Source organism: Pyxicephalus adspersus, chromosome 1 (assembly GCF_032062135.1).
Source record: "Pyxicephalus adspersus chromosome 1, UCB_Pads_2.0, whole genome shotgun sequence".
NCBI classification, from domain to species: Eukaryota; Metazoa; Chordata; class Amphibia; order Anura; family Pyxicephalidae; genus Pyxicephalus; species Pyxicephalus adspersus.
In genome coordinates, this window is record NC_092858.1 from 100,817,171 (window position 1) to 100,868,203 (window position 51,033).

Sequence of the window (51,033 nt, forward strand, 5' to 3'; positions counted from 1 at the left end):
AATAATCTGGTATTACCTCCCTGGGTACCAAAAGAAGGTAAGATGTGCAGCATTATTATGCACCACAGAGAAAATGGGCATGACCATGGCAGAGTGTAGGCCCAATAATGTATGCAGGAAAAAAATATGAATCCGGGTGTGGTAGACACTGTTAAGCTGTGTCATACTTTCTTTAGGCTTAGTCTACATGGACATTTTCCCCAGCGTTTAACCTGAAGCTTTTAAAGTCATGTTTGCAATCCCAAAGCATTCCAATGGGCTAACCTACACCAGGACTATCTTAAATGTTGGCTGTAACATTTAAAAAATTTAAAAACTGGGTTAAAGCTGGAAAACGCTGTAAAATTGGGCATTTTCCCACGTTTTTGGGTGTTTTTAAGCACTTAAAATGTAAACACAGTGAAAACGCGGGAAAACATACAAAAATGTGGGAAAATGCTGCATAGACATTTTCCAGTGTTTTAAAGGCAAGCTTTAAAACGCTAATAAAAGTGCATAAAAACATAGTAAGAACGTTTGCATGTTTTTTTAAACGTCTACGTTTAAACGTAGACCCAGCCTTACCCATACTATTTGCAACAAGCAAGTAACACTGCTTCCCATGTCACATACATGCTTCTAAGAAAAAACATATACTAGTAAAATTTTAAATAAATTGAAATGAATTTAATTAAAAAAAAAATCCTGAAAAAACATATTTTAGCAAGCGCTGGTAAAAATCCAGTTGGCCAGCCCTTGGTAATACCGTGTTTCCCCAATTTTAGGACATCCCCATTAAGTAAGCCACCCCCGATTTTTAAAAAAATAATTAAAATAAGACACTCACCTGTTTGTAAGACAGCTCCAGATATCTGATCCTGCGTGTGTCATTTCAAAAAATATAAGACAGTGCCTTATAATCGGGGAAACAGGGTATATACAAAAGTATGGTGATAAGATCCAACTTTCATACTGCAGCAATAAACCATTACTGACTGCTCCTGGTATGGCCATGGTATGGCCACGCGATGGCTTTCACATAGGTGCCAGCTACTACTCCCATGCTTATTCCAAGAAAACAAGTGGTGGCATGGTTGATGGGTGGTCTTTAACTGGCCCAGTTTATTCCCTATGGGAGCCACAGGCAGTATGTTGCTTGAACCTTTTGCCTGGTGGCCAAGTTTACCTGTGGTGGAGAACGGATAACCACACCACAACCTCATCTTCCATGTAATCAAGCTCTTTATGTTGCTTATCTTATGCAGTAAAGAACTGATCCACATTAACAAAGCATTTCCTTCGACATTGTTAATATTTTTGTTGCAAGTAATTTTATTAAAGCTTTCTAAATCCAAAGGCATCCTTTTATATTGGAGGGTGATTTTAAGATGAAAAAAACACCCTTGTACTGAACCAGTCCTTGCATGTGAGAAAAAAATGAGCAGCACTCCAAGAAGATTCTTCAATGTGCCTTTATCTTGGCTGAATATTAGAAATGACTGGAATCATTTCTTTTACATGACAAATTATGCACCATTTTTTTTTCGTTTTGTTGTTTGCATTTTCTTACAACCACCCTCCAATATGAAAAGGCACCTTTGTATTTGAATTGTTTGAAAACTACTTCATTGAATAAACAGGAACATAGTAACTAGTCCAATTATATGTGCTATTTTTGTATATTGAGACTGGAATATTAATGAATATGCACAGAAGGCAGGAGGACTGTTAGAAGTCAAACACAAAGAGCAGAGCAAACTGTAATAGCATTACAGTGCAACATTAGCTACTTCTGGTAGATCTGATGTCATTTTTTTAGAATCGATAATAAAGAATGTCCTGCAACTAGCAGCATTTACACTCCTCAAACTGCGTGGGCATTTTGTCAGGGACTAGACAATGACCTATGGCCCAATGGTCATCCATGGTACTTCAAACCAAACCAAGGTTATAATAATAGATTTGCAGTCAGAGATGCATTTTGTCCTAAAATGTTGGTATAGTGTTATAGATAGGCACCAATGGCCCAGTGTATTCTATCATTAGTTAGTGATAGACTTGGGATGACTTCAAGTCCAGGGGTTGATGACCTTCAAATTCAGAAATGCACAAAGACATTACTCCAATTCAAATCCCAGCCACAAAGTATAAGTCAGATGACAAACGCAGGAAAAAAAACAATACCAGGTGAGAGGTGTGTTTAAGGCATAGACAAATATTATACAGGAACATTAATTAAGGATCAGTGTCCTGCAGTTGATCAGGAATTATAGTACATAGCTAATTTTGAACAGCCAATGATGCCAGTGAAGTATGAATATAGGTAGAAAGTATTGTACATGGAATATGTATGAGCAGAAGATTGACCACGACTATTGAAATGTAGCTATTTTATTGTATGTAAAGGGGGGGGGGGATGATTAAAGCAAAGAGTCAAATCAAATAAGCAAAGTAAAACCCTTTTAGGTATGAAAGTCAGATAAAAAAAAAAAAAAGATATGAGCGAATTACCAAAGAGGAATGATAGCATTGGGATACCAGGTTAAACCGAACTATTAAGAACTGTAGTTGTTCATAAATCAGCAGCCAGTTAGCCAGTTTTCAGCAGCAGGACTACCTTTAATGCCATGAAGGTAATAATATAAATAACTTCCTTAGACCTCATTGGTATTGTTAAAGGTCTGTTAGAAACATACAACATACAACTACAAAAGACATTCCAGTCTTACAGATGCCCCTAATTACATCACCATGTGTTATAAATTACACTTTTCTTTAAAAATTCATCAGGATATGATGCGATTTTTCTGATTTTAGTATTCTCTATAAATATTCACTTTTAATCATGCTATGTTTTATCTGCATGTTGAATCTCTGCTATATTGGTATTATTAAATGTAAGTTTCTTCAAGTATTATATGGTGTGTATGAACTATAACTAAATTTACCAAACTGATTCTCTTCAGCATGGTATGTATGAACTGTAACCTATTTACTAAATTGTCCCTGACTGCTGACTCTCTTCTCCATGGTATGTATTAACTATACCCTACTGTGTTTCCTGCTGAGTAAGCAGCCCAGCAGTGCCTGTTTAGTACTGGTCGAAATGTGTCCTGGCTGGTAAAGAAGCAGCGTGGAGTATATTTATAAGTAATCCCTGAACAGGCATGCTGGGTGGGTAGAGTATGGTATGTTTTTCTTCCAACTAGAACCAACATCACGCCCATGTTTCTACCACTGATACCAACAACAGGGCATTATTTTTCACACTAAACACAATGTTGAGATATGATTCCATCCACTAACACTATTATTGGGGCAATATTCCTCCCTCTCATAGCAATAATGAGACCCTATTTCTCCTAATAATGCCAATGACAGGAAATAATTCTTCCCACCAATACCAATAATGGTGCATTTTTCTCTCACACCAACAATAAGGAATTATACATCCAAGTGATGGGATAATTTTTTTTCCTACTGATATCACAAATGGAGCATTTCTCCCACTCCAAGGATGAGAGACTATTCTTTCCACTAGCATCAATGATGTCTGTTTCATCCACAGACAACAATATTGGGGCACTATTGCTCCCAATGACATTAATACCAGGCAACATTACTAATAATGACATTAATACTCTGCACTATTTCTCCTACTAAAACCAACAATGGGACACTTTTCTCCTCATTGTCACATGTAATAGGGTGCTAATACTTCCACTGACACCAATAACGGGGCACTATTGCTGTCCACTAATAGCAATGATGGGGAACTATTACTTCCACTGATACCAAAGATGGTCAACCCTAGGCCCCACTCACCAAGGGTGATTTGCTAGAATTTTAAAAAGAATGTTACTATTTTTCTTTTACAAAACATTTAGAACCTGGATGATTTTCTTTACAATCCATTACTTATTCCAGCGATTACTACCCTCTATCCAGGAGTGAATTAATGCTTCCACTCCTGATACCCTTATTCAGAACCTGCTGCAATAAGTGGTTATAGTAGCTATAGATTGTGTGGTATTTATAAGCTATGATGTATTAAACTTGTTCTGCTACACCCCAAAGTATTCTCTTTAAGCACAAACTTAAAGTAAACTTACCTGGATGCTCTAGGTTATAAGTTGTTCATGCGAACATTTTAGCTGTAGACTATGCTAGTTAATGTACTTGTGTGAATGCACTTAAAGGAACACATCAGTTGAATTGCACAACAGCACTTTGGAATGAACCCTGCTGTCTGCCATGAAATTTTTCCAACCTTGCATCTTTATACTCTTGAACTCAGTTTCTCGCTATTTCTGCAAACTAGCTAGGAATAACGAGAGGGAGGGAAAGGGCCACAACTCTGATTCTTTATAAGTGAACTCAGAGTTCTGTGGAGTGGAACTATTACAGTCTGCAGAAAGTTTTAATGTTTTTTTTTCTAAATCCAGATTTACTTGGATAAGTCTCACACAGGCAGGTACTAGATGCTTTTAATGAGAGATCATATGACCTAGTCATGCAAGCCTCGGTGCATCTGTTGCGAAGTGCCATTTGAGAGAAAAATGCATACAGATGCCATAAGACTACAGTTTGACCTCAGTACAGTGAATCATGACTAAAAATAACACAGAATCCATTTGTAAAGAAATGTATCTATGTATAAAAAAATCTATATTATTTAGTTTCATTTAAACAATATCAACTGTGTAGATGTTAACAAACTGCATTTACATGAATTACTGATGTTCAAGCACATTTTATAATAAAGCAGAAACTAGATTGGGTAGTAGAACCTTTGCTTAGTTTAAAATGCTGTATATGTCTCCACAGACTAGACTTTGCTCATCTTTCTGCTTTCACTTGGAAAGGAAGATTTATATATGCTGTTCTTTAACATGTTTGTTAAAGAGTAAATACAGACATTTTTATCCACTTCCTGTCCTGACAAATGGATAAAACAATAGGGAAATTTACCCTAATAGGGACCACAAAACTAAGCTGACTGAATTTGTTGGAGATTAAAAATTGATTAAATTTTGTTTTTTTTAAAGCTATATTTTTGTTGTTAAAGAATTTGTCACCTTCCTAAACATTTTCAGTGAACATTTTTTTCTTTAAGCCACATTGAATGGCAATTGTTTACTCTTCCTTATGGACTGATGCGTGTTCATCATTTTTAACAGACAGGCCTGTTTGTCCCGCTGTTTTTTTCTGCTCAAAGGAGGGTAAAGAAACCCTTTGTAATATGTAGACTGGCAGGAGGGGGCTAAGAAAACGACTATCTGGACATCAAGAGCTTTTTTCAACCTTTTTAAATCCATCTCTCTCCTCATCCTTTCTAAACCTCTAGGATTCCAATAAGTGGGCATTTTCATTATTTTCCTTTTGTTTTGCTTTTGAAAAATCAACAATAATAAAGAAAAGGTTTGGAGTGTGGTCCAAACACCTCTTGAATTCATCTCTAGTGGAGCATTATCTTGTAAGTAGGTCTTTTGCTAAAGAGAAAAAAATGATAACCAGCGTTACATGAAAAGAAAACAAACATTTGGCCTAACATGGTTTCCTGTCTTTATCATGTGCAATGTTTTGTAATTTCTTACATTTTTAACACCTATCATTGATTTGTAAAGTTTGTATTTTTTTAATCATTTTACTTTCTACTGCTCAGTCATAGCAAAATTGAATAGTGCTAAATGTCTTATTCACAAGATTATATACCTAGGTTTGTGATAAAGGACACCCGCTGGCACAATTTTCTTTGTGAGGTTTACAGTCCTGAGGTTTAGTTTGTGCCTATAACCTATTGTGCTTATAACTGTCACCTATAACTGTGTTTTCTCATATTTGCTGGCTAATATGGATGCCAAGAAATAGATGTGGAATTTTGATTTGTCTGCCTTACAGACTTATGGAACCTTGAGAATATAAGGGGGGCATTGTGTTCCTATTTTTCCCATTGGGTTTGCTAGTTTTCCACAGTGTTTTCAGCGTTGAAAAGGAATGTCACAATTACCATTTTCTTAGGGTTCATTTTCATTTCTTACCAAGCCAGTAAGGCTTCATGGTACAGCACTAAAGCAAAAGAGTCAGAATGACTGAGAATTAGCTTTTGCAGAATGATATGGAGGGCCCCACATTTGACTTGGATATATATGGTCTGTCTAGTGTTGACTGATCCAGGCTGGCAGTTGACATTCCTTTCTAAGTATTTTTTGCTAAATGACTGTTCTACCTAGCATTTTTTGTATTTTAGAAGCCTGGTTTCAGTGGTAAACAAAAAGTCTACTGGGTTTTTTTGAAGTTAACAGACTCAATTGACAAGAATACCACAGCTTGTTATGTCCTGTGTTTCTCTGTCTGGTTTGCTCTTTGTTTTGAAATTATTTAGTAATATTGACTTCCATAAATTTAAAGTGTGAATTGTTTTTTTTTTTCTTTTTCCTGCTTTTGTTATGTTATTAATGTATTGAAAATTGTTAAATTAATAAAAATATTAAAAAAAAAACAATACCACAGCTTGGTAAAGGATCTGCTTTCCAAGAGGTGCTGGGCACAAGGTACCGAGGGGTGGAATCCAGAGGAGCAAATCATCTATTCACAAAATAACTATTTACATTATAATACAAACCCTGGGTATCCAATAGTCATAAAAACTGCTGTGCTGAAAACTCATACAATATTATTCCCTTTTCAATAAATATTTTAAAGCCAATATATTTTATCTTATTTGCTCCAATCATAAGTACTGTATGCTGCTGATTTTTGGGTTGATAAGACCTTTGCCCAAACAATATGGTAGTATGATATATATGATATGTAGGCAGCACAGTAATAGTAATGACCCGTTTTCAGTAGTACAACGATCAATTATTATCACTACTACTGGAATAATAGTATGTATTACTCTAATGATATATTTATTACCATAAAAATGTGTTGTTTTGCAGATAGATTATCATGTAGGCTTTATAAAAATAGTCAAGACTTTTTGAGGCTGTTACGTTAAAGTTGGGGGTCGGTATATAAAATAAAATAGTTTTTCTGGATTATCAGTTGAGTTTTGGTTGGTTTATTCAATAACAAGAAACTATGGAACCACTAAGAAATTATTGCAGTGGTGGATGGTAGTGATTATTGAGGCAAAAGAGGTCCAAAGAGAAACTAAAAACAGATTAAAAAATCAGATATCATTTTTTTTGCTTGTTTGTGTGTGTGTATTTGCATGCCTCTACTTTACATACCACTGTACCAATGATAAGTTCTGTGCTCGCCACCACTGCAGTTTCTTTCCCTTCAGTATTTAGCCATTCAATGAATTGGGACATTTTTGCTAGGTCTAATATTCTTTTTTTCTGAATTCATCAGTGAAATTTTGATATGCCAAATAGTTACCTGTGTTTGTATCACTAGTTGTTCACAGTCCCATCCAAGTAGTAAGAACTTTTTAAAGTCTATTTAAAAAAGTGAAAAACATAAAAAAATTTAAAAAAATCTAAAAAAAAGTCTATTTAGAAATCTTTTTTTTTTTCATAAAAATGCCTTTGGGCTGTGTTTATACTCCAGTATCTCCAGAAGCCTGGACAGTCCCAGCCAATATGGATGATAGAAAACTTCCGAAAGTGAACTAGTGACTTAACTGTTGCTAAAAGTTCCTATCAGCATGGGATTGTGAACAACTAGGCACATGAAGACCCGGCTACAGCTAACTTTTTTGCACTTTAACTGATCTCTTTGGGGGGTTTGTGGTAATTTTTTTTGCTAATTGATTGAACATTTTTACCTCAAACTGCTACTCATAATTATTAAGTCCTATATAAGCCCAGCAAGATCTCTACAGTTTGAAACCAAATATTTTAAGTTTTAAAATTGTATCTGAAACTATGAGAACCTATAATACTCAAAATTGTTATAATTTCATAGTTATCTGTTTACTAATCTGCTGCTTTCCATTCTGACACCATGGAAGGCCCTGACACCCCGGAGGTACAGGTAAGCCCTGGGTTTGGGGGGGTCATAATTTACCCCTACAATTGAAGTTGAGCATGTTTACTACATAACCAACTTTAAAAAGTAAAGGAACTGTTTGGTTCCCTCGCCCTGCTCAAGCGGTCTTCTCTGTATACAGGTAATCCCTGGGTTAAGGACATCTGACATACAGACACAAATGGGCTTCCCTGCTTGCTCTGTGCAGAATGGAGGCTTGAAGAAATGTTTGCATGACTTGCTGAAGAAATCTTTTCCTAAACACAGCTGAGGTTGTGGGTGATCTTAGGGGGTGAGCGCTTTGCAGCCTCTTGTAACTTTTTAATGACCAAGACAAACTCTGCAGTTGTTTCTTTTTGCACATAAAAGCAAAGCTTACTTCAGAAGTTAATGAATGTCTAGGCTCCATAAAGAGTTTTTTTCTTTTTGCTTTGTTTGTGATCAACTTACAGTGAGGATTTTATACAGTAACTGACACCACACTGCCTAATATTATGTTAGACAAACATCTGTCCTAATTGCATTTATTAAAATAATGTACCTGTTCCGACTTACATACAAATTCATCTTAAAGAGGAACTAAACTTTTTTTTTTTGCACTTAACAAAAAACACTTAACAAAAAAAAAACAACAACAGATTTTTTACCTTACATAAAAAGGTTTTCTAAAGTGAAATTTCTGAGTTTAGGTATGCTTTAAGAACAAACCTACAGTCCTTATCTCATGTAACCCAGGGACTACCTGTACAGTTTCCTTGCACGGGGGTTGTCCCAGCTGGTTGTGCATCCTTCTGTGTGTGATGGCCCTATATTTTTATATATACAGTACATACCCAGCTCATCGATAGAATGGCCATTGCATAGTATGAGGATGGGGATATTCTCTATACAAAGGCTGTGTGACAGGGCCATAATGGAGAGGAAGGTGCGGGGGGTATATTGAAGCTGTACTTGTTTATGGTGGGCTTCACATGTGCACAGTATAGGAAGAACATACATATAAGAAGCATTGTGTGTTTGTGAGGGGCACAATGTAAATGAATGAGACCTCTGAATGCACAAGGCCCAGCCACATTACAACTCCAAGGAAGGAGCAGCACAACACAGCTATATAACCCATGACATCAATGTTTATTTGTCCTCCCTGGGCCCCGGGCTCCCAGCCTGCCTTCTATACAGCAGGCACTAGGTGTCCCTTCTGGCAGCCATGGAGAAGGAAGGAGGAGTGAGAGGATGAGGGGGGGAGGGGGCTGTTTTTACGTCTGGTTGCGTAGGAAAGATCATGGCGGATGCATATTGAGATCCCATTTCTGTACAGAAGCCCGGGAGGGAAAATAGTCAATAAACCGAGCGGTAAGTGAGCGCCATGAGTGACCGCTATAAGCGGCCCGGGCCGGGAAGACGCCGGAGATTTGTGTATAGAATGTTCAGCTCATGGCCGTGTGCGGGGCGGGAGAGGCAGCCTTGTTGTAGACTGGGCCCTGCGGGAGAAGGAGGGAGCCGGGACACACAGGCTGCCTCTCATTACATTGTGTGTACAAGGAGTACATCACCTGGGGGTCACACTGCAGCTCTGATGGGCAGCTGTCATTGTTTATTATGATGTGATCAGTGTGACAGCCCCCATTCTGTACAATACAATGTGTAAACACTGCTATTCAGTCACATCATTAGCACACCTCTGATTTACTACAGTAATGAGCACAACCTGTGTACTCAGTTTAGGTTTTCATAGTAAAACAGTAAAATCAACATACGAATGGCTGGAACAATAGCTGTGGCCCCTGATGACACCATCATGAGTTACAATGATATCATGCCAAGGGGTTTCTTATCGTTTTTGCCAAACATAAAGCTAGAAGCATTAGTGATGCTATTATTATTATTGTGTATTTTTTATAGAACCTGCAGATTTGCATCCCTTGTACAGGATCTATAGCTGAAACCATACCAGGTGTTGGGCGCACTTTAGAAAAACATGATCTCACTCTGTTTATGAAACTTCTAGTGACACGTACAGTGATGGAGGAGATTACTCCATGTGTATATTTGTACAGTTTGTTAAACCAATCGTAGGATATATAGAACAATTGCCCCAAGATCAGATTAGAAGTATAGATATGTAAAACATTTAGAGTAAAGTATAATCAATGAGCCTGACATGGGATTTTTTAAATCTAAAACTAAATTGTTTTATTGAAAGATCAGTACTAATGTAAATGAATATTGCTGCCCCCCATCTATGCCAGGTTTTTGCCATCTCTGCTACACTGCTTTGGAATTGGGTACTAAGCAGTCTCATCTGTCCTGATAATATTGTAACCATAGTGCTGTGTGACATGAACTTTGGATAGGGTGCAATTTATTAACTTTGTACAAATAATCCCTTTTTGTGCTTTTTATATTGGAGGCACATGAACAAAGAAGTTATCACATAGGACAGATGTCTGCAGATACATAGCTGTTAGGTGGCATGTCCTGGAGCAGATCTCTATAGAATGCCCACATCTTGGGAAAATACATTTTACAATTTATAAAATAATTACAGCTGAAACATTCCCTGGTGAAGAATCAATTATTGCCATTGAAACACTTGGACCTGGAGTAATCTCCAACAGAGAATGATGTTTCAGTGGATGTAAGTTTGTGTATATATATCACTCTTCCCATAACTCATCTTTTGTTTTAATCAGCCAATATCAAATTTCAAGTTCCGCTACACCAACTAACCTAGTGGTTGACATCCTTTTCCATTATTCCCCAGTATAGGGCAAAGCAGGATATTGTGTGTCTTGAGTAATAAATTAGAATTCATTGTTATGATGTAGATGAAAATCTTGGTATCTGAGAAGCTTTTCTTTTAGTAATCGTTAAGGACCCATTCACATCCCTATGTCTCAGTGCCTATTACAGTAGCTGGTATTGCACCCTACAATGCAATGAGTGGTCTAGATGGGGTTAGAAAGGCTGCTCTAAACCCTTTTACCATGGAGAACCCTTGAAATAACTTTCAGGTTCTAAGGAACCCTGCTATAATTATTATATGCTAAGCTCACAATACGTTAGTGGTAAGAATATCTCTTACATTGCTGGCCAGTGGGGGGAATATCATTCTTACAGGTAGCCAAAAAGATCATTGGTGTCAGTGGTGACTGAAGTACAAATGGGGTCCCTGATTACGGTACACCAGTTTAGTGGGTTATTGATTACAACCATTTAAATGTGTTTCTCTTTGCTAGCTTTCAATAGAAAAAGGCAAAGTTTTTTGACACTTCTATGTTTTAGCCCTATCAATAGTAAAGATAATATATACAGACGCACCATACTTTCAGGCGGTGTATTTCTAAAGACACTAATGCTGCCAAAATCATTTAATCCTGTCACCAATCCTGTTTACATGTAAGTAAAGTTTAAGTTGTGTTTCCATCAGATCTCCTCCAATGGCCAGCTTGAGAAAGGGAGAGTGCCAGACTCAAGAATCGTGTATACAAATGGATTATTTGACCGTGTAACAGAAACCATCTGCTCAGTTGTCTACATTCCACTCTTGTGCTCTCCCAAGGCTGCGTGTAGGAGTCACTCTGAAGATTCCCATCACTAGTGTATGTTTCTCTTTGAAGGACAGCGAATCTGTAAACGTAAGAACCTGTACATCATCACTTGGCATCTGGAATCATGAGAAAACCTGGCCACCTACGGGGTAAATATTTGAATAAAATATTTTTCTTTCCCATTTGTATGGTGACTTCAGATAAAATATTTCCTTTCTGTTTATTCAAAACAGTTTATAGATTTTTATATAACTATGAAATATTTGTAATAACACGTAAGGCATTTTCAATGAATGTCAAAATGATGACGCCTATTGCTCTTGGCACAGTTTTATGTCCTTTGGGGTAAAACGGACATAATGATTATCATTCGGCTTGAAGTTATTTTGTATTTGTTATTGTGCCAGCGGTTCAAAGCTAAACTTCAGGCAAACAAAATACACAGAATACAGAGCTGTTTTACCTGACAGTTCTGGAGATTTACTCTGCCACACCACATCTATCAGGGACTTTTGCTGCAGTTCATTAACATTTATAGGTCTCCTTCTACCCACACCACCTAGATGTCCGGACAGTATAAAGAAAAGCAGTATGTTGATTCCATGTCTCTGTCGCCATGCTCTTAACTCCAGTCAGCAAGCTTCTTCCTCCACCAAACTAACCTGTGTTGTAAAGAGGATTGCAGGGTCTGATACCAGGTCTTAAAAACTTAAATGTAATGTTGTTAGGTAAAATTTTGTTTTTTTTACTTGCCTGGAGTCCAGCTTTAAATCATTGTGTTCTGATTTCTTTGCAAAAATACAGCATGACATAGGTAGAATAGTAAGGTTTTTTCTTTTTTTTTTCCATCAATATAATGCTGTAGGGCATGACTCCACGTCACATCTTCTTAATAAGCATTTGCAGGAAGAATCAAGTTTTTTCATATCCTTTAGTATTTGTAATTGGATAAAAAGAGAATTTTAAACAGTAAAATAGCCTTACGATTTCATACTGATCATTCCTCCAATTTCAGGCATGAATTAAACTCTAGCTATGCTTTGGTGTTTTTCTGTGTATCGCTAATTAAATAATTTGCCATATTCCCTGCTATTTCTAGTTCTGTCATATTGACCGTATTTCCCCCATTTCATACATACATACAGCTGACATGCATATACACTCTTCATTGCATGCTTCGAGTCTGCAGGATAATGCTCACATATTTGAAAACCAAATAACATGCTGTGTATGTATCTTATCAGTGTATATCATTTTTTAGCGGCAGACTGGAAAGATGGGAGGAAACATGGCAGACCTGCTGATACGCACACTCATCAAGGTATAGCTTATCTGTTTGTATTCATACTAGTATACAATAATGTATATCTATAGCCAAAAGTTTCTGGCAAAAAAAATCTGGCCTGGCCTATAAATATGGTTGAAGATCACAAGGTATAAAGAAGAAGTTGGCACTTTCAAGGGAAGGGGGACAGGGCAGTAATGCAGGGTTTAGTTTTGCTTTAACCTTTCTGGCCATGTTCTGGGGTTCGGGGTTTTTTTTCTATAAAAAAAAGCTCTAACCCCAAGCCACACTCAGGGTGGAATTTAAAACTCCTACCTTGTTCTCCAGTGATGTCAGCATCTTCCTCTCCCATCTGTGCAAGTTGGCGATGCCCGGCTGGCATCTGCGTTCCCAGCGTGTGAACCTTGGGGACGCGAGGCTTGGGGAAGCAGTTGCCGGCCGGGCACCTGCTTCCAAGTGCTTGTCTGGAGCACGGGACTGTGTAGGCAGGTAGGCGAGAAATTAAAAATTAGGAAGATTTTTAAATGTACCACTTTTGCATTTACAAATCCCCTTTTAACCATAACAACGCGGTTTACATACACACACTAGATTTCTGTCTCTGGAAATAGTTCTAGTGTAGAACAAACAAGTGCTGTACATACAGTTCTAAGGAGAGGATGAATATGAGGCATCCTCCTCCTCCATAGGAAGTGACAGGTTGTGCCCAGTCGGTTGTTTAGTAGTTTCCCCCCACCCAGAAGAATTGACAAATGACTTTCGGGCACTTCTGTACATACGCTAGACAATTATCTAGCATGTGTATGTAACTTTGGATGATTGCAGTGACAACTGGTCTCTCACTTCCTATTCCTGCTGAATTGTTGTAATTTCTTATCACTTTCCAACCTAATGACATTGGTCATCAAGACAAATTTACAGTTTCAACACTTCCCCACCCCACCAAAGTTTTGGCTTTACATATACTTTAAATATAGTGTTATCAAAAGCTCATCAAGAAGCTGTTATTCAGACAGGAATGCAGACATGGCTTTAGTCTTTCTGCCACAAGTTCTCAGCAGAATGTGAGTATCTCATATAATTCTTATATAGACTGGGAATATAAATGTATAGCTTACTCCATGATATTTTAGATACATGTGTAAAAAAGTTCTGCTTGTTGCAAAAAAACATGATGAGTTTGTTTTTGTTTTTTTGTTTTTACAAGACCTTGTTTTTGTTTATGATATGTAAATTTATTTGCATAATGGCAGCTATATTTGCTTTTTACCAACACAGGATCTGGTTCCTTCTTTACAGTGGTACACAATGGGTGCATTTTACTGTTTTTTTTTCTTCTAAACAATGCAAGTCTGAATCGGCTATACACCCTCTGTGGCTGATATGTTAGTGAGCAGAGTAAAGCCCTGTTCAGACACTGGATGATGATGATGGTTTGTGATAATGATCTTTCGTGATAGTTTTCACTGACAGATGAATGAACAAGCACTGTACATACAGCACTATTCTGCTCAATAAAAAGGGGAGAGGGCACATTGGTGCTCTTCCTCATTTAGGTAAACAGTGGTCATTCCTGATCTGTTGTTCATTAATCTGCTGTGATGGATTGATAAACAAAGTTGGGGAAACTGTACACATCCCATTGTCACCCAAGACCAGCACCACTGTTCTTGTTGGGCAAGACTGATATGATGTGTATACAAAGCTTTATTCTGATAGCTAACTTACTGCTAATTAAAGTGACTGGTCTTCGTATCCCGTGTGTTCAGGCCTAGATCTGCCTGTTGATCTATTGTTTAGTAAATATCTAGACTGGAATTATGGAACTCTATGAAAGAAGTCTATAAAAGGGCCTGTTGGCTTAAAATAAGGGAGGTACTCTTGCCGATTTGTTTTTGAATAGGGAGCTTGGGTCCAGTTTCCTTATCCTCATAGGGCTACTAACTAATATTGCTGACCCAGGATAGGTATATTGGTAAGCTGACCCAGCTTTTCTCTGATACATATTTATTCGGTTCCTATTACCCATCAGGTAATGAATCAAGGATATGACAATAACATTTCTAAAGTTTCACAATGAGTATACACTGCTGAAGGATTATACTGCATTCTTCTTTACTTTGAACTTTGAACTTATCTTCAAATAAACCCAATTCTATTTGACACAAAGTGTTTGTTTTTTGACACAATGTGGCGTGAAATTTTACCTCTGTGTAGAGGCTTGTTTCAATCTTCAGCCAACCTAATTGGCTGGTCCAGGTTGACTTGACTTCTGCAAAGGCTTGCAGGAATTAATTCTGTCTCCTTAGCCACTGCAGAAGCCCATTATTCCAGTATCCTACTAGCAGCTCAGCAATTTTTGAAAGTTTAGTAGAGGTATTGGAAACAAGGATATAGTATGTAAATCTCTACTTCTTAATAATTAGTCATATACTTCAGCAAAGAGCATTTTCAAACAAACTAACTGACAAATAGAGGGACTTAATGACAAAAGTACTCCAAGCAATAAATAACATAAAAATAGATCTACATATTAAAACCAATTTAAGGAACAGATTTTCAATAGACAGAGACCAACTTTATTTTAGTTCCATTTTAATTGGTTTGTTTCAACAATATTCTTTGCAGCATGTGTGTGAAAAATAGAAAAGTTGGTCCAATACGGAAAGGGTTATGCTTACTTAAGAATATTTGCAAACATTTGATCTACATCTCCTCTGTCATATGATTTAAATAAATAAGGAAGAATAAGGTCAGACACCCAATAGTAGTACTTTCAAATAAGAAACGGCTTTGTATGCAGGCACAGATGATATGTTTCCATTACTGTTTGCATTATTGAGAACACAGAGGTGTCGGAAAGGGACACACACATCCCCTTTTACCACTTTTCTCCTAGGAATGATGGGTATCATCAATATCTTGTATCGCGTATAATGGGATTGTCACATGACAATAGAAGAGGTACTGGGGACCTAGGTTAAAATGTTTCCATGGGCACAAGCTGTATGACCTCATGGCCTGGTAAAATCATTGTTTGCTGTTAAAGTTCATATGGATGTGAGGCAGTTAAACAAGAAAATAAAGACATAGGAAGCATATGGCACTTTTTTCTTTATCTGTAACATATTGTAGTATTAACGAGAAATGTTTCTGTTTAGGACATTTCAGCTGGGAAAAATACTTGAAGGAGACAGGATCCCAGCCAGCCCCAACACATTGCTTCAGACAGGTGAGATGCTTGAAAAGAGAAGTTGCGTGCATAACTACGAGCATACTGCTTCATAACCTGGTGCTCAAGTTCTAACAACAATGCATATTTTACTAGTAATCTCACATATGCACAAAATGAAGATTACAAAGGAGGCTACAAACCTGTAGTGATAAAAATACTAGCTACCAGTGCTGGCCTTCTGATAAGAATACTAGTGGTCTGTTTAGTAATTTCTGAGGCTCTGTTCTAGATAAAGACTGTCTGACCTGCATACTGGTTCCAGGTTCCTGCATTAGAAAGCAATTGAATTCATTTAAAAACCACAAAAGTAGAATTTTCATAAGAGGTCCCAGTTTATATAATCTCTTAACAGGCTTATGTAAGACCTAAATTTGGTTTGTGTCAACACGTTAATTAATAAAAAAAACTTACGTTAACCATAAATGTCTTTCTAACCATTACCAGTCTGGTTCCCCTCCCTCCAATGATTACAAGATTGGCATGAAACTGGAGGCTCAGGATCCTAGGAACACAACTTCCACATGCATTGCCTCCGTGGTGGGCTTAACAGGAGCTCGGCTTAGACTACGCCTTGATGGAAGTGATAACAAAAATGACTTCTGGAGACTGGTGGATTCATCAGAGATTCAACCCATTGGTACTTGTGAAAAGAGCGGAGGGATGTTACAGCCGCCATTAGGTGCGTATTTCATACATGCATCAAATGTATAAAACTTCATACTAAATTCAACCATTTTAAATGTGTTATCCTGCTAGTTTAAATGCAGAGATAATGTAAAAAAAATATTTGAAACTAAACACCAAGCAACTAAAGACAGTTTAAATACATAGCATACTCGTGAAGACAAATTAGATCGTATGCTCAGTTTGTAAAAGTTTCTGTGCAATTGGCTCAGTGCTGTAAACAAATGGAATATGTTGGTGTAATATAAATTAATTAAATATGTTTTTTTCTTAGGTTTTAGGCTTAATGCCTCCTCGTGGCCCATGTTTCTCCTAAAGACCTTAAATGGGGCTGAAATGGCACCTGCCAAAATATTCCACAAGGTACCCATAAAACTTGTTAAATAGTTTAAGCATTTACCTTTTGTATTTTTTCTGCTTCATACAGCTAAGAATTGTTCTGTTTTTCTTGCTTGTTTTTTTTTTTTGTTTTGTTTTTTGTTTTTGTTTTTTTGCTTTTATAGTAACTTATTACATAATATTTGACATCTATTAAGAATATAGTATTTTCCTGTTGTTTTTTTTGTATAGGAAACCGACCTGTATAAATGTTTTTTAAACCTGTTTTCTGGATGTTTGCTTTTACAGGAGCCTCCATCTCCAGCCCAGAACCATTTTGAGGTGGGGATGAAACTGGAGGCTGTGGACAGAAAAAATCCACATTTTATCTGCCCAGCAACCATCGGGGAAGTAAGGGGCAGTGAAATTCTTGTGACCTTCGATGGCTGGAGAGGAGCTTTTGATTATTGGTGTCGATATGACTCCCGGGATATCTTTCCTGTAGGATGGTGTTCTCTGACTGGGGATAACTTGCAGCCTCCAGGGACTAAAGGTACAGAATCTTCATGGAGATAATAGATAGTCAGGTCCTTACGGTAATTCTGTGCTTTAGTTTTGAGTTGCATATAAATACTTAGCTACACAAAGCGTAGATGTTTGGATATGCTTATTAAACAGTGACATAATAGTATAAGAGGGGCATTTGAAATAAATGTTTTTAAAACTATTTGGCAATATAAGACATAAAAGTACGGTACACATGTCTGAGGTTATCAGCAGCGGATTAGTGAAAGCACAATGTAGACCCGAGGTGACAAGATTTTAGAATCTGTAACTGCTGATTAAGATTAGAAATGGGAAACATTTTTTTGTAAGAGGAGTATGGGAATTTATACTTTTTGATCTGTATAGAATCATGCGTTCATGTGGCCTGATGTGGAGCATAACTAAAATCTGCCCTGAATGTATAGTTGATATTGCCATATGTAGAGCAGACCTTGTGTAAGTGCAGATTGTACTGCTGGAAATGTTACCATTGCTTTATTATGTTTAAATCATGTATTGCCTTCTAAATGCTAAAAAAGGTAAACTAGTCCAGTGTGTGCTTCCCTGGAAATGCAGGAGTTGTCTTCTTTAATGTAATCCTGTATGCAGAAGAGAGGCAAATGATGGAACCTTGGAACTGGCATTGATGATCCTTTGTGATCCCAGCACACTTATCAGCTTTAAACATCAAGGGCATCATCAATTAAGTACATGGATAGGACATTACAGTACAAGTTACCAAATACGATCAAGCATCTTACCACTTTTTCCTGCATGTCATGTATTGTTTGTGCCAACATGAACTAAGCGGTGTCCATATATTTACCATACCTGCAGTGTTTAGTACCCACTTTTTTCTGTTTGTTTCAACTTAGTGGCTATTCCAAAAGGCCCCGCTCCAGCTGCAGGTTTGGCTTCCGGTATTCTGCGAGGACCCAGAAATTTAGTTTCAGGTGTGCCAGGTCAAAGACGTAAAAAGCCAGGAAGAAAGAAGGGGCAGGTGTCAAAAGCTCTCGCACATCAGTTAACAGGACAGCCAAACATTAATGAACCTTTCCGTTTCCCTAAGAAGAGGGGTCCCAAACCCGGAAGTAAGGTATGTATTTTTCCCCTGTGGCGCCATTCCTAAAATACTCCACTCCTAAGTGCTGGTCTGGCACATTCCTATATGGTGCTCTCCTTTTTGCTATTCATTTGCACTAGTTATCAGTTTTCTAGCTATGGGAGATGGGGATTGCAAATCATTGTGTTTTGGTCTCAAACTGTTACATAACTGAAACGGTGCAGCCAGTGATCCTCATACTAAGGACACAGAGGAATGTGCACAAAATACCCTTACAAACATTGGTTCAGCAAAAAATTAAATGTTAGTGGAGCCTTCTTTAGCATGGAATGTGTGAACTTGTCTTACAAAAGCAGGGAAAAGTTCCTGTATGTAATAGATTATTACATAAAAAAAAAAAAACAGAACAAAAACACTGTCTTAAAAGCTTGGAAGATATTTTTCATCAATCTTTAGCAGCATTTTTACATATGTATGCTGAACAGTCACATGAAATCTATTTTTACAATTTACAGTCATTTACTACTATAAAAAAATTTCTGTGGTATTGGTAATTGTCTGTAAAAGATGAAACTACAAATAATATTTGACGTTCCTGATAATTCAACATGCTTATTGTTTCTTAGAGGAAGCCTCGGGTTTTGCTGAATCAGGTTCCAACTTCACCAACAAACAGCACCCCAGAACCAGACACCAGCACGGTACCGCAGGACGCTGCTACCATTCCATGTGCTGCTATGCAGGCCCCTACAGGTAAACTACACCTTTTAATGGTGGTGACAAATGTTCATAGTGCTGCTTTTTGCCATTAACCCAAAAAGCAAGTTTCGGGCACTCCTCAAACAGAAATCCAAATCCGACTTCAATCTTTATCCTGAGCTCTATTAACCTCCCTGGCGGTATGGTATGGGCGATACATTAAAACTACTTAGTATTTTAAATTTTCCACCTGGTCCCCCCCCCCCTCGCCCAGCACTGGTGAGCAAATGCCTGGCCGGTATCTGCTTCCCCTGGCCTTGTGTCCCCAATGTTCACAGGCTGGGCACGCAGATGCTGGCTGGGCATCACCAGGGGAGGACGCAGCAGACACCGCTTACCAGGTAAGTTATTAAACCCCCTGGCATATCCACTGCTTTTGGTATGGAAAATTCACCTCGAGCCACACTCGGGATTACTCGGTGGAATGAAATTATCACACAACTTTTATCACGAATCCTAATTTTAGAAGGTAAAGCTACTACCCCTTTGCTTTGCTTATCTATTGGCTTAAGTATTTTCTCAGTTGCTATCTTCAGACAAATGTGCAAATTTGGAACTCCGTTTTCCTGACTTACATGCATATTTTCAATGTGTTAAAACCAGCTAGAAACCGGCCTCCATGGTTCTGTTACCTGAGGTTTATTATAAAGTTAAGCAGGCTAGTGGGCTCTCAATTTAAGATTATTGTTAAAATAAAAAAGAGGGAATGCATTTATTAAAAAAAGAAAAGTCAATTTATTAAGACTGCCTGGACTGAAATACAGATGCTTTCAAACTGCTCCCATGTATGTGTTTTGATGGTTGCTTGGAGTTCAGCTTTAAGCTTATTAAACAAAATGCATTTAGGAAATGCTTTTGTGTTTTTCTTCTTTAGTTTGCATTTACTTGAACAAAAATGGAGATTCTGGCCCCCATCTTGACCGAAAGAAAGTTCAGCATCTACCAGACCACTTTGGACCTGCCAGGGCATCTGTTGTTCTCCAGCAAGCAGTACAGGCCTGCATAGACTGTGCATATCACCAGAAAACAGTCTTCAGCTTTCTAAAGCAGGGTCACGGTGGAGAGGTTATATCTGGTAAGAGCTATTTAATTGTTTTCTCGTGTAAGAATATTGCGAATTGCTTAATTCCAATAAAGTGCATAAACATAAAAAATATGTTTTTTAAATAAGCTGTGGAAATTGAGTTGTAATGAAATCACACCAATATTTGTATGCACGGAATTTAATACTTTCCAACATAAAATGGTAAACATAATCCATTCACAATAATGAGATTATCTCCTAACGTTTAGGTAAACTTAACACCATATTTTTTTTTTAAATAGAATCAATTTCACTATATAAAGTTATTGGCCAAAAATTCCACTGATTAGGTTTCATCAAAATCATGCCTTAGAGAATCTTTTGTGTGAGTTTTTTCCCCTGGTTCATTGCTTACCCTGACTTAATGGCCATGCCCCTGTTCGATGACCATCTCAGTTGCTGCTTACATTTTTTTAGATTTCTTTTATTATGAACTCCTGGGCTGGATATATATATACCCTGGGCTAAGTAGCTAATGAAATTAAACACTTACACCCTGGACTCCCTTTTCTCATGATTGAGAAATTGGTCTGACTGACTGCAAGCTCTAAATAGCTATCAAGTACAGATGGTCATGAAGATAAAAATTGATGGTAGTCTTTGGCTTTGTAACTTGACTTAAATTGGTCCCCAGGACATTGCACTTTTAGGCATATTGTTGTATACCTGTTTGTTCAACCCTGGTAATAATTTTAGAGTTTTACCTTTTTAAATGAAGTGGCAGTGCAATTACTTTTATTTTTAGTGTTTTATTGGCAACTTGTCATTTCAGCCGCATTTGAGAGGGAACAGCATACACTGAACCTTCCAGCGGTTAACAGTATTGGTTATGTCCTCCGTTTTTTGGAGAAACTTTGTCGGAATCTTCATAGCGACAACCTATTTGGTAACCAGCCCTTCACCCAGAATCTATCCCAACAGCCAGGATCATATGAGAATGAGCGATATCTTACTGGTAAGGATGCCATGGTCTACCAATTCTGGTATGGTTCTTTTTTTAGCACAGTTAGATTGCACCCAGCTTCTCTTTCTATTATCTCTGTGTAGAAAGGTGTAACTCCGAGGGCAGTATCCATGGACCAGGAAGAGGGACAAAGAGATTCTCCCATGAGACGCCTCCATACAATGCCCCACTGTGTCCCAAAATACCAAAGAATGACTGCCATGCATCAGAAGGTGAGATTTTACCATGTCTTTACTTTGTCTAATACTTTATGTCTAAAAAGTTTTTCTGTAGTAGAAGTGTTTCTATCAAGGAGACACTTTGTTTCATTGCAACCTTCTCAAGTGTTCATCTTTGAGCTGAATAGAAAATGAAGCCCAGATGGCAATGGTAGATTTAGTTATTTTGGGTCTCAACCCAAAAATTGTGCACACAAACTAACCTCTAGTCCTGCCTCCTTTCAAGAGCCGTTAGCCCTGAGACAAGTAGGGTGCTGGCTCTTGGAAGGAGTTATGCAAATATTATTTATATCTAAAGAAATAAATATTTATGTCCTGATGGATGTCAGTCTCGAGACCTAGACATTTGTAAACCAAATACAGTTGCATGAAATCCACTTTAGGTAAAGTACACATGTGATGTGATAGTCATGGTTGAAAAAATGTCTATTGTCGGACTGAGAAGAAAAAAAGTAGATGATGTTGGATGCCCTCTATTTTACTTGGTATTCACACTGTTAGAAATTCAGTGTGCAGTTAAATTAAAAATAGCAACTTAAATGCAGGATCGAAGCCTGTACAACTGTGCATGACTGAAGGTGAAGCTGTAATTTAGCTTTAGGCAGTACAGGAGAATCTTTTTTTTAGATTTGACTATTCTTTTTAGTGACTTTGCATTACTTACCAGATGAAGAGAATAAAAGGGGCCTGCAGATGCTTTATTTTGGTGAAGGGGACTCCATCCTGAAGCATTTGGCTGGAATCGATGTATCCGGGGGTTATATGTTGTGGTCCCCTTGTGACCATTAGCTAGTAGGCGAGTGAAGATGTGCATTTATTTTTAGTATTTAATTTTCTATTTTTATTGTAATAAATGGGAAATCGGGGTTTGGGAAACATGATGTAGGCAATGCGTGAAGTGGCATGAAAATAAAGCTCAAACATAGGTTAGTTTAATTAGGTAGCCTTTGCACTATCCAAAATGCCTTAATAAATTATATATAGTAATATAATATATATAATAATCAATTCTGTTGTTACTTTGCTTCTTATTTCACTATAGGAGAGACATTCCTACAGGATGCTGGTCTTCCAGGGTCTGTGGAGCAGCGTTTGGGTCCAGGTGACTCTCCCAGCAGTCCAAACACATGTAGAATTTCCAGGGAGTATCGATCTCCGGCATATAGAAGCCACCACCAGCCTAGCAGTCTCTCACAGGGAAGTGTGCGTAGGCTCAGTTCAGGTGGTAAGTACCAATGAGATTTTGATTAAATTTTGCAAATATTCCACTTATCAATGCCCCATGTGTACAATACTAATATACTTTAAATTAAAAATATATAGTTTGGAATTAATAGTATGCAGATAAATATTTGCTACACATCTAATGAGGGTTTTGTGAGCATTCCTATCCATAATATACAGTTAGGTCCATAAATATTTGGACAGAGACAACTTTTTTCTAATTTTGGTTCTGTTTATTACCACAATTAGTTTTAAATGAAACAACTCAGATGCAGTTGAATTTCAGACTTTCAGCTTTAATTCAGTGGGTTGAACAAAAAGATTTCATAAAAATGTGAGGAACTAAAGCCTTTTTTACACAATCACTTCATTTCAGGTGCTCTAAAGTAATTGTACATTGACTCAAAGGCTATTTCATGGGCTGGTGTGGGCAATTCCTTCCTTATGTCATTATAAATGAGGCAGATAAAAGGCCTAGAGTTGATTTGAGGGGCGGGGGTGCTTGTATGTGGAAAATTTTGCTGTGAACAGACAACATGTGGTCAAAGGAGCTCTCCATGCAGGTGAAACAAGCCATCCTTAAGCTTCAAAAACAGAAAAAACCCATCCGAGAAATTACTACAATATTAGGAGTAGCAAAATCTAGAGTTTGGTACATTATGAGAAAGAAACAAAGCACTGGTGAATGTTCGGATATAGTAAAGAGCAGTTTCTTCTGCTCTGGATTGTGGGTGCTATAAAGTCTGTCTAGCATTTGTTCATAGTGGATCATTGTAGGATTATTATCTTTTATTTATAAACCATCTACATATTACACAGGATCTGCAAATGACAAGCCTTCTTACATACCTACAAACTATGACACAGGTGGGTCCTGCACAGTTGCCAAAAAGAAAGGATGTTGCAGTATTCAAGGCAATGGATAAGGAGAGTACCTGTAGATCCTGATAGAAATCTTAGTGCCCTTATATCTTCCTAACCATCGCACTGAAATCTTAAACGGCGTTATTACCTTTAAAGCCACCTTCTGTGAACTACAAAACACATACCTTCTAGGTAAGAGATGTGAACAGAGGTCTAAATAAAAGATCTGCCTGGGGTGACAACTTTGTTTCTACATGAGTACAGTACAGTGAGTGAGCTTTGTTTCCCTAGGACAAATGTGTTATTGGTAGTATAATCATATGTAAATAAAAAACAAAAAAACAAAGCCTGAAACCAAAAAATGCATCCAGCCTGCCTAAAGATTTTTAACCTGCAGTTATACATTTTTGTTCTTGTGTTTTGAAATCTTGTGTTTTCATATCTGAGGTGATGACCCATCATTTGTTTCCTGTAAACATATTCCAGTAAATAAAGCATGTTTTATTTGAAAATATTTTTTAAACTTTCTTTTAGAGTCAGAGAGGTACACAAACAGCCGGCAAGGGCCTCGTGACCCTTCTCAGTGGAACATGGAAGATGTAATGCAGTTTATCAGAGAAGCTGATCCACAGTTGGGGTCCCATGCTGAGCTCTTTCGTAAACATGTAAGTTATTGCAGGGTTGGTGCATTGTATGATGAATCATTACTAACTTGTCCTTACACCAGCTAATAATGGTTACACTGCTAGTAATGTTGGTAGTTTCACCTAATAGGGCAGTTATATAATATATTTTATAAATATTGTTTATAGATAGACATTTATGGTAATGCTAATACATAAACCTTAAAGTATTAGTATTTTGTATATAGCTAGCCATACATCAATTTTACACTGTAATGTATTGTCCCAATCTATTGGTTTGAGTGCCAAAGCCTTGTTGTCCAAAGTTGGACTATACTTTAAGGAAAGAAGGAGAAAGGGCAGGCTTTTTTGAAGGCAAGAAGAGAAGGTGATTATGTATAAAATCAATTTAATTTTTATTAGAGTACAAAAATTTTAAAATAGTAATAAAACAATGTAACAGAATAGCATACTAAAGTATTCTATCAACCTATATTTGTTGATAAGGAAAATCACAGACTTGCATATAGGTCATGAATAAAGAAACGGGGTCTCTCCCAACGGGTTTTGCCCAGATGGGCTTCCTCAGGGGATACAGAGACCCTAGGACTATACAGATATATAATTAGATTCACATTTATAATATGTATATAGATGTCAATATCATGTTAGTACATAATATAATTAAGGATACAACAACTCTTGCAGCAATCGGGACATTTAAGGAAAACTATAGTTATGATAAAAACATGGATTTACTCTAGTATAGTGTTGGAATTATGCCAGTTCAAAGGCCCCGTTTCTTGATTCATGACCTATATGCAAGTCTGTGATTTTCCTTATCAACAAATACAGTGTGGATAGAATACTTTATTATGCTATTTTGTTACATGTTGTTTTACTACTATTTTAGGATTTTTGCACTCTATTAAAATTATATTGATTTGATACATAATCACCTTCTCTGTGCTTTCAAAAAAGCCTGCCCTTTCTCCTTCTTTCCTTACATGAACTCGAGTCAAACAAAAAACACTTTCCAGTAGTTTCTGATGAATTGTTTACATCCCTACGCACAACTCTTTTTGTGGTGACTGAAGCTGTAAGGTTTGTACATTGTGATTTACTAGGGAGGAGAATTGTCCACCAAACAGGTCCTTTATCTGAATACTTGCAGAGCTATATGACTTTTTAGAACCATAGGGACCGCATAATTGGTAAGGAATCTTTTCAAAATCATTAATCAAAAATTGTAACATAGTTTAGCCGTAAATAGTTCTTGGTGTGCATTTCTTAGCCAGCATCTGATACTCTTCGATTACAGCCAAATGTCTAACCATTTAGATGGGCAAAGCTTCAGAACTTCTATATCATTCTGTCTCCTGCACATGCCTTATGAACAGTATGGCAGCCCATTACAGTACTGGGCCATATAGAGTGTGTGGGAGGACTGAGGTAGCAGCAAGCTCCAAAACTACCTAGAAGAACCATCTGATACCCAGAAGTAATGGCTGGGTATTCAAGGCTGTTGCAGGTATTTTCCTGAACTGTATTTTTTAAGCCACTCTGTTATTACCTCTCCTGACTCCCATGGTATAGGTTTACATTTAGCATTCCAGCAATGTATGATATTCAGTTCCCCCTTCATTTTGTGGTTCTATATGCTAATGCTTACATCTTTAAAGACGGAGTAGTGACATACAGGGAGTCAGATTGAAGCAGATCTTTTGCAGAGGACAGGCTTCCCAACATGAAGTGGCAGAGGCTGATGATTCTTCAGCCTCTATAGCTCTTTAAAACCACAAAGACCAGTTTAATGACGAATGCCCATTTTCCGTAAAACTCTATCTTAATTATGTAGCTGTAATAGTCACCACTTTCTCTCATTAGGTTTCTTGTCTTCTCTATTCAGGAAATAGATGGAAAAGCTTTGCTCCTTCTGAGAAGTGATGTCATGATGAAATACATGGGGCTCAAGCTGGGTCCTGCCCTGAAGCTGTCTCACCACATAGAGAAATTGAAGCAGGGAAAGTTCTGACCATGAAAATGGGCTGGTGATCGATCACTCACTAAATGGTCATGCATTTGACTGCCTCAACTTTTTGTAAAGTCACCTTTCAAGGAATACATCCCTATTTTCTGGGGCATTTCACACATCGCTGACTTCTCAACCTCCAAATTCCCTGTTTTTAAGATGCTTCTCCAGTCCTGTGAACTTGTCCTTTATATTTCATGATTTTGGGAGATGAAGACTTTACACTTTTGGATGACCTGTTGGTTGTCTTTCTTGATTAATTCATAAATACTTTTCTTATCTTATATAGCACTGGCAGTGCAAATAGCGCTGTACATAGTAGAATAAATGAGGCACGATGAACTTTTGGCCGCAAAAGCTTTTAAATTGATGCTTTGTTAGGTTAATGGAAATCCAGTTTACGTCTTGTATATGGGTAAAACTAAAGGGTCACGAATATATGTATTAATAAATTCAGATCCAAATACGCAGGCTTTGTGCATAAATACTGTTAATCTGATGTTTCCAATTTCTATTCCCTAGAGGGTGCTAATAGTAAGGTTTACAGACGTGAGGTCTGATTGAATGAAATGTGCCTGCACTAGTCACAGATTGTCAAGTCCCACAAACCTTTAACATTGGCTCTGAGAATTCAATTTTTTGTAATGCCATGGGCATTTTGCATGATGAGTGGCAGGAAAATCACTTCCCAATGAACAGCTAGTAACCAATTTAGGGGCAAGGAACTCTGAACCGTGAACGTGTATATTGCATGTACCCATTTGCATTTGATTAAGCCCTTTTGTAATTTATCTCCATAGTATAATACAAAGAAGGAAGCCTCAGTAATATAGTGATCCTACAGAAGTATTTGCAGCATAGAACACTTGATTTTAGGATTGAACTATTAATGGCTGGTTTATGTTTGCACACAAAGCCTGACTTCATATTGCCTGTTTTTCTGTCTATCAACCTACAGATGACCCTGGGGACATTGCTGTGATCTGCATTTTGCTAAATATGTAGAGCAAATACTAAAAGAATGCAAAAAGTAGTTCCATTTAGAAAAATATTTAAAGGTATAATAGTTACAGAGATGATCTTGAACCATATCTTAATTTAGACTCCGTTAATTGTAATTGTTTCTTGCTGCAAAACCTCCATACCGTGTATACTGTTTTTATAGTCTTTTATATAGTACAAAGCTGATTACACATTTTTACATACCTATTTACCCATTTGTAGAAATGCTTTACACTTTATTACATGCTTTGTAAAATGCATACAGGTGTTTTTCTTTTAAACAAAATACATTACTGTGGGCCAGGTGGAGTTATTAATGTTTTTTTCTTTTTTTCTACACACCTTTATAAGTGGAATACATAAAATGCATTATCTACAAAAGATTGTACTTCTGTTTTCTAATCCAAATACAACTGACAGACATTTATCAATGTCCTGGTCTTTTCCCTTTCTACACTATAGTCAGGCAATTTGGTCAATTGGATAGTAAATGGTACAGCGAGTCACTGACGAGATCACCTCAATCGCTTCACTTGTTAGATTCATAGGGCTATGCAGTAAAGCCTGACTAAGTGCTGTGTTCTCCTCTTCCAGTTTTGAGTTCTGGGACCTAAAGGAGGCAAATAAAAAGCCAGACTGAAATACTGCATAAAAAACAAAACCCTGCAATAAATAGGATGGTGATTTTATCTGTTGTATGACCGTTAATATCCCTTCTTTTCTTTAGTATATTGGAGGAAGCCTATTTTTAACCTATCATTCTGTTTCTTTAGAATGGACTTGTGTGTTTCTCTTTTCTCAAGCAACTAGAATAACTCGAGAGCCAAGTGGTTTGGTGAATAACCAAATAGATGACTGATGCCGCTATGACAGTTTTCCAGCACTGTAGTCGGCTTACTACTTTGTATGTCTCATATCCCTCCACATTGATCAGGCCACCCCTACCTTCTGCTCGTGCCCTTCCTTGACATAACAGCAGTGAATACTTTAGCGAGAGGGAAGCCCTTAGAGGGGAGGGGGGTTAGTAGGTTGGCAGTCAATCATTATTGTATTTGCTTGGAATATTTATATATACAATCAGAAGTTTTCTGTAACCTGTGCACACTTTCTGGAGCACAACAATGTTTTTTGTCTTTTAAACTGTGATTGGAACCCAACTGGTTGATTTCCAGTTATTATTCAGAGTAGGGGGAAACTTTATTTATGTGCTTCTATTCTCATACTACAGCCACACTGAAGTTATCTTCACATTGGCAGCATCCTTTCTTAGCAGACATTGGCTGGGCAAAGCTTTGCTGTTTGTATGTAAATGACTGACACAAGTTTTCAGAAATACAAAAAATGTCCATGTAACCTGTGTGATGACAGGTGAGAAGGGTGATAATGGAGTTTGGCTTTTCCCAATACATCTGCTAACTCTATTTCTCATAGTCTATAATGATTGTCAAAATGGTTTTAGGAGGACCACGTAGATGCAGAGCAAACATTTTTTCTTCTGCTGAGGTTTTCTTCTTGCTGCTAAGGAGACATTGCCCAAGGTAAATATATTCTTGATGTGTTTAGTATAGATGGGTTTGCTTCAAACAGATTTTCCAAGTAAGTCTATGGAGACTCAAACCTGCTGGAAGTCGGTCAGAAGGTTACCCGCATCTGTTAATACATTCTGAGTAGCAGAAAAGTCTCAAATTGTTGCCAGTGCCCCCTTGAAAAATCAGACCAGTTGACCTTCTAACAAACTGGGCCATAGTATGTTTGCAGTAGTGGATAAAGGGACAAGGACTTTGCTACCAGAAAGCCACACATTAAGATATGTAAAAGAAATCTAATTATTTTTTTTACTTTTCCTTTCTATGAACTAAAACCTCTTACAAAAATTTTTGAGAGGGTTCATTTAATCATTTAAAATGAAAGTCATTTGCAAATTTAAAGTCATTATAAACACTTAATAAAATGCTGTGAAATAGCTGTAGGACTTCTATTGTTCGAAGTGAAAAAAATAAAGGTATGTTAGGGTGTTATGTTGTTCCTTGTTAGATGTCCAATTTTTTTTCACCCATTCAAATTCCTGCACCTGTGCTCCACTTATGGATCTGACCAATGTTTTCATTCCTGCTATGGGCCTATTGATTCAGCAATAATATACTTTTGATACAGAAGTAATACATATATCATTTCTTAGGGTGGGGGTAAAAGGGCTCTTTTGGCATTACTGCCTTGAAAGTAAAATATTTTCTGTATATACTAATGATGTGGGAAAAAAAGCTATGATTTGACCAGTATTTTAAAACACCTAGTGTTATGTTACTGTAGATAAAAGTGCACATTTTATTATGTAATTTGTTCCTCTTTATGACACTAAAATGACTTGGTACAAAGGATTGCAAAGTTTTTTGCAAATAAAGGCATTTTATTAATTCTGTGGGTTTTTTTAATGCTATTTGAAAATTTACCAACAATAAAAAAACCAGTAGTTAGGGGAAGAGAACCAACTTGATAATTACTTGCACAGACTTAGTTAGGCTTTACATGTGAATAATTTTATATACATTTTTCCCCACTTATAAGAAAACTGGAACTGATGTTGGGGATCAATAAGCCCTCCTTTATTCTGCTCATAAAAGTGGTGATAATGCATTATTTCAATGTATTAATGAATAGGTTTTATTAAACCCCCTGGGAGAGTTTTTGCCAAGCCCCTCTGTATTAAAGAATAGAGAGATAGGAAGGTATCTTCTGACAATTTGATTCTCTATACACAGACAAATTTGACACATCTCAGTGATGTCTTCTAATAATATGTATTGCGATAGTTCAACAAGAACAAGTTTATAACAAAATAGCTATTTTTCTAATATTTACACATTAACTTGCCACACTCCTCTATTATGTGCAAAAAAAAGGTTCAAAGGAAGAATGTTTTAGGGTTCATGTGCTTTATTGGCAGCAAATTGATTCTGTTTTTGCAGCTTAAGGATGGCTTGTTTTACCTGCATGGAGAGCTCCTTTGACCGTTCACAGCAAAATCTTCCACATACAAGCACCCCCTTCAAATCAACTCCAGGCCTTTTATCTGCCTACTTGATAATGACATAACAAAGAAATTGCCCACACCAGCCCATGAAATAGCCTTTGAGTCAATTGTCCCATTTCATTGTGAGCCCCTTGAAATGAAGTGATTTATGCAATCTTTTTGTTCAACCCACTGAATTAAAGCCGAACGTCTGCAGTTCAACTGCATCTGAGTTGCTTCATTTAAAATTAATTGTGGTAATGTAATAAAATTAGAAAAAAGTAGTCTCTGTCCAAATATTTATGGACCTAACTGTAACATTAATAAAATGGCCCATAAATGTCTGCAACCTCCCCATCCATTTCAGTGGATTTGTTTGACTCTGAATAGCTAGGCAGATTTAGGACTTTCTGTTAAAAATAAATGAGTGGTGGTAACTTCCAAGTTTCTATATTACTTTAGAAACAGCAAGGTACAGAAATTTTAAAAAAAAGTATTAGGTGGTGGAAGTCAGTCATGATTGTGTTGGAAAATGACAGTGAAAATATTCATTGATGCTTCCAGTTTTAAATCTCAGTCAGGACACTATTTGCATGGAGTTTGTATGTTCTCCCCGCGTTTGTGTGGATTACCTCTGGATACTCTGGTTTTCTCCCACATTCCAAAAAAAAAATTTGCAGTTAGGTTAATTGGCTTCCCACAAATTCTTTTAAGAACATATGACTATGGTAGGAACGTGGTAGATGTGAGCCCCTTTGAGGAACAGCTAGTGACATGACTTTGGACAATGTAATGTGCTGCATAATATGTCAGTGCTGTAAAAATTAATGCTGTTCTTTGTGGTCAGTGTCACCCCTTCACTATACAAATAAAACAGTCCAAACACTATAATCTTTTACCCTACAGAGCCACATTCATCACTAGGCCCCTATTACTTTAAATACAGACCATAAATGCTGGTGCATGGTGATGGCAGATTTTATTTCATGTAGATGGTACAGCAAGTAAGGCAGATGAATTCCATAATACTGGTAAAGGATACTGACATTGAGTTTGCAATACAAAAAACATAATTCATGTCTGTCTGTAAAAAAACTGTAAAAAAACAAAAAAAGTTTCATTATGCTAAAGATTTCTTAAAGAAATAATATAACTGAACAGAAATGGCAATAGCTGCTTACGTTTTTACTTGAACTGTGGATTTAGTTTCTCTGAATTTAGCTTATAGCACTTATAAAGACAATTTAAGATACGTGTCAGAGATGAGTTAGAATAGGAGGAAATGCTTTTGAAAACACCCAAACATGTCAATTTGCAGTGGGTATAGACCTTTTCTGGGCATGCAAAGGCGTAGAGATCCATCCTTTTTCTGAACGAAAAAGAAACCAGCCCCTGCTGGAGAGGAAGATTTACAAATGAAGCCCCTTGCCAAATTCTCCTGAATATATTCAGCCATGGCTTTGGTCTCAGGAATAGAGAAAGGATAGACTCTGCCACGGGGAGGAGAAGCACCAGGAAGGAGATCTTTAGCACAATCGTAGGGGCGATGTGGTGGTAGGATCGGCAGTTTACTGAAGGATGCCATGATTTAATCTTGTAATATCTGTGGTAGCAGAGAGAACTGCCATTTCTAATTGTTAGGAACATAATATACCTAGATGTCCATAATCTGGGTATAGACCATAGTCCATTAAGTGCAAGGAGGTTTTTGTGCCAGAAGTCTTGTTGTTATAAAGAATTGTGTCACAGAACAAATGCCTTGAGTCTTTCTCAACTGGGAGTTCTTTTGAGATTGTTAGGGGTTCCTTTAGCTGCTACAAATTGTACACTGACCACCAATCTAAAAGGACGAATTTTACACTGGCACCAAACAAAGTTCCTTCTACACTGACTATCAATGTAAAGGGGGTTAAATATTTTTAAAAAAAGGCATTCTAGGCATTTGTTTGATGTAGATTTTTCTGTGTTTTGCTTACTCTGAGCCGCAGAGCATCTGCCATGCTTCATGATAGCGAACAGGCTCTTCCTGCAAAGTGTTTGGCTCCAAATCTGCAGAGTCTATATACTGTCAAAAGATACATACACATGTAATTGTCAAATACAAAAATGAGTTTTAAGACAAAACACAGCCAGTGGAGTGAAGAAGTGACCACTGAATAAAAGATACATACTAGGTCAATTTTCTATAAATCAGCCAATATTAAAACCATGGTTTTACAGGTCACAAAACTGAAAAACATAAAAATAGAGACATGTTACTTGTATATAGTTCTCCTAAATTGGTACAGAAACATACCATAATATTGAGTGAAAACTAATAGTATACACATGACAGCATGCAAAAAACAAATATGGTAGTCAAACGCATTACATTCTTTGCAATCTTGAGTCAACCTGTGTAGGCAGTGGCCCCAAGATTCCCATTTACTGGAGCACCTTGTATGAAAATAGATGCTGAATGCAACAACCCTTTGGCATATCTGCAATTGTTTCTGACCGATGAGGTTATTGAAAAAAATAGTTGCTGAGACAAACAGGTACCAAAACTCAATTTGGCAAGTATCTCAAAATGATTTTAAATTTCCAACAAACTTTTGTGCCAGAAAGAGACATCAGCATGGATGAAAGTCTAATGGCCTACAAGGGGAGGCTCAGCTGGGTGATCAAAGAGCACAATTTGGTGTAAAATCCTACATACTGTGAGAATCGTCAACTGGCTACATTTGGAATTCAGTCCTATACACTGGAAAAGGAACAAAATTCAATCCAAAATACAGAAATAGCAACATCTTCTGTTCTCTCACTAATCGAGCCATTGCTAAATCAGGGCTATTGTGTCAAAACAGACAGTGTATGAACGTATTGAACAGTTAGGGCTAACCGGCACAACATACCATCAATGTTTGCAGAAAGGAAGCTGAAGACAGGAGAAATGGTTGCCTGGCAGAGAGGAAAAAAAAGATGGCCCTGCAATGGTGTAACAAGAAATATGTATGACTAATGAGTACAGTCTGTAATGCCTCCATTGTTATGGTATGAACAAAAGGTTGGAAAGAAAAAATGAAGGCACAAGTAGTGATTGACTACAATACCCGGAATAGGAGGTGTCCACAGAGCTGACAACAATGACATTCTAACCTGCACCGAGGAAACAGCAAAAGAAATACTATAAAAAGATCTTCAGGCATCTTGTTGAGCAATGGTTGTGGAATGCCTACATTCTGTACAAACAAAAGAGTGACAGGCCTGTGAGTCATTTTGACCTAATTTGGAAAGTTTCCAAATCTATTGTCAAGAACCACCAAACACCATCAATGGCAGCGAATAGACGTGGACGTCGTACTGTTGGAGTTGTCAACCTGGATCGCCTGACTGGTTGTCACTTCACGTAATACATCCCACCAACTGAGAAAAAGGCAGCACCTACAAGGGTGTGTGTGGTTTTTTGCTTGAAGAGAGATGGCCATGGAAGATCAGAAAGTAAACCAGGTTCTATTGTCCTGATTGTGATGTCGAACTTTGTGCAGTCCCATGTCTACTAGACCAATATGCAATGTCTAATAATTTATTAATAATTTTGCACCCTTGTTTCGACAAATTTTAGTGTTTTTGATTTGAAAAAAATTAAATTTAGTGTTGATGTAATATTTTATATTTGTTAATATAAATTATTAATAAAATAAAATGTATGATTTTTTGAAAATTTATTTTACAATATAATATAATAGTATGAGTATAATAAAATTTGAAACCCAAAACCGTGTTAAAATAATACATTTAATAGTAAACTTTGACATGAATTTATGTTTCAAACTATTATACTCATACTATTATACTGTAAAATACATTTTCATGAAAGACAATGTACTGCTTTTAGACATATAAATCCAGCGTATTGCATTCAATTCAGTTATTTTGTATTGAATGCAATCCCAGGGATGTCAGCGCATTCGCCGGGGGACAGATCAAGAAAGAAAATGCAGCCAGAGGATGGCAAGACCCCGGAGGACACCGATGGTGTTTGTTTTTTACTTTTCCTGCTTTCAGCTTGTTTTATTTTACCCAGAGTCACACTCGAGGTTACAGCGGGGGATGTTAAACAACAAATTTCCATGCAAAACAATATACCGCTTTTGACATAAAAATACTGACATAACTAGACCGCCAGGAAGGTGACAGGACTGCCTAGTGCATCATCTATATAACTCATATTACTGACAGGACCAAGTAACAAACTTCGTTTTACTGTGATTCCACTGGGTTGGTACCTGGTTACACTCAAGCTTCAGTTTGCAGCCCACAATTAAATTTTTTTTCTAAATAGTGGAAAATTCAAATTTTCACCATTTTATATCCCACCCTCAGAAACATTCTTTCATGGTCAATGCCAATTTTTAATACCTGCTCTCCAAGTTATGCATAGTTTCAGAACTGATGCAAATTGGTTCAGTAAATATACCTCAACATTAATAGTATAAGCTGGCCTTTAAAATACCTGTCTGCCATCTCTTTCCACTTCATAAGCATCCTACGGGGCTGACGACCAATTGGAAGATCCAAACGTCTGCGAAAATAGTCAACCACCCCCTGCTCCTCTAGTAAGTGAGGAACTCTGTATATAGAGGACACATCATGCACGCAGATCACCTGAAAAAAATGAGGAGATGTGATTTGCTGACCCAGGTGTATCATTTCTCTACAAAGCACATTTCAGAAGAAGTATATCAAATACATAAACATTTCTGAATGGACTGTAATGTCATTTACTATGATAAGATTCCTAGCAATGTACTTTATATGACAAGAGCTTAGAACCTACTAGATACAAACACATGCTGTATTTCAGCCTAATTGGCTGTGGTCTATATTATGCAATATTACATTTCATCTCTAAGCTGGGAAATGGGCCACATCACAAAAGCAGCCTTCTGTTACAGATAATGCACAGCTTGTCTCCTTCCAAGTCTGAATGTTGGGCTCTGTTAAACTCTATAAATGTGGACTTAAGGAATGCATTCCTATCTTGACAGGATCCCTTTTATGCACAAGTGTATCACCTTTGACTCCAGCGAAGTATTTGTAAAGCTAGCATGTAGTGAGTTATGTGTGTTGGTAATGGCCCCATGTACACAGGCATTTTATTAACACTTTTTTAGACTAACCTGCTGTGGTTTAACATGGCAGAACATCTTCTCCTTTACAGACGTGTCCAAATCTATACACAACCTACAGAGTAGGAAATGTACAGTATACCTCAATTACACAGACTTCCGGTTCTCTGCCATCTTCATCCACAGGAATCAAAGCCTGCCGCATCACCCATTCCTGGATGGCATCTGTGATGTGAGGGACAACTGCAAAAACCACCAACTATTCGTAAATGTTTATCCTTGAATTACTTTCATTAATTTAGTTTTACAGTTTTATAAAGCGAATTGTTTCATACCACTGATAAGATTTGGGCTCATTAGCACTTTCAGATGTATCACTGTATAATACTAAGATTAGAGTTACAATGCTGCTAAATATAGAAGCTAATTGGCTAGGACTTGTAGTACCAAGCTCTTTGAACTATGGAAAATAACCAACCTCCCCATATCATTTTAAAACTAATCTAAATGTTCCCTGTTACCAAGTGGGCCATTTATTTTTCACTTTTCTAATAATTTCATGTGCATCTTAATGCTCCAACGCTGCCAATGAAGTTGGCACCATTGTGTCCGTGTCCTGGCCATCGTGTCTCCTACCCTGGTATCACAAGATAGTACCATACAAGCATGCAAGACCTCATTTTATCTCAGTTTCCACGGTGCTCAGGAATTGCTGCGTAAGCTTTGTTGCAGAAAATAGGTGGAGGTGGTCTAAAACCTCTCATTACTAGCCATGTGATTTCAAAAGGAATAAAAAAATACTTTCTATAATGTGTCTATGCTGGGTGCTAGAGACAAAGTCACCCTGGCAAGATGCTCCACAGATCCCAGCAGGGATAGTAGGGATCACCTCACCTTTTACCATCATTCTAATATCTTGAAAAGGAAAGGTGTTAATGCCAGGTATGGGCAATGGGAAAATGTACTCTCCTATTAGCTAAACTTCATACACTGAATTTAGTTCCACTGTAAAAAATATCACTGAACTCCATGTATAAATTTTAGTATAGATTTTTATAGCACTTCATTCTTGTATAGGGTAAATCTCACTTTGCACAGTTTTCCCAAGGTAATCTCCTCTTCTTTCTTTGTTAATAACATACTGGCAAATCTTTCTAGTTGTGAGGTTGTTGTCCTTTGTCAATCGTATATCCAGGAAACCCTCATAATTGCCAAGATCCAAGTCTACTTCACCACCATCATCCAGTACGAAAACTTCACCTAAGGTTCAAAAATGTATTTTAAATATTCTAGTTTACACATCTTGAATAATAAAAAAAAGGAAAAAAAAGTGCATAGTCTGTTTTCTAAGCTTTGTGGCCTAAATAGTATACAAATGAAAGTGGTAATTGGGGTAAAAAGACCACATTATTAGATCACTAATAAAAAGCAGTATCGTTTAAAAATCTCTATTTAAAAGCTTACTGTTAACAGTATTTCTGGTTTTCTTCCAGGACAGAAAAGATGTTTGGCCACCCTTTTTTTAGAAAACACAAAGCAAAAATCTTTTAAATCCGTTTCAATATTCAAAATTAATACCAATAAAATTGCATAATATGGTAAACAAATACCATAGTGAGAATTTAGTGGCTAGGTAGGTATACTATTTACTGTACCCAACCACTAAATTCTCTTTAACCTCCCTGGCGGTATGATTCTGTCTAGAAAAAGTGGCTGAAAGCGGTACTGCGTTCAGCCACTGTAGCCCCCTGGCGTTCTAATTCTGTCCGTATTCCCACGCAAAAAGTGTTACATTTTTTTGCATGGAAAATTATTTTACATTGTAGGCTTATTCTTAAGCATAGCTCACCAAAATATGTCCAATATTTAATAAATGTAATAAACTATCCCCATTCTGTATGCAATTTTCCTATGATTGTCTATGGTATGCTGTTCAATTTGGTCTGTCTGGTCTCTATCCACCTGTTCCAGTTTAGTGTTAATTTGTTTTATTGAGTTTTCAGTAAAAAATAAAACAAACATACATAGCAAACATGAGAACATAAAACACAGATATCTTATTTACCCGTAATGACATTGGCTCTGTATGAACATAAAATACACAACCTAGATATAGCATATACTCTGACAAACATAGTAATAAACTGTCAAAGCCCTCATGAGTCAGAATAAGATAAATCAACACAAATATACAAACAATAACAAAAATACTCATGAAGGCATATAATATAAATGATGATCTAACAATCTTAAGCCGCCTAAATGGATATATATGTATGTATATATCTTTTAACAAAGAATAATAATAAAAAAAAAAGAAACAATGTAGCCCGGGGGGGGGGGGGGGCTTCCCCCAAAACAAGATGTAACTGTGACATCATTTTGCATAGCAAAAGAAAAAAAATCTTGGGTAAAAAAAAAAAAATTCCGCAAGTTTTTGGAAGGTGGGGGGGGGGGGGGGGGGGGGGGGGGGTTGGGAAGGGAAGGGAAGGCAAAGAGAGAATGTACATCACACAAGGTTGGAGGAAATATGAAAAGATAGCACCCTAACAAACTTACAGGCCCATTAAGATAAGTACATTTGGAGTCGGGGAGATTCTTTAAACCAATCCCATGTGGACCAAACTATTTTAAATTGTTCCATTCTGTCATCATCTTCTGCCACCAGCATTTCCATATGGCGGGTTTTTTCGAGTTCGGATACCCAGTCAGCTATAGAAGGAGCAACAGGCTGCCTCCACAATCTCGGAATAAGGACCCTAGCTGCTGTAAGAAAATGACGTAGGGCACCTCTCTCCTTATACTTTTAAGCGAGCCCGGGATCATACATAAAAAAGCCACATTAGGGGTGTTGGGTACGGTAGAACCGGAGCAGTCATTAAATATCTGAATAATCAGATCCCAGAAACAAAATATCTTTGAGCATTCCCACCAAATATGCAACATTGCCCCCCTTTGCAACATGCATCGCCAACAGCGGTCCGAGTTTGTGGGAGAGATTCTATGCAGATTCACAGGACAATAATACCATCTAGATAAAATGTTATAGTTAACCTCCTGGGCTTTACAAGTCAATGCCAGCTTGTGTGTGAGGGTAAACGATGTTTCCCAGTCGTCTGCAGTTATGAGACCAGTCAGGTCCCTCTCCCAATATCTGGTGTATATAGGGGCTATAGACTCAGGGTTTTGTGTGAGTAGCTCATATAACCTTGAGACAACATGGGGAGGGTGAGCAGGTGAGCTATCGAGCTGCTCAAATTCCATCAAATTTCTGTGTAGTAAGGATGGATCAGTAAAAGAGGCTTCAAAAGACATTAATTGCCTGTACAAAAGCCAGGATAGCAACTTACTTCTGTGTGAAAGGTCTAGGCAGGATAAAGGGGGGACCCGCCCATTATGAACTATATCCTTAAGGTGACGGTGTTCGGGGGCGGACCACGATAAGAATTTGGCAGCCCTCATTGCCGGTGGGAATGCTGGGTTATCGAACAGTGGTGTCATGGGCCCCGGACTCGTAGACAATTTGCCCGATCTAAGGAGAATATCCCAAACATGTAATAAATCCATAGTAAGTGGCGGTATGGGGGGGGGGGTCGGCCGTAATAACGACCGGTCCACCCATGGCAGAGACCGGAGACTCACTGGAGACAAAAGTTCTTCCAGCAGCACCCATTCCTTCAGCTCCCGACTGTGAAACCAGTCAGTCAGACACACTAAAACTGATGCCCTATAGTAGGAAACAATATCAGGGGCCCCCACTCCTCCTCTACATTTGGATTTAACCAATACGCCGAATGCCAATCTGGGGCGCTTCTTATGCCATGGGAATAGTAAAAACAACCTATGTATTTTACGCAGATATGCAGTTGGTAAAAATATGGGGACCGTTTGGAATATATATAGCAGTCTGGGGACAATATCCATTTTAAGAGTATTTATGCGAGCAAACCAGGAAAGAGGCAGGGAGTCATATTTCTGAAAGTCGGATTGAATTCTATTATATGCTTGGGAATAATTAGGTGAGAACAAAGCAGAAGGATCTGATGGTATCATTATACCCAAGTACTTGATAGCATTAGGACAAATCTTAAGGACATATTATTGTGTATAGTGCACATTTGAGTTGAGTTTAAGGAAATATTTAAAAGTTCGGATTTGGAGTAGTTTACCTTAAAGTTGCTGTGTAATCCGAATTCGTCAAATTCCTTCAGTACCGAGGGCATGGTGACATGAAGGGATGTTATATAAAGCAGAAGATCATCAGCATATAGGGAGAGTTTATAATGGGTATCTCCTATCTTGATCCCTTTAACATCCAGATTGCGACGCAAGGCCACAGCCAAATGTTCCATAACTAGAGCATAGAGCAATGGGGAAAGAGGACACCCCTGTCTCGTGCCGTTCTTAATTGGAAAAGAATCAGGGAGGGTGCCGTTGACCCACACCTGAGCCCTGGGTGAGGAATACAAAGCCGCAATTCTAGAGACCATACTGGGGCCCAGGCCTATCTGACGTAATGCTGAATACATAAACTCCCAACGAACCCTATCAAAGGCCTTTTCAGCATCTATGGACAGTAGGCACATAGGAGTACCTGTAGACTTAGCATAATGGGTCAGAAGGATAGTCTTAATAGTATTGTCCCTGGCTTTCCTTCCATAAATAAACCCAGTTTGATCCATATGAATTAGTGAGGGCATATGAGGAGATAATCTATTGGCAATCAATTTAGAAAACATTTTTGCATCGACATTAATCAATGATATGGGTCTATAATTAGAGCAAACCGTATGCTCTTTGCCAGGTTTAGGAAGGACCGTAATGTGAGCTTCCAAACTCTGCGGAGGGAACGGCGTATTGACGGAGATGGTCGAGAACACCTTAGTCATAAAAGGGACAAGATTAAGGGCATGGAGTTTATAGAACCGGGGAGTTACGCCATCGGGGCCAGGGCTTTTCCCAGTTGGTGTAGCACGTAAAGCGGCAGAGACCTCCTCCTCAGAGAACGGAGACTCCAATTGCGATATCACCTCAGAATCTAGCGTTGGAAGAGCTGTTTTAGTTATATAATCTTGCAGGGAGGATGGACTTGCATGGGCAGGGCGGATTTGATAGGGATTGGCATAGTAGTTATGAAAAGTTTGTAAGATCCCCTTAGGAATGGATGTCAGGCCGCCATTAGCGGTCCGGTGAGATGGAATATAAGTAGTGGAAGTGCGCACTAACAATCCACCGCATTTATCCCCATACTGGTAAATTCATTTGCGGGAGCGATCCCTGTGGCGTTGATATGCTAGGTCATACAGCTTCAGAAGGTGAGTCCGGACAGCTGTCAGTTCTAAAAATACAGCTGGGGTCATGTTTTGTTTATGTAGGCGTTCCAAGGAGCGAATTTTATCACAAGTAAGTGTAATATCCTGTGATCTGATCCTTTTAAGCTGCGTTCCTTGTTGAATTAGGACCCCTCGAACCACCGCCTTCATAGCCTCCCACTGCAAAGGTAGGGGAGTGGGGTCCGAAACATGGTCCCCTATAAAATTGGTAATCGCTTCTAAAACCGCCTTCGCACAAATAGAGTCCTTGAATAGGGAGTCATTACACCTCCAGGTCCATTCTCTAGGGCCCATTTGAGGCATCTGGAGTGAGAGGGATACTGAGGAATGATCGGACCAGGGACAAGATTCTATAGAAGTAATAGGATTCCAATCGAGTACACAGTGGCTCGCCAAAATATAATGTATACGGGAGTACATGTTGTGTGGGTTGGAGTAAAAGGTATAATCTATGGTGGTGGGATGCAGAGTGCGCCATATATCTACTAGACTAAGATCGTGTAGTCTACAACGAAGGGAGTTCAATTTGGAATAGGATATCGGGGATTTCCCGGTGGAGGTATCGATCCGGGGATCCAGAGCACAATTCAGGTCGCGCCCACTATGATAGATCCCTTGGCAAACCCCTTCAGAGTCGCCAGGTACTGCGTAAGAACAACAGTGGGTTGATGATTAGGGGCATAAAAAGAGGCCAATGTAAATTTCTTATTCCAAAGAGAAATTTTGAGGATCAGAAATCTACCCTGTGAATCAGAGCGGGAGTCAAGTATGTGAACAGGAAACGTTTTATGGAAAGCTATAGAAACCCCCTTAGTTCTAGACTCAGAATTGGAGCTGTGACGCCAAACAGTATAATAACGATTGCGGAGAGAGGGAATTCTAGCAGATTGAAAATGGGTCTCCTTCAGGAGTAGGATGTTCACTCTCGCTTTACGTTGGGCATATAGCACTTGAGAGCGTTTGTTCGGGCTATTTAAACCCTTCACATTGAGGGTGCAGATTCTCAAAACTTGTGTTGTTTCTTTTATTGAGGACATCAGGGGAAGTGGGCCAGGGAAGGGGCACCAGACAGGCGAGGCGGGCTAAACCTCGACCGTGGGGTGAAAGACTAGAGCGGGATCCCAAAGATCCAAAATCACCACCTGGTAAGGCAGTGGGCCTATGTGGGGAAAGTGTCTGTGAGCAGCAGGGGGAGGCAAGCAGACAAGCAACAAATATACCATCGGGTCCCGCCTGGGGGAACCCACAAAACCAAAAACAACATAAAGAATGAGCAATCCCTGGGCATTCGCCCAGTGTACTAAACAGTCCTATAATCATATTAACTAAAGTTTAGAGCATAAATCAAAAGACATCAACATTAAATAAGCAGTTCACCAAGTTCCTGCCAAGATAGTCTGAGGTAGCAGGGATACAACATCCGTGGCCCCATAATAGGGCTAACTGGAGAGGCGAGAGCAATATAGCTTGTGCGCCCCCGAGTGGGCCTAAGGCATAATTAACCACAGAAGCTAAAGGGCATTCAATTATAGCTATCCAACTAACAGCAGAATTTGCAACAATAAGTATTAGATAAATATCGCTCAACATAGCTACCAATGAATGTAAGTCCCACCATGGAGGAGAAACGTCTTGCACAGGAACAAAAAGTCTCCATACAAAGGCGGGCTATTCTCTCGGCCAAACACGGCGGGTGGCAGAATAAGTTGATGTCAGAGGTAGTCCGGTGATGCATGGTAGCCTAAGAAACACAAAAAATTAGGATGGCAGAGAAAAAATCCAAGAACAGCGCTGAAGGTGTCCTGAGATCCAGTAAAAACTGCCCGCGATGCCGATTCAACAGGCTAGGTAGTGGAAGGAGGAGGGAGAGAAGGATGACTCGCAGAGGTACTCGGAGAACTATCAGGTGGAAGTCGTGGAGGAACTTGCAATGACGCTGGCTTGCTGTTGATGAGTGAAGTCTCTGTAGGCCATTCAGGTAACACAATTTCAGGAAGATGCAGATCCCGTACGATGTGAGGCAGGTCAGATGGCTCGCGAAGAACAAGGGTTCTACCTCCCGATCTGATAATGAGATGGAAGGGAAATCCCCATATTCCGTTCACGAAGGACCATTAAAAGCAGTTTAAGAGCCCTGCGAAGATCCAAGGTGTGTTTAGAGAGGTCATGTAGCAGTTGTATCTGGGCCCCAGCGTATTCAAAATTTGTGGATTCTCTAGCTTTCTTCATGATATCCTCCCTGGTTCTGAAAAAATGAATCCGACAGAAAACATTTCTCAAAATCCGCCCCTACCTGTCCCCTGAGACCACCAAACTCCTTGTACATGCTCTTATCATCTGCCTTTTGGACTACTGTAACATCCTCCTCTCTGGTATTCCACTAACCCGACTCTCTCCTCTACAATCTATTATGAATGCTGCAGCCAGACTCATCCATCCTTCTCTCCCATCCTATTGTGTGTGAAATTCCCCCACCTACTAGATTGTAAGCTCTTCGGGGCAGGGTCCTCTCCTCCTGTATCACTGTCTGTATCAGTCTGTCATTTGCAATCCCTATTTAATGTACAGCGCTGCGTATTATGTTGGCGCTATATAAATCCTGTTTAATAATAATAAAATATTAATAAAATGATGAAGGTTACCCTTTATTTTTTATATTTTTGGAATGCCCTTTTCTTGTTCCTTATGGCTGTTAACATCAGCTGTGAGCCACATAGGTTAAAAAGATGCATGTAAGGAACATTGTAACAAAACCTACGTTATGTCTTTTGAAGATTAACAATCAAGCATCGATGTTGATATATGGCACAATCTTAATAGAATTGACATGCAAATTACTAGACTTCAAGATTGCCCCAACACTGCTTGCAATTCCTTTCCCAATGCCAGAAATTACACCACCTGTCACTAGGATAGACTTCATGTTGCTCAAAAATGTAAAAATTAATAAATAAATAAAAATGCTGGTAATTAATTGTATTTGTTTTAATGGACAAAGTGCTGACCTATTCTACTTGCTTCGAGTTTATTTCTTATGGTAAGGTGCACACAAAGATTGTGCAGACATTGGATAAAGATGAATCAGTAGTTTTTTGTCCCAGAACTTTACCCTTGGTGTTTACTGGCCCAGAAGGTCAAAAGACATAACAATGCTTCAAATTTACATATAAATTGCCAGAGCACAGGTTTGTATTACAGTTGTGAAACCTGTAAAAAGAAATAAAGATAACAGAAACTTCATTCCTAGCAGAAACTATTTGTGTCACATGTAAATTAGATAAAACCCTAGGAATTATTTTGGTGGTAATCACACAGCACTGCCTACATGGTTTTACAAAAAGCCTAATTTGCATATCATAGGTAAACGTTTGCTACATGCAGCCTTTATATCACAAGGAAAAGAAAGACAGGGGCTTTGTTGGCTGTGGTCAAAAAGTGTATTAGTTACAATTCAAGTGTACAAATAATTGTCAAAACAAGTTACAAATCAATGTTCAATAAAAAGAAAACAACAATAGGCAGTCCAGGTTATCTGGGAATTGCCTAATTTGCTAGACACATAATCGCCTGACTAATTGCTACAAATAGGTTTGAAAGCTCAAAGAAGTCTCCATCCCGACGCGTTTCACTAGTTGGCTTCATCAGGGGATGCTTAGAGAATGTCAGAGTGACTATATAACAAAGCAAAATTTAACAACATTCAGGTAAGTGATAGAAATCTACAATGCATTATGATAGTAAGAAAAAAATAAATTATTGCAAACTTTACTATAATGAGTGTCATAAACGCCTATATTAATGATCAGACAGTATTAACATGATACATAAATTGTGCAGATAAGCAATTTATTATTACACATATTATGTTGATATATACTATATTTTTCGCTTCATAAGACGCATCCCCTCCTCCAAAAAAAAAAGTGGGGGAAAATGGCTCTGCGTCTTACAGAGTGAATATTGCTGACCGGCTGCAGTACCGTTTATTTGAAGGTTTACACATTTGGGTAATACAGACAGACACAGATCTCATGCAGCTGCAATACGAAGAATAGGATTATTTCACAGTGCAAGTGTGGGCATGTCCTATAGACCTTGGAGATCAGCTGTGCTGCTCCCTGCCCATCTTGCACTGTGAAATACTCTTACCCTTCGTATACCAGCAGCAGCAGGGTGCAAAGCTCCTGACGGGGTTGGGTATTAAGACCATCCAGCCGAAGCTGGAATGGGCCTACTAGCCTGTCTGACCAAAGTCGGACAGGTTCTGTTCTCTATGAGACAACATGAGCCTTCCCAACAGATACTAGGCTGGGAGCTCTCCCGGGGAGAGACTCCAGTAAGGGAGAGTACCTGACCATAAGGCCAAAGGACTCCCCAGAACTTCAAGGCTAGCCCATAAGGGAATAGCACCCTCCATCAAAAGTGGCACACAAATACCACACCAGTGACTGTGACAAATGGAAAAATACATAAAAAATAAGTGCTCGGTGCATAACACACTGGGCAAGGATAAACAATTGCCCATCTGCACTAGCCACAGCTAATGCAGAATGAAAGCGATTTACTAAATCAGCATATGTGACATGCCTGTGTACACTAAATCAACAGTGGGTTCACCACTCCCAAAGTGATTTTAGGGTACGCCTAGTTCGCCACTCAAGGGGGATAACACTAGCGAGATTCAGCCGCTCTCTAGACCTGATGGTCAGACCAAGGGTTCCCAGGTGATGGGTTTACTCCTTTTGTTGTGCGGTAATATTGGGGTACAGGAGGGGGGAGGCAGGTGATGGGGTGCACTCCTATTGTGAGGTGATATGGGGGTACATGAGGAGGTGAGACAGTAAATGGGGTGCAATTCTATTTTTGTGAAGTAATATGGGGGTACAGGAGGAGGAGAGACAGGTGATGGGGTGCAATCCTATTGTTGTGAGGTGATATGGGGGTACAGGAGAAGAAAAGATAGGTGATGGTGTGCAGTACTATTGTTGTGAAGTGATATGGGGGTACTAGAGGAAGAGATACAGGTGATGGGGTGCAATCCTATTGTTGTGAGGTGATAAGGGGGTACAGGAGAAGGAGAGACAGGTGATGCGTTGCACTCCTATTGTTGTGAAGTGATATGGGGGTACAGGAGGGGGTGAGACAAGTGATGGGCGCACTTCTATTGTTGTGAGGTAATATGGAGGTACAGGAGGGAAGGAGACAGGTGATAGGGTGCACTCCTTGTGTTGTGAGGTGATATGGGGGCACAGGGGGGTAGGTGACGGTGTGCACTCCTATTGTGAGGTGATATGGTGGTACATTTTAGTTGGTAATTTGGGGATTTAAGAAGGGGGGAAGCATTTGATGTGATGCACTTTTATTATTACAGGGTAGCGCCTATAAGGCCAGTTCCAATCTGGTAGACAGACCTGGAAGTGACGTCGAGCTGTGAGCATGAAGTGGGCGTAGATCTAACTTGAAGAAGTTTGGGTATATGGAGATTCAGGAAAGCTAGAACACAGGTGAAGGGGTACAATTCTTCTATTGCAGGTTAATGTGAAGGTAAGGGGGAGATAGGTGATGAGCATTGGTATTGTGCAGGGTGACCAGAGAAGAGAACCAGGAAGTGGGGCAGGTTAGAGGGTGCACAGCTTTAATTGCAGGGGAGGCAGGTTATGAGGAACATTGTTATTATGAAAGGATTGTGAGGGTTCATGAATAGGAGTACATGTAATGATGTGTACTGCAAGGTAAAATATGTGTTCAGGATACAGTTAGACAGATATAAGGTGCACTCTTATTATTGCTGTGTATGGGTGATTACAAGAAGGGGAGGACAGGTGTTGGGATTCATTTCTATTGTTGTTTAGATATATGAGGTGTTAAGTGGGGAGACAGGTGATGGGGTGCACTGTAACTGTATAAGTACAGGTTGATATGGTGGTTCAGGAGGTTGTAGATGATGGCTTTGCACTAGTGTTATTGCAAGGTAGTATGGGAATACAGCAAAGGGGAGGTGGAAGATAGGGGATTGGATCTACTGGTAATATTGCACAGTAACATTAAGATTATAGAAGGGAGGAGGCAAGTGTTATGGTGTACCAACACTGCAGGAATATTCATAGGTAAAGAAGGTTGAATCAGATGATATGGTGCAAGGCTATTATTGCAGGGTGATATTGGGGTTCAAGATTCAGTGAAACGGCAATGTTCTTCCCAGTCTCTTTTAGCCAGACACACCACCAACACCGCAGTGTTGCACCCCAAGATAGTTTATACATATTTGTGGATAAATGTGTGTCTGTGTGTGTACACATACGGTACCCTATGTTCCCATGCTTATACATACACTATAGTCCATATCCCAATAGTTCAAATATTTTCAAGAATGTATGCACTGATTATTACTGAAAACTATGTTTCTACACACTGGATCCATATTTGTTTTATTGTTTACTGTGTAATTTATTAAAGCACATCAACATTTGAATTGTGTGTGCATTTTACACATAATAAAGATCACCATTGTGTGTTTCCTATGTAACTTTTCAATACAGTTTCATTCTATTTGTGCTTTAATAATTCTGGTATTTTCATTTACTCATATATTGCAAGAAACACAGACTACCATTTCTGGGATCTTTTTGTGTTTTATAATCCAGGGAACTAAACCAGGAATTGGAACAAAATTGAACATACCATTGCACTCTACTACTCCATCAGACACCATGTCTCTGCTCACCGGGCCACTCCAACCATATTTACCTCTTCCACCTGTAAATCATCACTGGCCTCCCTCAGCCCTGTTACTGTGGATGAAGTCTCCTCCACCCTGGCCCCCGCCCTAACCAAACTATTAAACCTCTCCCTTTCTACTGGTTTATACCCCTCCGCTTTCAAACATGCCATAATTCTCTCTATCCTGAAGAAACCTTCACTAGACCCCTCCCTACCCTCTAACTACTGTCTTATCTCCCTCCTCCCATATGTCTCCAAACTCCTTAAACGCCTTGTCTATAAAAGACTCACCCATTACCTGAGCACCAACTCTCTCCTTGACCCCCTCCAGTCTGGTTTTAGAGCTGCCCACTCCACTGAATCCTTGTACATGCTCTTATCATCTCCCGTCTGGACTACTGTAACATCGTCCTCTCTGGTATTCCACTAACAAGGATCTCTCCTCTAAAATCTATTATGAATGCTGCAGCCAGACTCATCCATCCTTCTCACCGCTCCTCTTCTGCTGCATCTCTTTGCAGATCTCTACACTGGCTTCCATTTCACCTTAGAATCAAATTCAAGCTCCTGTGCTTCCCCTTCAAATCCCTCCACAGGTCTTGTCCAACTTTAATTTTTGACCTGGTAAAAAAATACTCCCCCAATCGCTCTCTCCGTTCCTCTGATGACCTATAGCTGACTTTCTCACTCATATCCTCATCACACGCACGGCTACAAGACTTTTCTAGAGCTCCCCCAAATCTCTGGAATGGTTCTCCCGTCCTATTTGGCTTGCTCCTACTTTCTGCTCATTTAAAAGAGCACTCAAAACCCATTTTTTCAAACTTGCCTACCCATCTTCTTCTGTCGTTTGAAACCCTCACTACTTCCCACCACTACATATCTCTCCTCCTATTGTGTGTTAATTCCCCCACCTACTAGATTGTAAGCTCTTCCAGGCAGGGTCCTCTCCTTCTGTGTCACTGTCTATATTTGTTTGTCATTTGCAATCCCTATTAAATGTACAGCATTGCATAATATGTTAGCGCTATATAAATCCTCTTTAATAATAAAGACCAAGCTCATGAATTTGTACAATGTGCATACTTTTCTTTCTTTTACTTTTAGTGTATTATTTTTTTTTTTAAAGATGCAATGTAGAAAAACATATAATGTAGCAGTTAGCACAGGGCAAGAATAAAAGAGGTCCATGCATCATCAAGTTAAATGTGACCCCTATAAAAGCAGTTCATCCTTGGAGAGGTTAAAAGGCAAAAGATATATGAAAGAGACACGGGCACACAATGAAGCATGAGCGCCTTCATGTGGCTCAACATGGAATTACAAAAGGAATGGTAAAGTATCATTTAGGTGCAGTGAATCCTCAAGGAGTCGTTTATAGACTATGATGATAGAAAATACCATATAACAGTATGATGTGTGCCATCCATTGAAACAGGTAGGGGCATTGCTAGGATCCCAAATAATCTGGTATTATCATGAATACATTATTATGAGCCACAGAAAAGAATGGGCATGATGACCATGACAGAGTGTAGGCCAAGTAATGTGTGTAGGAAAAAAATATGGATCCAGGTGTGGTAGACACTGTTTAAAAAAAACTCCTGAAAAATTATAGCAACTTAGTGAGCACGCACTGGTAAAAATCCTCCAATTGGCCAGCCCTGGATAACATATACACAAGTATGGTAATTTGGTGTAAGGTCATTGCTTACAATGCAGTTTCTAAAAAAATGATTCTGTGTCACTATTCCTGTAACCATTAAGTATGTTGCAACAGAAAATAAAGCATGTAGCCTAGTTCCTGACGTGACTAAAATGTTGTAAGACATACACTCTTCACACCATGTGATCTCTGACCCCCATCCCTTCATATTTCAATCTACTCGCGTTGCTCATCTGTCTGCCAAAATGTGATAATGCCAGCTACTGCCCATTCAGACAACATTTAATTAAATAAGCACTTCAAAAGGTCAATGTGCACAGACAATTTCACAGCAAAACATATAGCTAACCATTTTCCAACTAGACTGTAGCATAGCTGTAATCATACAGACTGCGCAGATGAAACACTTACCACTGGATGACTTGTTTTCGGATCAAACTCTGTAGAATTGGCATCTGTTAACATTTAAAAAGGTCTGTAAGTATATGAAAAAAGTGTATTTCACAAAGAGGTGGTGTGCGCTAGATTATAGAGATAAATGGGAAAATAGGCTATGTGAACAGTGCAGGTGAGCAACTTTCCCATTCATTCTAAGACCCAAAGGCACACCCACATCAGAGGCACTAGGCTTTACATAAAATGAAAACACTGCCTGGTAGAGATTGAGGAAATCATAAACGATGTCCAAAATCTTATACCATTTATCTTTTGTTTTTTGTATTTAAGATGCATTAGAATCATTAATTGGGGTGAATGAGCACCCATGCAGTAAGAAAAAGCTTTGTCACATGACAAAAAAAAAAAAAAGAGTATATGATGAATGTACCTTTCCAGCCTAGTACTTCTCTTGCAAATTCAACAACTGCTAGCTGCATCCCTAAACAGACCCCTACAAATGAGAAGGAAAAAAAAAACACAACCCAGCTTAGTATATCACTATTATAAAAGTTTAAATATGATCAGAGATGGATTGGAGTGTGCATAACTCACCCAAAAATGGCTTCTTCTGTTTGCGTGCCCAGGATATGGCTTGGATCTTGCCCTCAGTACCACGAACACCAAATCCTCCAGGGACTAGCACACCACTAATTACAAATAAATATGCACTTTTTAGAGGCCATAAATGAGAATTAATTAGATGTAAATGTACACAGTATTACAATGCACATAGGCTTCTCACCCAGGCCTATAGAGAAAGAACCAACTAGAACTAAATAAACCTGTAACAATTGTTAGTCTAAGCCAGAGGTCGCCAAAACCAGAACCAGGTCTGCGGCTCTGACGAAGGGGGGGGGGGGGGGGGGGGGGGGCATCATGACGTCACTCTGGGGGGAAGTTTCTTTCCTTTGAGTGACACAGGGCTTTCCTATGCATGCGCGTTCCGGATTACGAACATTTAGTGGTCTGTGAGGTCCAAAAGGTCGGCGACCACTGGTCTAAACTACATTTACATTTTACATTTAATATCTGTGGTAGCAGAGAGAACTGCAATTTCTAATTGTTAGGAACATATTATACCTAGATGTTTTTAACCTGGGCATAGACAACCTTAAAATGCAAGGCGGTTTCTGTGCCTGAAGCCTTTTATTAAAGAATTGTGTCACAGAACAAATGCCTTGAGTCTTTCGCAACCGGAAGTTCTTTTGAGATTGTGAGGCGTTCCTTTAGCTGCTACAAATTGTACACTGACCACCAATCTAAAAGGACGAATTTTACACTGGCACCAAATAATGGTCATTCTACATTGACCATCAATGTAAATGTAAAGTGAAAAAAAAAAAA

At 38.6% G+C, this 51,033-nt stretch overlaps 1 protein-coding gene and 1 long non-coding RNA gene across 3 annotated transcripts; one reads left to right on the forward strand and one right to left on the reverse strand.

Moving 5' to 3' along the window:
- Nucleotides 1-9,207: 9,207 nt before the first annotated feature.
- On the forward strand, nucleotides 9,208-27,792 carry SCMH1 (Scm polycomb group protein homolog 1). Of its 2 annotated transcripts, XM_072420942.1 has the most exons (15): nucleotides 9,208-9,312; nucleotides 11,390-11,659; nucleotides 12,772-12,831; nucleotides 15,957-16,027; nucleotides 16,475-16,709; nucleotides 16,989-17,077; nucleotides 17,342-17,585; nucleotides 18,454-18,674; nucleotides 19,268-19,394; nucleotides 20,275-20,475; nucleotides 21,257-21,439; nucleotides 21,532-21,660; nucleotides 22,709-22,891; nucleotides 24,289-24,419; nucleotides 26,287-27,792. In XM_072420942.1, the coding sequence occupies exons 2-15, from the start codon at nucleotides 11,635-11,637 to the stop codon at nucleotides 26,410-26,412; spliced, it is 2,025 nt and encodes a 674-aa protein (XP_072277043.1). In that variant the 5' UTR covers nucleotides 9,208-9,312; nucleotides 11,390-11,634; the 3' UTR covers nucleotides 26,413-27,792. The 2 variants fall into 2 exon arrangements, with proteins under 2 accessions (XP_072277043.1, XP_072277052.1); XM_072420951.1 differs by lacking the exon at nucleotides 12,772-12,831.
- Nucleotides 27,793-49,655: 21,863 nt separating this feature from the next.
- LOC140322135 (uncharacterized) lies at nucleotides 49,656-50,336 on the reverse strand. Its single transcript, XR_011919151.1, has 3 exons — nucleotides 50,242-50,336; nucleotides 50,078-50,140; nucleotides 49,656-49,706 (listed from the first exon to the last, which is right to left on the reverse strand). It is a non-coding gene; the product is annotated as an uncharacterized lncRNA (long non-coding RNA).
- Nucleotides 50,337-51,033: the final 697 nt, after the last annotated feature.

What these genes read in the sequence shown, in the direction of transcription:
- SCMH1 (XM_072420942.1), top strand. Translation starts at nt 11,635, where the DNA reads ATGAGAAAACCTGGCCACCTACGGG. An exon ending in GCAGCCTCCAGGGACTAAAG is followed by an intron (nt 17,586 to 18,453) that starts GTACAGAATCTT and finishes GTTTCAACTTAG; the next exon opens with TGGCTATTCCAAAAGGCCCC. An exon ending in TGACTGCCATGCATCAGAAG is followed by an intron (nt 21,661 to 22,708) that starts GTGAGATTTTAC and finishes ATTTCACTATAG; the next exon opens with GAGAGACATTCCTACAGGAT.